At 40.4% G+C, this 72,089-nt stretch overlaps 3 protein-coding genes and 1 pseudogene across 54 annotated transcripts in view; 1 reads left to right on the forward strand and 3 right to left on the reverse strand.

The window, feature by feature from the left end:
- Nucleotides 1–3,353: 3,353 nt before the first annotated feature.
- On the reverse strand, nucleotides 3,354–21,696 carry LOC141801413 (homeobox-containing protein 1-like; annotated as a pseudogene).
- dpys (dihydropyrimidinase) lies at nucleotides 16,827–36,577 on the forward strand. Of its 3 annotated transcripts, none has more exons than XM_074683368.1 (10): nucleotides 16,827–16,950; nucleotides 21,690–21,946; nucleotides 24,325–24,483; nucleotides 25,665–25,844; nucleotides 29,286–29,475; nucleotides 29,626–29,782; nucleotides 30,002–30,143; nucleotides 31,610–31,752; nucleotides 33,551–33,758; nucleotides 36,085–36,577. In XM_074683368.1, exons 1-10 carry the CDS (start codon nucleotides 16,917–16,919, stop codon nucleotides 36,142–36,144), a joined length of 1,530 nt encoding a protein of 509 aa, XP_074539469.1. In that variant the 5' UTR covers nucleotides 16,827–16,916; the 3' UTR covers nucleotides 36,145–36,577. The 3 variants fall into 3 exon arrangements, with proteins under 3 accessions (XP_074539469.1, XP_074539471.1, XP_074539470.1); XM_074683370.1 differs by having other exon boundaries at nucleotides 16,827–16,942; nucleotides 21,687–21,946; XM_074683369.1 differs by having other exon boundaries at nucleotides 16,827–16,942.
- A 5,794-nt stretch (nucleotides 36,578–42,371) lies between these two features.
- On the reverse strand, nucleotides 42,372–46,603 carry dcstamp (dendrocyte expressed seven transmembrane protein). Its single transcript, XM_074683169.1, has 3 exons — nucleotides 45,557–46,603; nucleotides 42,535–42,864; nucleotides 42,372–42,449 (listed from the first exon to the last, which is right to left on the reverse strand). The coding sequence occupies exons 1-3, from the start codon at nucleotides 46,601–46,603 to the stop codon at nucleotides 42,372–42,374; spliced, it is 1,455 nt and encodes a 484-aa protein (XP_074539270.1).
- A 3,551-nt stretch (nucleotides 46,604–50,154) lies between these two features.
- Nucleotides 50,155–72,089, reverse strand: part of rims2a (regulating synaptic membrane exocytosis 2a) — a 196,227-nt gene continuing 174,292 nt past the window's right edge. For all 50 annotated transcript variants that reach the window (XM_074683235.1, XM_074683225.1, XM_074683252.1 and 47 more), the window contains 5 exons: nucleotides 53,542–53,683; nucleotides 53,323–53,435; nucleotides 53,138–53,239; nucleotides 52,873–53,012; nucleotides 50,155–52,773 (listed from right to left, as the gene is read on the reverse strand). In XM_074683235.1, coding sequence (XP_074539336.1) covers nucleotides 52,570–52,773; nucleotides 52,873–53,012; nucleotides 53,138–53,239; nucleotides 53,323–53,435; nucleotides 53,542–53,683 — 701 coding nt within the window. In that variant the 3' untranslated portion in view covers nucleotides 50,155–52,569. The remainder of the gene's footprint in view (nucleotides 52,774–52,872; nucleotides 53,013–53,137; nucleotides 53,240–53,322; nucleotides 53,436–53,541; nucleotides 53,684–72,089) is intronic.

The following is a 72,089-nucleotide window of genomic DNA, read 5'->3' on the forward strand; positions in this document are numbered from 1 at the left end:
ACACAATTCACTGTGGTAGCGAAGCTTGTTCCCCTGATGCTGGAGCGAGGATGAGGTTTGTGTTTGTTTTGTTTGGTCAACACTGTGGTATCCTGAATGTTTCCAAACACAGGGTCTGTCAAGATTTTTACTTGTCTTTCAACAAAGTTGGCAATATCTACAAACTGTGCTCTTTTATTGTACCTTTCTTGTAGGTCACATGCGTGGCATCTCCAACGATCTCGAAGTTTGTATGGCAGTTTTTTGATGATTTCCACCATGTTTGTAGGAGTGTCCAGATCATTTAAATACTGCACATCCTCCATTGCGTTGCAGCATCCACGCAGAAAGAGGCTGTACTCCTGTAGGGCTTTCACATCCTCTGACTTGATAGTGGGCCATACCAAAGCTTTCTCCATGTATGCTGCTGCCACCTTCTGCTCATTACCATAATGCTCCTTCAATAGAGCCTTTGCCCTCTGATAACCTCTGTCAGACTCAATGTGCTGGCAGCTCCTCACCAGCTCCTTTGCATGCCCTTTGGTATACTGTTCGAGGAAATAGAGTCTGTCACAACTGTTGTGGGTGTTTCGCTCAACTCCATTTTCAAAGGCTTTAATAAAGGAATGATATTTGAGTGGATTGCCATCGAAAATGGGAATTTCCCTTTTTGGGAGAGCTGAGAGGCATTGTTGTTGCATTAAGAGTGTTGTAATTTCGTTTTGTTTCCTCATTATGTCCAGCACACTGTCATTTTGTGATGAGTCAGTTTGTGTAACATTGGTCACTGGATCTTCAGGAGCCATTAGATAGCGTTGGATCATGTAAGATGAACCTGGGAGATGTGCTTCATCAGGTAAGTGAGTGACCTCTGGCCTCACAGCTGTATGTGTGGATTTAATTTCACAGGGTTTTGATTTAACTGGCATGGATGGGACAAATTCTGTGACATTGACATTAAGTGGTTGTTGTTTTGAACGTGTCTTTTCACAATATGAGTTCATCCCATCTGAAACCTTTGATCTTAGTTTACTGCTGATGCTGCCTTTTGATTTTATAACACTTAGTTTTGCCATTTCCTCAGCAATTTCATTTTCCAATAAAAGCTGTTCTCTTCTTTTGCGTATCTTTAACTCCTCTTCATCCAACGCATGCTTTTCCTTTAATGCCTTTTGTTTTACTGCCAGAATAGCAAGGTTTGCTTCCATTTTTAAGCAAGCAGAAGAACGTGAGCCTATAGATGAGGAGTGATGTGAGCGTGATCTCTTTGTTGCATTTGAGACACTGTCACAGGGCTGTAGTTCATCCTGAGGATCTTCAGTGGGAACAGGTGGAGGGTGAGCAGGAGACAAATCTTTGGCCCTTTCATCAGAAACTTGCTCCACATGCTCCATTTCCTTCGGTTGCTCTGCGATATTTGTCTGAAGTGGTGATTTATTTGAGTTGTCATGCGGATTTTCCTTTATCCATTTCTCCACTTGTACCTTGAATGCATCACTGTAATCCATAATGGAAGAAAACCACTCGTTTTGTTTTTTACTTTCATCATCAGGAAGCAGTGGCATTAATTCATTGTGCAGGTCAGTGCCCCTTTTACACAGTGCATTCAAGTTATTCAGTTGTGAGGCAATTTCATTTGCGTTTCCCTTTGATTTCATGTGCGCTTTCATTTGCGGAATAAGCGCTTTGAGTTTATTAACGGCACTTTTGCGCTCATGTTGCAACCGTTCGATTTTATTTTCCAGAGCTTTGGCCGTCGGTTTGATTTGTCTTTTTTCCTTTTCCATGTTTGTACTTTCAACACAAGAGTTTATTTGACTCATTTCCTTTAGATTGTATTTTGTATGAAGCAACACAATCACATTTCATTCAAGAGCAGCGTATTCAAATCCATTCGTAGACATTGCATTTTATTCATTGACAGAGCAAATTCCATCCAAACTTTTCAACAAGCACAAGGCCTTCAGACAACATCAGCCGCCGCTTATTTCCCGACATCACAATCCAATAAAGCACGGAGAAAGTTGCGCCACCCTCAATGCGCCAATGCAACCAGCAAATCCATTTCATACATCGTCCTCACTTGGCACAATGCATTCCAATCCAGGCGGATTATATTCATTTACAGGTTCAGGTCCTACCTGTTCCCACGTGTGAATGGATGGCGTGGTGTGACACTTAGCTGTGGCTCCTTTGTTCTCGGGCTAGTCAGTGTGCGTGGGGACTTGGTTCTTTCTGGTGCGGCTTGATGATTTTCCCAAAACGCCTTTTTTGTTGACAAAATGTTGCGGCTTCCAACATTTTTACCTTAGCCGCCAGAGAGTATGAGGTTGGATCCTTAGATTCATATTTCCATGACGCGCTTTAGGTTATGGACACACATAACGCTGAGATCCAAAATGCGTTTTCGGGTATTTATTGTATAAAAAACATCAGGCTATCACAGCGCTACAAGTTGGGTATATGGAAGGCAAGGAAAACCAGGGGATTTAACTGAAAAAAGGGGTGATGAGTGAGTGAATGAAAAAATGGCAAAGCGTTCAACAAAAAGTACGGCTGCCAACCCTGACTCTCTGTCTCTCATCTGGGCCACCCGGTGAAAGCGCACCTTTACGCACACACACACACCCGCCTACTCCCGTGAGAACCACCCCCAACTCACATACACTCAAACACCGTGATCCTCAGCCTCTATCTATATGTCTCTTACACCTAACAATCTGTCATACTTTTTTCAGGCTATTGTTTTATGTTTTGTTTTTTTACTGATTTGTGTGTACAACTTATTCCGTGATCATGTTTCTTTTTTGATTTCATGGTCATTAAAGGAAGAGACAATGCATGTGTAATTAAGTCATTTATTTTTTTATTTTTTTAGAACAAACAAGAAAAATAATTCAAACAAGAAAAAACACAGGATTCACCTGATGTTTTTGAACGTCACTCTTGTGATCCTTTGTCCATGATGGCCTTGGTTACACCTATAAATGAATTAGATAGTTTGCCTAAAGGGTATATATTTAAAGATAAAGTTGCAATGTCAGTGTTCAAAGTTTTCTGATACTTAATACCTTTCTGAAATCAACAGAGGCCACATTGCCATTTTTATGATGTCACATTTTGTTCGAGGTGCCACACTGAATCTGACATTCCCACACAACATGGGTGGTACCACCTTTTGCATTTTGTGCATTAAATCTGGAAAAAAAAATTAAAATCAGTTATCCAGCAGTATTAGATTTTGAACACTTGTATACTGTACACTGTTATTACACAGATAATTAGATCACATCTGTTTTCATTTATTGATGAATGATCTGTCATCAAACTTATTTTAATATATAATTTTTAAAAGTACACTCACACATTTTGTCATTCCTTCCTGTCCTTTTGGATTCTCCTCGCCAAAACATGAGCAGTGGTCTTTTTCACTAAAAACTGAAATATTGCAATTCTAAAAACTGCCTCATGGTTGATTTAAGACTTGGTAAGTAATGGATATGAAATCAACATACAGGTTTATACAAGTCAAAACATATTTACATGAGTTGACACAGCTGACTGTATTAGACATGAATCCTATGACAACTCCCCTAAAATTAAGCTGAAACATCTATGTTTCATAGATCAGATCATAGATTCAATCAAAACAAAAAAACAAAACACCAATACCAATTGTGCTGCTGTTGTTGTTGCTGTTGTTATTGTTGTTGATGATGTTGTTGTTGTTGTTGAAGTGGTGATTGTCTGGTCATCCCCTTTTTGTTGGTCATCTTTAGCTGCAAGTCCAAATCTATGATATTTAAGAGGTAGATCTGCTTAAGTCAGAATATTAGGAGGATTTGTAAACTGCCCAACAGAACAGAAAACTTTTGAAAATATAATGCCATACCTGTCCAGTGTCTCCTGTGCTCTGTTGTGAACCAATTTTTGACCTTTAAACGACCTTCTGAAAAATAAAATCACATAAATCAGAATTAAATCAAGCAAATCAAAGAATATGCACAACATGTACGCAGGAAAATTAAATATGATAAAGTAGTGTAAGTGTTTGACTTACAGTAAAGAAGCCTATATCTTATAAACATCAACATATCAATTTATGAGAATGAGAAGAACATAGAATAGAATAGAATAGAATAGAATAGAATAGAATAGAATAGAATAGAATAGAATAGAAAATACTTTATTTATCCCCGAGGGGAAATTCAGGAGTCACCGCAGCATTTAAGAAAACAAAAGTAAGAAAGAGTATAGAAAGTGCAAAAAGGTCCATAAGAAATTAGATGACGACTTCCCATCCACCACTCGTCCTCCAGCCCAGCCAGTCTCCACCTCCACAGGGTCCAGGACTGAGCCTCCCCAGCAGTCTGTTCATTCTCTGTCTCCTGGATCCTGTCTGCTCACAGCAGGCGAAGCTCCTCCGATGTGTCGCCGACGTCCGATGTCAGCTCCGTCAGCCACGTCCATGAACAGCACGATGCCGCTGGGTTATCACGGCTAGCTCGTCCATCCCCCAGAGCTAGATCCCACGTTCCCAACAACGATGGATGGAAGGACAGGTACACGTTGTCATCTCCCAGCTCACATCCGAGAACCGGCACGTCGTCCTCACCTCCTCCTCCTCAGCTCGAGGGAAATCATCAAGCCCTACACTAGTTAGCATTGACATGCTACAGGCTGCTAACAGCTGAGTTCGCATGTAAACAATGCAGCCATGGTTACATGTAAGATCTCCAGACAAACACAGGAGAAAAGTAGTAAAAATATCGCTGAAGCCACAAAAAGTTTGGTGTCCGTGACCAACAATGAACCATTCAAAGAAATGATCCACTCCAAATACAAAGATGACGAAAAAGAGACGAAAAAAATTACAAGAAACAGACAAAGACGAGAGAGCTGCTGCAACAGGCAGCTACTTGGGTAGCGCCAACATGTTCAATCTTTGAAATAAATATTACATTTAAAAACAAAGTAGTTGCAGCATTTGACCTGCAGAGGTCTTGTAATTATCCATTTTTTAAAAATCTGACAATGCATCTTTATTACGTACTTTTTTATAGGTCTTCATCTGTTGTCTTTGGATGTGTCTTTTCACTCCCATAGGAGCTGGGATCTGGGAGGGTGGAAATATTTTGTCCTTTTCGGAGCTGCAGGCACACTATGTTTTACCCATTGCTCTTCAGTATGTTCTTTTGTGTCTTTCAATGGTCTGCCCAACAGCACCCAGCATCAAGGCCATGCTGCAAGATGTGTTCCTTGTAGCATTCACACAGAGAGATATGCAGCTTCCGAATGAAAGAGCCAGGTCTGAGGAAGCATTCCCTGAGTAGAAACTGGTTCTTTGTGATTGAAAACCAATTTTCAACATGTCAGTTAGTAAGCCTTGTTTTGGTGTCTGCTGTATCAACTTTGCTTGGATCTGCATCACTTGCATATCTGCATAGATCCTGCAGCATAAGGCCTGGACAAAGTGGGAAGATCCCCATGTAATCCTGCAGCAAAACACTGATGATATCAGGACAGTAGTATGGGTTCTCCTCACACTTTCCATTGGCATCTGGCACATTGGACTGGTTACTTTCCAGGACCCCTTCAAAAAACTTAAGAAATGGTGAAATGGAAAGAACAGTCTTGGCTCTCTTTGGTAGCTCAGGTTGTGTCTTCAGTGGCTGAGTGCTGGAATCATCCAGATTGGTCTTGCTCTTGATGCAGCCTTTGATGACCTCCAAGCTCTCTTCTACTTCTTTAGGGGAGAACCTACCTCCAAAAATCCTACCCATGTGGCCAAAAAATTGTACTGCAGGATTCAGACTGCTGCTATTTATCAAATGTGCCACACAATGATTCACAGATTCCTTCAGGCCTTTATCTCTGGTCTTCCTGGAAGAGGAAACAGAGACCACTTTCAGGATATGTGCTGAGCACAGGTGTAGCACTGTGATGGTTTGCAGCTCTTTTTTTGTAAAAGAGCCTTGGATGATTTTACACAGCATCTCCAGGTATCCCAAAATATCTTGCTTGTTGAAGGCCAGCAAAACACCCTGCATTAGGGCCCAACTGTAGTCAGTTTCCACTTGCCTAACTTTAATGGCAGTGATCTTTTTTACTTTTGTCAAAAATTTCATTAGCCAAAAGGACAGATTGGCCATGATGTGGTCATTGGTGACCATTTCACTGACAGGAAGAGGTGGTCTGTTTTTGCCATCACCTGGCAAACAGAGGACATAATACAGAACCCTCTTGGGTTGGTTGGGGAGCCAGCACACAACACCACCTGTGGCATCAAGGAAGAGGGTCACTGGAGACTTTTGCCGTAGATGAGCAGCAAAAATGGCAAGTCCTTGCTCAGTATAGTGGACACTGAAGGGATCCACTTGCAAATGTTGGATTTACCCTGGACAGAAAATGTAACCAGCATCAGACTCTTTCATTATTTGCTGTGTTACCATTAGCTCCATTACCATGTCATCATGAAGCCTTGTGCTTCTGCTAATCTCTGCGGACACAACTTTGAGGATGTCTTTTGAGAGTGCTCGGTTGAGGTTACCAGCAAGTAGCTCCAGTGATGGCATTTTCCCCAGCATCTGAAAATAAGCGTTACTCACACCACCAGTGACTGCCTTTGCAATTTTTCCTCTCCTCTGATTGCTGGCTGGCCTTGCCCTCGTCTCATCACATAAATGTGCCACTTTGCCACTTCGAGACACGTGAAATGTTATCTTTTTTGCATTTTTGGTGGGTTTGTTTGGCATTTCATAGAAGTATTTGGCATTGCATGATGAAAACATGCACACTGCTTTTATTTTGATGTAAGGTGATGAAGTCTTTCGGCTCTTAGGTGCTCTAAAATGCTGGTACTTGAATGCAAGAGAACAGCAAGGGTTGTGCTTTTGAAAGCTACTGTACAAGACATGTGTCCATGACTTCCTGAGTTTTAATTGCCCTTGGCCTGGTTTGATCTTGCCCCATTTGCTTCTCTTTATGTGGATTTTAAATTTTTTTTAGATCCGGGTTGAGTTGGTCTGAACTGATCTTTTTCACTTGTACTTGGGATGTTTTTTACAGGTGATGTTTTGTTGGTGTAGCTCTTAACTTTACTGAGCTGATGTTTTCCATCCAGGCAAGAATTAGTATCAAGGACAGCACTTCCTTCACTCTCCACTTCGTCCAAATTTTCCTCACCTGTATCTGTCACTGTAAAAGTCTCAATTGCAGAATCTGTATTTGTTGCAGTATTTGCAGTTAACTCCTGCAGGTCTTCAAGGTCATCAGGATTCTGATTTCCTCCACCCTGGTCTGCCTCATAGTCATGAATGGAACTCTCATCACTCTTCACTTCATCCAAATTTTCTGTGCTTGTGTCTGTGGTGGATGTATGCACTGATTTAATGGAGCAAACATGGCCTCCAACATGCACAACAGCTTGTGACATTAGTTGTTGGGTTGCTGTCCTAACCCCTCGCCTGTCTTGCAGCCATGAAACATATAGCCATTTCTTTAACCTCTCCTGGTTGACGGAAAACAAACAAACTTAAAGTTCTGGCCATACTTGAGGGTTCCAAGATGTTTCCCCTTTTGTTATTTGTGAATCTAATAATTCCTTAATTACACGCTGTTCACCACCAGCCCTTATCCACAGATCCTCCTTTGATAGTCTACCACCTTTCCTTGTGCACCCCATAATGGCATTGCAGGTCCTTCAACTGTTAACATAAGTCAAATATTTTATTAGTACGGTAATACGTTTGTGCTGCAAGGACACTTGACATTGATCAGAAGGCACAATATGTAACTCACACAGCGTAATGCAGTCTGAAACAGTCTGGAATGGTTGTCCGTAACTTTACGGAATCAAGAAAGGTGAGCACCTGGTGTGGTCGCTGTGGTAAGAAAATTATGGAAAATAGTCATGAAATCATCCCAAGATGTTGTTAAAAGAATAAGCAATAATGTCAGTATACTAATCAAAATAAATAAATTCCTAAATAATGTTTCTTGAGGATGAGCCTCGGTAGGATTGCTGGTTGAGGCGGTAGATGATGGTTTGAGATTCTGATTAGTGAATGAAGACACTAAGAGAGAAAGATCTGTGTATAATAAAATGTATTACAAAATTCTTACTCGCTGCTGAACAGATAAATCAAACATCCACTGACGCAAACTGCTACTAAACTGTAACAATATTAATCCTGGAACAAGCTGGACAACAGCTGAAATTTGTATGTGTCCAGAAAAAAAAAACACAAATTGAAACATTAACTAAATTTTCCAAAAACTATGGAAGCCCTAAGTAGAATGGTTTGTTTATTTTTTTTACGACACTCTCTGAACTTTAGGGGAAAAGATCACCCCCAAATTATATGTTTCAAGTCCACCACAGAATTAAATCATGACCTTCAGAAAATGGGGGTAAAAAAATAAATGAACCATCTCCGCTTCAGGCTTACGTAATAAACAAAAGTTAAAACACTTACATTTCCTCAAGAATGCACACAATGTAAATAATACAAAAAGCAGTGGCAGCTTTACCTATCTGCTCCTAGTGAGTACAGCCTCCTTGTGTGTGCATGTGCAGGCTTGTCTACTGACTTCCAACTCTTGTCGCACCAGCAGGTGGTGCTGTTGGAGAGTAACCTGTAGGGCTTTGGCAATATGTTCAATGAATACGGTCCAGATTTTTACTAAACTACCTGCAATGGCTCAATAAACCCCCTCTGGAAAGGTTATCAGGACAAATACGGTGGATACAAATCGTGTCACTGCATTAATTTTTTTGTGTACGCATACACAATAAGCATTTACACACTACATAGAGTAACCGCTACAGCTACGCGAGCCGACAGTCATTAATTTGTTGATTAGACTGTGATGTTAACTAAAAAGTTTGTAAATCTGCAATATATGAAAAATGAGTAAAGAGATCTGCACACCAAAAACTAGCTCCCAAAACAATAGTTTATTAGAAGTGACGTTTTGAGCAGAAACGCTCTTCCTCAGACTTTACACGGTGATCAGTGAGAAGCCATTTAAATAGAAGCAGGTACACGTGACTCAACTCAGCTGAAACTCATTGATAATTAACAATACATATATACATGTATCCCCATATGGGGATATCTGCAGGTCAGCTCTTGCGATAATTGACGCTGACACTCACCTGTTACCTGAGCGACCACAGCCTGGGAGATCCGCCCGTTGGCGAGGAAGGACTTAATCTCCTCTTCGATCACAGCACCGTCCCTCCTGCAAGCAGAGAGGAGAGTCTGGAGTTAACACCAAAGGAAAGAAAACATTATCCTCACACCCATCAGCTGTGGCAGATAGTTTTCCACCAACAAGTCTGGTTAAGGCTTCTGCCTGATGAAGAAATATTTTCTTTGCAGCTGTCACCAAATATTGCCTGGAAAAGCTCATGGTCCAAGACCCAACAATGAAACCCTCTTAATTATGTGACTGAAGCAGAAAAATCAAACTAGATATCTGTTCTGATACCACGGCAAAAAATGAGCTCCTGGGCACCCTAAATCATTAAATTGACTTTTAATTATCAATCTGAACACAGCGCTGGCACAGAAACCTTGCTGAAGTATCTGAGTTATAATTAACAATCTGGATGAGATGAGTGTATCTGCAGAAAGCGTGCTGTCAACGGCCCAAATATAAAAATACAGCTGATATCGCTGTCTTTGCTCAGCTCCCTGTCTGTCTGCTAGGGACAACAACAAATTTTTTTTTTCTTTTTGAGAGCCTCACAAGCGTGAGTATATGTTGATCTGTGAATGAGGAGAGTTAGCAGTAAAGACGCTGTGACTCAGGGCGGAGAAGAGACATGCAGCAGGCTGGGAAATAAACGACTTTAACAGAAAGCAGACATACTTAGCACCTCCCTGTGTCTCTGTGTGGACTATCGACAAGTTAATACGTTTATAGTGTGTGTGTGTGTGTGTGTGTGTGTGTGTGTGTGTGGCTATGTACAGTCTTGTTGATACTTTAAGATATTAATCCTTGTATTATGTTCAGATTCAGTGTGTGGTGGAGGCTGCAGATAGACCTCATATAACACTGAAGCTCATTGACACGTACTTACTCTACTGTCTGCATCGTGTCGTAGTCAGGGTCGAGCGTTCTAATGAGTGAAAACTATTAATCCCCCAGCCTATAACACTCTAAACAAGCAGATTTTAAATTCTGAAACTTATACTGATGATCTGTCATGTCGTACAGTCCTTACTGTCAAATAAGGGTTTATCAGGGCGCAGATGGCCTAGTGGTCTAGGTCCTGCCCCTTGAGGTTCAACCTTGAGCAGGTGGCCTGGGTTTGAATCCAGCCTGTTCCCCGCATGTCATTCCCCACCATCATCACTCTGTCTGCAGGTTTTGCAGCATTAAAAAGAAACCATAAAACTGATAAGTCTTTTTATTATGTGAAATAAAAATCAGTGCACTAATTTTACCTCGACTCGGCCAAATACTTCCATTATCCTGACAGTTCAGGGACAAGCTGTTCCTGACCTAAACCAGCAGCTGAAATAAAGTGAGGAACAGTGAGCATCTCTCTTTTCTGTCTCTAGCAGCACTGTGGATTTTTCAAGCCAAGTTGTTGTTTTCTTTTTAAAGTCATCATCACTTTATTTTTCTGACTGAGGCAGGCCGCTGCTGATTGTCTCTTTATCTGATGTGGTAGTCACACCACAGATTGTGCAAATGGAGCGTGTTGTGCATTGGAATGGCTCAAATCCTGACACGTTCAATACTTTCCAGCTTCATTTGTATCATTCACAAGAGTTAAAAAAAATCTGGGCCTGATTGCATGATAAGCCATTGTTTCGAAAAACGGACTGTTTGTACTAACGGGGAAAAAAAGTTGATTGGTGGTATGCATGAGCCAGGTTCACGGCCAAAAGGAGCGTTAAGTTTAATGGAGGTAAACCCCACCATTACAGGCGCTAACAGCAGGATAACAGTGACTGTTCGGCTGTTTAAGATAAGATGAAAATACTTTATTCATCCCAGAAGGGATAAAGGCGGACATCGCGCGATACGTTACAGTTTGAGATGAAATATGTAAAGACAGTGGACAATCCTTGGGAAGGTGGCAATGTGTAACCATACAGCAACTTAAGATTTAGGAGACACATTCTTTCAGTGAACAGAGGGAGACAAGCCGGCGAGGCTCACTGCTGTCAGTTTTATAAGTTTGGTTTGCTTATGATTTAATGCGTCTGGGTCCTTCCAAGATGTGTGTGGTGAAATGTTGGCGTTCATAAACTGCTTTAAAAGTTATTAATCAATGTACTGGAGCATTGCTGCAGCGCTAATTTCACAAAACAGCTTTCATATTCCTGATTTTATTATTGAGGTTTTCTACTGTGCGCTCAGAAACACCACACGCATTTATTCTGTTCAAGGTCGCCAAACTTTCTCTTTCTCTTTGTTTACATTAATGACTCACGGTTAACAGCTGTTTGTGCATTCTTATAACAATATGTCTTTTTTTCCAGCTATAAAACATTTTCTTGATCTTTTCTCAGTCATACTGTTACCTCTCTCCAAGTTTATTGCAGTTTATGATTGGTAGACATGCGCAGTTTGAGTTTGTTTGATGCGTTTTTCAGGAGGCCCCCCTGAATTATGACGTAATCTGTACCTGCGTCTCTTTCATGGTGTAATTATTTAACTGGACAGTTATTTGCAGTCGTGCATGCAGCTAACACTGAAGCCAAACAAACGTTAATAGAACGTTAGGACTAATGGTCCTGTTTGTTTAATGGCTGAACGTACACACGGGCCCTGGTCTTTAGTAAATCATTTACACCACAATGGCCAGTCAGCACGAGGATCCTCCAGTGCAGTGTGATCAGACTTTTTGAAGACAAGTGCATCACATACACTGAATCTCTGCGTCCAAATATTTTCTGGATGTGGCAGGACTAGGGACAGGCATTTTAAGCAAAAATGGAATTCACTATTCACTGGTAACTATTTGAAGATTATCAGACGATCAAACCTCCCAATGGTTTGTTTTATGTTAAAAGTCATTGAGCATTTTTAGGTGGTTTCTGAGCACAACTTCCTGTTCAACTGGATCTGCTTTTTATAAAATTAACGTGCCACAGCTCTGGCAAAAATAGGATTATATGCTGTGACCTGCTGCTGACAGGACAAAGCCATCGTTGAATGAACTATTTGATTTTTTTACTGAGGCTTTTTTGCCACCCAAGAGAGCAGTTTATCATAAGCAATATATATATATATATATATATATATATATATATATATATATATATATATATATATATATAAAGTATTTTTTTATCTGTGACCAGACAAGTATCTGGTGGAGTGTAAAAAAGTTCTTCATAGTTACATATTGATAGCCTGTTTTTGGCTAGGCTACAACGTTATTAGTCAGTAATACAGATTTTCTAAATTGCATAAATGTGAGAAATAATTCACCATTCTGTTGGAGACTGAGAGGAACGAGGCTGAGCACTATCAGTGTCTGTCTCAGAGTCAGTTTCTGGCTCCGATGGCTCAAACAGGTAGGGCTGGATCCGTCCGATGAGGCTGCTAGCGCTAGCTTCCATTGTCAGTGTAGCTGTCACCGTCACAGTTACACGGAGGCGGCTCCCTCCCGCGTGTGGGCGTGGTTTCAGCGCTGCTAACTGACACGCCCCCAGCGTCTCACAGCAGAGAGAAGTGCTTGTTTTTCCATGATTTTGAGACCTAATTTTATATACTAAACAATTTTTTTAAACTTTCAAATTTGGCTCAGTGGTTAATGACGCATGTTTCTTTGCTGTGACAAACTAACAACACAAATTTGTTTCTGCTTTACACGGACTTTAAACCACCCAAGGGGGCAGTTTAGTGTGTTCTGCTAACCAGGGGGCACTTTTACATGCATTTTGGCTCCCAAGAGGACATTTTAGCATGTGTTTTGACTCCCAAACTGGCACTTTAATGCATTTCTCAACAATTGGACCATGAGTGGGACCCCCCACCTCGTACACACCACTGCCCCAGGGATGACCCAACAGTACAACCAGCAGAGGCTCATCTGGGAAATGTAGGATTAAGTGATCGTGTCTGTGTGCTGCACCACCTGTTTTTAGGAACAGGAATAATAAAAAAAAGTTCACTGTGAGGAGATTAAGTGAAGAGGTCAGATCAAATTGTGATTTGACCTCTTCACTCACTTCATTTTAGCTATTGGTTGAACTAGCATGGTAGCACTGTCCCCTGTCCCAGTTAGAGAGTAGTGATGCTCAGCCTTGTTTGATGCGCGAGTTGTCTTACTGAAGTCAATGATATTTTTCGCATCTGGTGCATAAAAATAAAGAGAAGTGTCAAACGACTCCGTAAAGCTCCTTTTCATGTGCGTCAACAGCTCAGAACCAGTTTAATGAAATCAGATGTTTCTGACTGGAGCTTCAGGCTTTGTCCAAACAGCGTAATGTGATGATAAACTCGATCTGTGGATTACTGTCTTACCTCACTAAGTCCTCCACTTGGTCATCAACGTCCATGTCCTCCTCAGTGGTCTCAAACCCGTAGCCTGGCGCTGTCACACCACCACTAACCACACCCACAGGAAACCAGAGGGTGGTGACAGCTTCCCGTTTGTCACTGCAACCAACCCGTTCTGAGCTACCGCTGCCATGGCCACAGGTGAGGCGACTGGAATGGGCAGAAGAGGAGAGCTGTTGTCAAAGTTGCTGTTAGGGGACAGCGACAGTCAGTTGTCGGGGAAAGTTGTCTGTGTTGCTGCGGACGTCATGGAGGAAGAGGCTGTGAGGGCGCTAGAAGAAGATAAGGAAGATGAGGGAGGCATGTAGGAGGGTTTGTGGGTCAGCTTGTGTCCATGTTTCCGGTTCAGGTGGTCCAGTGTGTCCAGGGTGTGGAGGATCTCCACCTGTGTGATCCCGGTCCTCCTCAGCCTCTGGGGGAGGTCAATCTGCTCGATGGTGAAACGAGGCTCCTCACCCTGCTGGAACATCCTGCAGGAGAGCAGAAGGAAAATGAGGAAAGTTACAAAAAACCTTCTATGTCTCCAGATTTCAGAGGGAAATGTAGTTCTTAATGACCACGGCTGTTTGACAGCAGCAGATAAAAGTTACCGCTGAAAGGATTCAACATGAAGTCTCAGCACATTTCATATCAGCTTTACAGCATTACATGCAGTCTGAAACAGTCTGGAATGGTTGTCCGTAACTTTACGGAATCAAGAAAGGTGAGCACCTGGTATGGTTGCTGTGGTAAGAAAATTATGGAAAATAGTCATGAAATCATCCCAAGATGTTGTGAAAGAATAAGCAATAATGTCAGTATACTAATCAAAATAAATAAATTCCTAAATAATGTTTCTTGAGGATGAGCCTTGGTAGGATTGCTGGTTGAGGCGGTAGATGATGGTTTGAGATTCTGATTAGTGAATGAAGACACTAAGAGAGAAAGATCTGTGTATAATAAAATGTATTACAAAATTTCTGGAAGAAATGGGATTAGATGAGGTGGAGCATGAAATACTCATGGTGTCTATGATCGCATTTGGCTCGATTTTCTCCCACAGAGAAACCCTTTTGGCAACTCTTGACGCAGCTTTTAATGTTTCTCAGTAATATTAACTTTAAAGATATCGAAGGATGGCGACGCGCTGGAAGACTTTAAGCAAGCCACACTTGATTCAGGGCTTGTCATAAGTGATAGTTTGTCCAAATAATCAATAATCAATATGACTAGTTCACTGCCCCTGACCATTTCAGAGCCTTACTGATCAGGAATAGTAAGTATTAAAAATATATATATTTTTATCCCCTCTGCTTTAGAGAGTAATACCCTGCCATTCAGTGAGAGGTCTCTCATTAACTACATGTTAATTTTTGATCTATTTGTTCCACTATATGATCAAAATTGAAGTTGCTGCTAGTTTTTTCTATTTTATCAATAACACCTGGATATGTAACGTTTTCCTTCAAAGGAATACTATACACTAGAGAATGATCACATTCCTTTAGTGGAAATAACACAGATTTGTTTAACTTCATTTTTAGACCTGAGACAACAAGAGAATTCCTCAATACAGTCAACAGCTTTTATCACCTCATGCCTGCTGAATAGAAAAACTGTGGTATCATCAGCCAGTTGAGCCAACTTAAATTCTCTGTTCAGAGCAGTTATACCCTGGAATGGACTTTTTTAAATATGCACAGCCATAATTTGGGTTACTAGGAGGAACAAGAAAGGACTTAGAGGACATCCTTGTCTTATCCCTCTACAGATGTCAAATCTGGGAGTAGTGCAGTGAGCTAGCTTAACAGAGCTATTGCATCCATTATAAAGAGTTTTAACCACTTTCTGAAAGTAATTTCCAAAACCAAAACATTCTATCGTTTTAAACATAAATTGATGACTTATTGTGTCAAATGCTTTGTAAATATCAACAAATAAAACAAAACTCTCCTCTAAAATATATTCATTGTTGTCAATCATATCTAATATTCAACGTATATTTTTGCATACATTTCTTCCAGGCATGAAGCCAGATTGTTCTTCGTCAATGATATCATTCAGTCCAGATTTAAATCTTTTAGCGAATATCATGGCAAATATTTAAGCATCGTTGTTTAAGGAGCTGATAGGTCTCCAATTATCAATAATCAGTTTATCTTTTTTTGGTTTAGGAATCAATTTAATGAGACCTTGAAGAGAGCTTGTTGAGAGCTATCTTTAGTACTTCAGGTGTATGTTTTTTAGTTTGGGTTTCTATGCCTCCAGATGTCAAAGAGGGCCAATCTGTCACAATTATTTCCTGATTCATTCATTACTCTGTTTTCAGGAGGCCATCTGTCCAAACTTTAATCCATCACAGTATTAAAGTCTTCTCCCCATGATAGTCTGGCAATGGGAAATGTTTGTGACAGCTGAATAATTTTGTTTTCTTTTGTTGAAAATATACTTGCGTTGTTTTGTTTACTTTTGGAGGCATATATATTCACAATTATAAACTGAAAATGATCAACTTCAATTATAAGGATTATCCATCTGCCATTTGTGTCTGAAAAGTGTTTTATAATGTTTCCTTTAAAGTTTCCTTGTAATACAGCGACCCCTGTTGATCTGATGCTACCAAAGGAAAACAATACATTTCTCCCCCACCGACTCCTCCACATTGACACATCTGTTTCTATGGCATGAGTTTCTTAACTAAAGTAAAAATCTGCTCTTTTATTCAGGCAAAAAATAACCCTTTTCTCTTTAAATGATTTCTAATACCTCTGGCATTAACAGAAAAAATAAACACAGATTGACACGTAACAAGTAAAACTAAAAACTAAGGACACTCAAAACCCTCTGTTAGGATTTGAACTGTTGCGTTGCATCTGCGACGGACCAGTGCATTTTTTCTTTCTTTTCTTTTCCCCAGTTTTATTGAAGGGCTCATTAAGAAATAGTCGAAAGTCCCATATAATTATATTCCTTTCAAACACTGAACAAACAGTTTTTCAAAGTCAACACTACTGGGACAGATGTTTCTCACCTACGCATTGTCACTCACTGTCACTCTTTTTCCATCGATGTGGGCGAATGGACGACTGAAGCCCGCCGACTTCCCCTCCTTCCCTCCTTTTTCCACCACAGGCCAGAGTGTGTTGCGGGCATCCTTGGCTTCTTGTGTCAGATCTGTTGTTGTCTTTATCTTCTTCTCTTTCAGCACTGTAGATGTTTTAGCGTCTTTCCAGATCTTGTCTCTATGTGTCCGCATCAGGAACTGGACCATGACCCGGCGGCTGGAGCTCGTCTCCCCTGAGCTCCCTTCACGTGATCAGGGACCCAGCCTGTGAACGACGTCCACGGAGAGGTTCAGTGGGTCAGCGATATTTTCTTTCTCTACTAGCGTTTCGACTCTGGCTTGAAGAGTCTCCACTGCTTTGATGACATCGTCCACCTGCTTCCCCAGGTATTCAAGTGAGTCGGTAACGCTTTTCAAGGTGCTTGTATGATCTTTCACCGCTGTTTCAACAGAGTGGCGCCGTCGAAGAGACCACTTGCATTTTCTCAATTCTCTCGATTACTGTCAGCAGCAATGCGTTGGTCACAGGCTCGTCCCGCTCATTACGATCTGTCTTTAACATCTAACTTGGTCGTACGAGTTCTGGAGAGGACTGTGTAGTTTGTTCATCTTCGATTAAATCATCCATAGCCTTTATCTGAGAGTCCAGTGTCTCCCGTACGTGTAGCCTATGTGATCAGTTCATCAGTTCAACAAGCAAAGATATCAGACCACGCGTATGAAATGAATATCCTATCTTAAATCAAGAGCATTTATAATTGATTTGAGAGCAGTATTATATTGATTTCACTCTCAGATTTTGTGATATTGTCTCTCAAAACTCTGCTCTTGCGCTCAAATTTGCTCTGCGCGTGCTCAAACTGTCTCCTCGTGCTCGGTTATAATGCTGCGCGTGCTCAAACTGTGTCCTTGTGCTCGGATATAATGCTGCTCGCGCAGATTTCTTGCGCTCACAGTCCGGTTCTTCCCCTCGCGCTGAGGGAATTTTTGCTCACAGATCTCTGTGTGCGCTCGAATTTTTTTGTGGATCAACCAATAGGAGGCTGACTAGTATTGACCAATCAGATTATTCCTGTTTGTTTATGGATGTGTTTGCTGTTGTTCACGGAGCGTCACATACGGGCGGGCACTCTTTCAACCTGGTTTATCAGCCCCTGACCTCCAGGGCTGTAATAAATGTGATTTCTTTAAGTTTTTTGTCCACTGTTAAAATCAAATATCATTCATTAAATACACCAGCACCCGTGTTCTTAACTGAAATAGCTATACTGTATACTCATAGCTGCACGACACAGTGCTCTTTGCGGTGTGCTGGTGGAGAAAACAGTGTCACCATCATGAAGCTAGCGAGACAACAGCTCATAAAAAATGGACCGACAGAGTCAAGAAAATCAGGCAAGTTGTTTTAAATTCATTTTAATGAAAACTATATTGGGCTGTGCACTGAATATTTGATCATATACCTAACATTATGCCTGAACAATACTACACCTGTATGACAGTTAATAAGCTACCTTACCCTGATTAGCCAATGCATTAAGTAAGGTATAAATGCCCTTGTGCCCTTTGTTATCAGCTATAAATGAACATTAATTACTGATATTAGGAAGCCTCTTCCTGCAGCCAGGATATTACTGATAGACAAATAAACCGTGTAAAATAGATGTGTCATATTCCAGTCTACAGCATGATTACTGGAGATTGAGATAAACATGATGAGCAATCATGTTAGAGCCAGGCATCGTTTGAAAATGGTGTGTAAGCATTAATCAATGGTTAACGTAATGATGACTAATTGATAAGTTTAATGTTTGGATAAGCCCCTTTCCAAGTCCTCCTAAAGGATCACATCTTGCATACAGTATGATCATACTTCGCATTTATTAATGTTATAAATCATTTTCAAAACAAATTAAACAAATACAGGGTAAGCCTACATAAATGTAGTTTTTGTATAGTTTCCATGTATCTATAACCCAAGGTATATGATCAAATTTTCAGTGCACAGCCCAATATAGTTTTCATTAAAATGAATTTAAAACAGAAGCCTGATTTTCTTGACTCTGTCGGTCCATTTTTTTATGAGAGCTGTTGTCTCGCTACCTTCATGATGATGACACTGTTTTCTCCACCAGCACACCGCGAAGAGCACTGTGTCATGCAGCTATGAGTATACAGTATAGCTATTTCAGTTAAAAACACCGTGCTGGTGTATTTATTGAATGATATTTGATTTTAACAGTGGACAAAAAAACTTAATGAAATCACATTTATTACAGCCCTGGAGGTCAGGCGCTGATAAACCAGGTTGAAAGAGTGCCCGCCCGTATGTGACGCTCCGTGAACAACAGCAAACACATCCATAAACAAACAGGGATAATCTGATTGGTCAATACTAGTCAGCCGCCTATTGGTTGATCCACAAAAACTTTCGAGCGCACACAGAGATCTGTGAGCAAAACTCCCTCAGCGCGAGAGGAAGAACCGGAGTGTGAGCTCAGGAAATCTGCGCGAGCAGCATTATATCCGAGCGCAAGGACACAGTTTGAGCGCGCGCAGCATTATAACTGAGCACGAGGAGACAGTTTGAGCAGGCGCAGAGCAAATTTGAGCGCAAGAGCAGAGTTTTGAGGGACAATATCACATATAATACTGCTCTCAAATCATTTTAAAATGCTCTTGATTTAAGATAGGATATTCATTCCATACACGCGGCCCATTAAGTAGCTGTCGGTGCACAGGTGCAGCCGCCTCCACTCAACTTCACTCCTCGGTGGTAAAGAATTTAAAGTAAAGTGTAACCCCTGTAAGCAGATGTATGAAGTGGAGTTAGGCCGTGTGCTCTGAGTTCTTTCGAGTTCTCGCGAGGTTTTCGGCGCCGTCTCGCGGTATTTCGGGGAGCTCACTTGTACGCATAAATGAACAATCATTCTCAGCTTCAGACAATGCTCTTGGCTTGTTTGGTGTTTGGTTTACAGCACATTGCAAAAAACTGAAATCTTTTCAAGTGTTTTTGTCTTATTTTCAGTAGAAAATGTCTTTTTAAACTCAATATGGGTCACATTCACCTGACCAGTCCAGACAAATGTCTTGTTCCACGTTGTTTTAAGACAGAATGAGGTCTGAATTTCTTGTAAAAAAGTAAAATAATCTACCAGTGGAACAAGAGAAAAATTTATTGTATTAAGACGTTATTCTAGTTCCAAGCAAATTTTCTAGCAAATTTTTCTTATTGATAGATTTTTTTATACTTCTTCCAAGCGACAAGACATTTTTCTGAACTAGTCAGGTGAATGTGGCTCATATTGAGTATAACAAGACGATTTTTACATAAAATAAGACAAAAACACAGTGCAGTAAGAACAAAATTTGCATAAACTTGTGTTGAACTGGAACACACTGCACATGCAAAGTACAGTGAGATAAGGTCAGCTTTAATATTTACACAGAAAGCTAAAGTCCTGCAGCATACTCTGCCTTACTTATCGTTATGATAGTTTGGCTTAATTTTAACCCCTTCATCAATATTTTCTTATGTGTAATGAATTAACTTTTAACCATTTTGGCCGTCTCTAACAATCAAAAGTGATTAGTGTTAGTATTGTTGTTTATAGGTCAGCCAGCAAGACAGAGGAGGATTCTTTTTTTTTAACCAGGCTTTAAAAATGGTTTATTCATCTCCAAGCCAATTATAAAGGTTAAACTGTGAAAGTTTATTTATTTTTCAGTTAGACTCTCGGTTCATTTATTGTTGTTCAGAGCTCAATAACAGGACAAAACTCACTTTTCCTAAAATGTGCTGTTTAAAATAATGACTTTTTTCTTTCTCACAGACAAAAATTTATAATAGCCAATGACTGACAGGATTTAATATACTGTGCTTTTCTAAATACTCAAAAATATTTGATGTAATGTGCAAGAGAGGTAACAGAGGGAGTTGAAGTCATGTAGGAAAAGAGTCCCACGCTCTTGCAAAGACTGCTATAAGTTAGTGAGAGTACAGAGAAACAGGACATGCAGTATTTGAAAATGTTTAAAGTGTATTTGTGAAGATAAAAACAAAACAACAATCAATCATCTAAACCTAGTTACATGAATAATATATTTAGGATGTGTAAATATACTATTTAAATTCATGGATAAACTCATTTGAAGTTTCCATTCAAACGCTTTGCATAGCTTTCAACCTCACTTCACCGTCTTCACAAGCACAATCACTCAGATGTTACAGTTTTTAATGTATCTTTAAAACAAAATGTAAATAAGCCTCAATATTTGACATCTTATATAATAAGGTGTGGATTTCACTTATTATAGTATTTCTTTCTGGTTTCATGAGATTAAGTTGGAATAAAGTTACGTTTAAACCTCCCTGCAGCCGCTAAAAGTTTAAGTTTGAATAATTAAAAATAAAAAAATGTTTGGAAATTTTGCAAACATTTTTCATAGAGTAAGAGAGCCTCAGAAATCTGTTTAAGTAGTAACTGTCCTGTAGAGATGTCCTGAGACAAGCAGAATTTGGACTTTAATTTTCTCACTGCAGAAACCTCACAGAAAGGTTATTCCTCATCCAACAGCACCAAATTCATTGCACACGTATGTGGGTAGTCAGTAGCTTGGCATGGACTGCTCATTGTGTTAAAGGCCTCTGTGCACTGCACATGTTCAGTGCTTAAATGAATTACAGGGGTTAATGTAGAACAACAAGCTCTCGTGCTGCCACCTAGCGGCATAACCTGAGAATCACATGTGGACATTTTAAACGTTGACAGATGTGGACTGCGTCTGTACTCAGATTGGACACTTTTTAGGAAATAAGTTGAAGAATTCTTCAGATATCTGTTGTATAATTGGGAAAAGTCAAATTAAAACACCGGCTTCATCGGAAAAACTGGAGACAAGTCTTTAAAAGGATCCTGATTCTGCTGCTGAGGAGCAGGGATCACCACAGAGCGCAGATCAATGCTTTGTAAACTGATAGTAAAGTGTTGAACAGGGCGGAGCATCTGACAGCACAGGAGTACAAAACACAAACCCTGGAGATCGTATCTCCTGAACTTTGGTACTGACTTCTCTGCAGGAGCTCACACTCTCTGCTTCTCTTTTCTCGGTTTGGTTGCTTCTCCCGAAGCAGCAGAGATGGCGAAGCCCAGCGGGATTTTAATCAAAGGAGGAAAAGTAGTGAACGAGGATTGCTCCGAGTTCAGCGACGTCTTCATCGAGAACGGGATCATCGTGGCTGTGGGACACAATCTGCAGATCCCTGGAGGTGTGAGAGTCATTGATGCCACCGGAAAACTGGTCATACCCGGAGGCATCGACACGCACACGCACATGGAGCTGGCATTCATGGGCACCAAGGCTGTGGACGACTTCCACATCGGCACTAAGGTGGAGATCTTTGGTGTTAGTTTCTCAGCAGATGTGGGACAAAGGCTGTTCTCATTCAGGTCCGTCAAGCTAAGTTAGGACAATAAGAGATGACGGAAGTTGGACCAGACCCGTTGTCTTCACATTAAGGCACAGAGTAGCTGCTTCTACATTACCTCTAGTTTTAATTTTGATTTTTTAAAACTTTGTATTTTAACACATCGAAGTGTCTCATAATTAATTAATAAGACAATGTACATTTATGCATATAGCCTACATTATCATTGGTTAAAGGAAGTAATAATAAGTAAAGCTCAATTTATTTTTCCGAACGCACCAAAGTGTACAATAATAATAATAATGATAATAATAATAATAATAATAATAATAATAATAATAATAATAATAATAATAATTATTATTATTATTATTATTATTATTATTATTATTATTATTAAAATTATTATTTTGATATTATTATCATTACATTATTGTTTTCATTATTATTATTATTCAATTTGAGGCACAAAAGTAGCCTCTATGTTGGTCTGAAAGTAAAAGTAGCTCATCATGCAGACATGCATACCCTTTTCAACTCGTTTTTTTTCTTTTTTTCTTTTTAAGTCTCAATTTTATCAATGACACAACCCATAACTTTTATATTTCAGAGGTGTTAAAAGTATGGGAAACAGAGAGAATAGTTTTACACCTCTGAGTCTTGCTTTAAAAATAAATAAATAAAAATAATCTTTTTTTTTTTTTTTGTTTTGTTTTATTATGAAGGTTGTCAACTTGGGTGCATCCTTAAAGTTTAGGAATTTACTTTTTCCCCAAACCTTAGTTAAAATTTTAAGAACAGTATGTTCTTGTAATATTAAAAAAAAAGGTTCAAAAATTGATTTTCTTCCAACAGATTATTTAATGTCAGTAAAAATTCCTGAAGTGCTGCTTGAGTCAGCTGTAATCACAAGTTTTATAGTCCAAGTGTCAGAGGGCTATTAAGCAACAACAGAGTCACTGATAACACTCACAAACATTGAACTAAAAGCAACTGAAACAACAGTCCAAGCCAAAAGCTATCTACAACTTATTTTTGTGAGATACAAATGAGTTGTAGTACATCACAGACCACCTTTGTGAAGCAGTTGTTAATCGTTACGCAATAACTTTTATCAAACTCATGGTGACATGACTGCTCTAAATGCCACAATAAATACAGAGAGAAAAAAAACAATTCTTTCTGAAAACAAAAAAAAAGTTTGTCTAAACAGTTACAAACAAAAAAGAAGGGTTTGTTTTTCATTGGGATGTTTGTCTAAAACCCTGAAGATATTTGAAGAACTCGTAAGCCTCCCCAAGGCGAGGCAAGTCTATTCATAAAGCTCATCCTGGCAACAAGGCAATTTAAAGTGCTTTACATTATCATGGTAACAATCATTGAAAAGGTCAGGAAAAAAACATTAAAAAAAAGATTTAAAAATCAATTAAGAGAACATTTTGGTTATAGCAAATAAGACACATAAGATCAAATGAAATAAATATCTAAAAGAAGGCTCAAATGTATTAAACAGATTTTAAAATCAGGCAGACAAATGAAGTAATATAACTTAAAACCAATCAAAGGTGCCACAAACCTTAGTGAGGAGCAAACAGTGGATTTTTATTTCTGATTCTGCTGGAAAAAAAAAAATCCTGAGAGGGACAGTAATGTTTTTGTGTTCATCTCAATTTAGCTAACCATGCTAATATCAGAAACAGATATGAGCCATGTCACTTTGCCTGCTGCACACCTCAGGGCAGTTTATACAGTTTCTCTGTAATCTACACAAACCCCCTGACAATTGATGAGGACACACCAGATGTCAATGCTGAAATCAGATCACACAGACCTGATGTGAACAGGTTTCTATAGATTTCCTCTACGACAGCTTCTTCATCCATGAGTTTCTGACTATAGGTCTCCATGTAGTCCATAGTCCATAAAGTCAGTGACATTGATTTGTAAAACAAATCACAAACACTATCATTGACACTGGCAATGAGTAACCAGTCCGACACTGTGCTGATAAAGGTACTGCAGGCTGCTGCTCTAAGTTCAGCTGTCAGAGCATCAGCTGATATAAAAACTTCTCTACTCCCTAAAGTTTAACCAATGATTTCAGCTCTACTCTGAAATATTTCATCAGACTTTTAACATCACATCACCCTTCAATCATTATACCACCTGCAAATCTTGATTATCCAAAGCCATATATGTGCTGTGTGACTGACAGAAGTTCATAAAAGTTAGAAAAAGTTACTTGTGACAAAAACTAAATGGTGAATTATTTCCAGAGAAATAGCACACGCAGGAATGAACCAGATCTTGATTCTGTGTTTTAATGCTTGTGTTTCAACAGGCTGCTCTGGCAGGAGGGACCACGATGATCTTGGACTTTGTCATCCCTCAAAGAGGCAAATCTCTCCTCGAGGCTTATGACCGCTGGCGTCAAACAGCTGACCCCAAAGTGTGCTGTGACTACTCTCTGCATGTTGCCGTCACATGGTGGAGTGAGAAGGTTAACAAGCATGATAAATTCACCAAAATATTTACTCATTGAACAAAACATACATGTGATTTACTGTTCTAAAAATTTTTTGGTAGAAATGAGAGGAAAAAGAAACTTAAAGCTATGGTCTAACCCCCCCCCCGTTCCAAGATCCCGCCCCCCAGCTTGTATCGCCCTTCTTCGCCTCCTAACAACACGCCCCCTCCGACAGAGCAAGAAGCTGGCCGGCAGAAAATGTAACAAATATGACAGTCATCACTCTGTAACACACAGTGGTAGCTTTTTCAATTGGACCGGCGCGATCAAAACCATGAATTAGCCGGCAAAGCAGGTCAGGCGTTGCCACTGCCAGCTGATCAGAGCAGAGCCGACTGTGGGCGAGGCTTTACCTTTCTCACCGTGTCTTCACCAGCTTAGTTTATAATGCTAAAGATGTGTGGCTAACTTATGCTAAAATCTATTGACAGAGCCGACCCGTTCTGACCAGCAGCGTTCAGTCATTAGCCAGTAAAGGCACAGACTAACCAGAGTTATTCAGCTGACATCTCCCACTGTGGTAAACAAAGTCATTACCTGTTCAACAGAAACTCAGCTGTCTCTGTGTCAGTCTTCAGTCCCAAATCCCTCTGCAGCTTTTTCCACCGGTTGTACATTTCTCCAATATTCAGTCTCTGTTGGTACCTGTATCGCTCATAATTCTTCCTTGCTTCAGCCTTTTTCCTTGAAACTTTTTCGTTTTCTTCCCTTCCCTGTGGAGGTTAACAGTAACAGCTTCCTGGTTTCAGTCTTCTTTGGCTCCATGACACTTCGGTAGCTGAGCAGCTAGCTGACGTGAGAGGGGTAGTGGGGAAAGACGAGGTGGGACCATGGGCATGACGGTGCAAAGCGAGGGAGACGGATTGGATGGACTCACGGACCATGCGCGGTTCCGATTGGTCAACTAGCATGCAGCTTTGCAGCGGATATACTGAATGGATTTATTCGTTCTTTTTGGTCTTTATATTGTGTAGATTGGAACGTAGGACCATAACAGCCCTTTAAACTGTGTTATTAAGATGTACAAAGCTTCCAAATCATACATTATAGCTTTATGTTTTAATTTGTAGTTCAGTCTTGAAGCCACTTCCAGTGATGACCAAACTTTAATCCAGGATCATTCCTGCATGTTTCTAAACCGACTCTTCTTGCAGGTCAAACAAGAGATGCAGACGCTGACGGAGGAGAAGGGAGTCAACTCCTTTAAGATGTTTATGGCGTACAAAGACGTGTTCATGCTCCGCGATGATGAGCTGTATGCTGCGTTTTCAAAGTGTAAAGACACAGGAGCCATAGCCCAGGTGCACGCTGAGAATGGAGACCTGATTGCAGAGGTGAGCGTGTGCAAGTGTGGAAACCTGCTTGTTGCAAGGAATTTTGTGTAGTCTGTGTGGTTTGAAATGTTCGTGAGGTATTTTAAATGCCATGTTTGTTGAAAATAATGCAATAGTAAATGAACAAACCAGTTCAACTCGGTCAAAAAGGACAAAGATGTATGCTGCAGTGCTTCTTATCAGGATGACCTTTCTTATTGCAGGTCAGGTAAATAAGATGATGTTTAAACACACAGGCTTAGACATAAACTATAGGTTAACATTAAACATGATGGCAGTCAATCGTGCAAGATCCTGCTCAGTGTCATTCAATAAAAAGTCTACACGAGATCTTGAGGTCATATTTGGTAGAAACAGAGGAAAAAAGTCTTTATAAATTTCAATCTTTACTCATTTATTTATTCATTTTCACTTTTTTTAATTAAAGATTGATTGGAAGGACATACCTGCTGCATTCCTGCAAATTCCAGCCGGTACAAGGTTCATTTGGGCTGTCTGTGGTTGCAGAGTTGTAGAGAGTTAATATTTAAAAAGCAAAATGATGGAACACCAACAGCAGCATTTGCCCTGTCTGATGTCTGCTGCTGAAAACTTTTAACCCCTGAAGCTGAGGACAGATTATGCTTCACCACTTTAAGGAAAAAAAAAAAAGTCAAATTTGTAGTGTATGTTTAACCTCTTTGGTTAAACATACACTACAAACTCCAAAGGAAGAGATTATAAAGACTCCCCATCCACTTGAACTCCAGGAAACATGGAGCATTTTGTGAAAGGAAACTCCAGCACAGGTATATCAAATATCTGATCTTGCAGAGTATCAACATCACAGGATTCTGTGGCTCATTTGTGCAAAAAGCAAAATTAAAAGTAGCCTGCTTCTTTAAGAAGTTTTAAGGCTAACAGGCTATGCATGCTTCTGTTTGTCCTCAGCTGTAACTTCATAAGATGATCTACACACTTCATTTTAACACGGGCAGCTGGGTAATATCATCCACTGTTGTTTTAGCCAACTGATCTTAATCACAAACACATAAAAGTACAACTTTATTATCCTCTTATCCTCTGTTGTACAAACATTAACTTTAATACAGATGATTTAATATGAGGCATCCATCGCTCAGTGACAGTGTGTGCTGTTGAGTAGATATTATCCACAGCACAGTCATTTAAAATTCATTTACCTTGTATCATATCTAATTTTAATGTTTGTATATATACATCATATACATATATGATGTATAATCCATATTTTTTTAGTTTAAGACAAGGATGTCCATACTTTTCTTTAGAGGGACTCTTTTGATGTTTTGGATTTTATTCCTTTTAGTGCTTTCTGTAAAAGTCAGTCTCTAAGTGTGCTCAAACCTCCTTGTTCCATCATCACAGACAGATAAACTCAAACCTTACCTGTCCCTCGGGTGTCTCTTGAAACCAAATGGTCAGTTTTCTGCAGTGTTACGTGCTGCATGAACATCAGCCTAATCTGCTGCTGATCAAGGAAAATGTACTCCACTAGGGGGCGATGTGGGAAAATGTGTCAGGATGTTTTTATGGCAGTATCAGAATCTGATCAGGACTGTTTTTCATATTCAGACTATTTGAACTGCAAACGGCCAATATTTTTATGCACCATTTTTTTGTCTTTTCTGCACCCTTTCATACCTTTAATCTAATCTTGTGTCCTCTAATCTGTTTTTTTTAACTCCCATATTTTTACATTCATTTAAAGTGTTTCTGCAGAATGTACAGAGCTTTAGCTTTATACAAGTAGCCTATGCACAGCCCAAATGTAGTTTAGTGAGGCGTTTCTAGATAGACTTTAGTTTTATTAATGCTCTTGACAGAAAAATAAAATTTACACATAATATACACACAAATGATTAATTCCATAATTAATACATTGTAAGATCAAAAATGGGCAGTGTATGAAGATAGACCTTAGTCCTCCATTAGGCCTGACTTTGGACATACCTGGTTTAAGATTTAAGTTCAACAGCTGACCACTGGGGGGCAGCAAACACTAATATGTACAGCAAGTCTTGCCACTGTTATAGTGCTGCACCCAGAGACCTCAGCTGTAAAACAATGTAAAACAATCTCAGATGGCCTATATATTCTCTATGTTTGGAAAACATAAAAAGTTGATTTTATTTTAAGTTCTACATCTTCATCTTCAATAAAAAAAAGAGTTTGACATGATACTCTGTGAGAGATCAGATACAGACCTCACTGTTGTTTCATCCAAAGCAATAGAGACACTGAGGAGAAGCTGTGGCTCAGTTTTAAGGCAGATTGTCCGTCCAATTAGTGGGTCAGAAGGTCTATCCAAGGTCCTGCTGTCCACATGTTGAAGTGTTCTCGGACAAGACCATTAACTGTAAACTCTCCTAAAGTCGGTTTTCTCCCTGGCAAAATGATTTAAGTGACCAAAATGTAAAACTAGATAATAATGTTCTGAAAAATGAGAGAAAAATTACAAGGTGTACCTTATTAGAGGGCTTCTGTGACATGGTTTATGGAAGAGTCAGGCCTTGTTTGAAATAACAGTCTTACAAAAGCTGTGTATGTTGCAGTCTATGGAAACCCAAAAGGTTCATTATTGAATAAATAAAAACATCATTTTGAAATAAACACCATTTGATAAATAACAGAAAAATACCTAATGTGGCCATTTAATTGTGAAATAAGGCAATGTTATAACAATTTTTATAACAATAATTCTTAAATATCAAATTATTATGACTAAATATTTCATAACAAGTATTTTTTTCACAATTTCATACTTTTTTCATACTTTTTGGAATTATTACTTTTTATTCATTTTCCAAGCTTTTATTTAAAAACAAAAATAAACAAACAAACCAAAAAAAATACATTTTTATTAAGTCAATTTTTAGTTCTTAATGTCCTTTTCCACAATGGCCTTTTAATTTCATTATGTCGTTTTTCATCAGAATGACTTGGTCTGTCAATCAAAGCTAGAGGGTGGGAATCAAAATTGACTTTGTAAAAAACATTTTTTTCATTTCATAAAAGCTTGGAAAATGAATAAAAAGTAATAATCTGAAATAAGTATGACATTGTTAAAATAGTCATTGTGAAATATTTAATTATAATAATTTGATATTAAAGAATAATAAAACATACTTCATAATAACATTGCCTTAATTCACAATTTAATGGTCATATATATTTTTCTATTATTCTATCAAAATGGTATTTATTTCAAAATGTTGTTTTTATTTATTTAAATATGAATCTTTGGGGGTTCCACAGACTGCAAAATACACAGCTGTTTATTAAAGAATAATAAAAAAAACATTCATAATAACATTAGCAGTCAGCTCTTTTTTTCAGATACTGTTGTTGCTGACAGTGATGATGATGATGATGATGATGATGTCCCTTCCTTATTGTTTTCTCTGTGCTTTAAATACGCAGGGAGCAAAGAAGATGCTGTCTCTGGGTATCACAGGGCCTGAGGGCCACCAGCTGTGTCGTCCAGAGGAAGTAGAAGCAGAGGCCACCCTGCGAGCCATAACCATTGCCAACGCTGTAAACTGCCCACTGTATGTGGTCCATGTCATGAGCAAATCTTCTGCAAAGGTGGTGGCTGATGCACGCAGAGACGGTAGGTTGAGGCTTGCTGCCACCTGGTGTTGAAAAACTGCAAAGAGAAGTAAAATGGCTCTAAAATTTACAGTCATATTTAGTAAACGTCAACATTACAATACTATCAGAAACCGTGAAGAGAGAGAAAACAGTTTCTGAATTATTTCAGGGAATGTGGTGTTCGGGGAGCCCATTGCAGCCGGTTTGGGCACAGATGGATCTCACTACTGGCACAAAGAGTGGGCCCACGCTGCTGCCTATGTCATGGGTCCTCCACTCAGGCCTGACCCCAGCACCCCGGGGTACCTCATGGATCTACTGGCTAAGTAGGTGGAACAGAATCTTATCTTATTCAATAACTTTAAAACTCATGTGGAAATGTTTGTCCTTCATGCTTCTTATGAACAGAAGAGACTGACGCTGATGAGTATAATGCAGACTGTGATTTGTGTAGCTCAGTGATGACTAATTGTTCTTTTCATTGGATCCTTTTTTCCATCCTTAGTTCAGTCATTCACATGTGTTTGTATTATCTCCTGTGCCAGTGATGACCTCAGTGTAACCGGGACAGACAATTGCACCTTCTCTGTGTGCCAGAAAGCTCTGGGCAAAGACGACTTCACCAAGATCCCTAACGGAGTGAATGGAGTAGAGGACAGGATGTCTGTTATCTGGGAGAAAGGAGTGGTAAGTCCTCACGGTGTCAATGACCTTCATGTGATCGTCTGTAATACTAAAGTCACAGGAGTGTGAGCTGTTATTAGCAGCTAGTGTAAAACCTTTATTTCATTTCTCATGTTGTCTTATCCGTCATCGGCTTGGTTCTGCTGTCAGACTTACCATGTGGAGAAGTAAACATCATTAGACAGAATCAATCAGACCTGAAAAGGCCTGAGGTGCTGGTTTGACCTTAAGGTGGACTGCCTCAGTTCACTTCTGCCCTGCGGCCCTTTTCTTCATATCATCCCCCACTTTCACCTCCCACTGTCCTCCATCCACAGTCCTGTCTGTCAGCTCAAAGCACGAAAAGCTGAAACTGAAGAACAAACAAACTCACTGAGAGACGAGAGGGAAAAAAAAAGAAAAAAAGAAAACAGAGAATGAAATGAAGAAAGATAGAAATAAGAAGAAAAAGATACAGAGAAAAGAAAGGAAAAGAAAAATATGTAAAGAAACAATGAATTAAACACAGAAAAGGTAAAAAAAAAAAAAAGGAGAAAGAAAAACATACAAAAAAACAAAAAAAATAAAGAAAGAATGAAGGATAAAAAAGAAAAAACAAATGGGCCACTGTTCGCTGAGCTATTGAAATCTGTCCTGCAAAATCAGACAGAAAGAAAGAAAATAAATATGTAAGAAAGAAGGGAGGAAGAAAGAATGAAATGAAGAAAGATACAATGGAAGAAAGAAAAAGTGAGGAAAAAAGAATAATTGGGCAAGGAAGAAAGAAATGAAGAAAGGAAGGAAGGAAGGAAGAAGGGAAGAAAGGAAGAATAGAGTATAAAAAGAGACGATGTCTGAGTGAGAACAAAAGAAATTGAGAATGGAAGGAAGGAAGGAAGGAAGGAGAAGAAAGGAAGGATCAAAGAAAGAAAGAAAGAAAAAAGAAAGAAGAAAGAAAGACTAAGTTGGAAAGGAAGAAATAAAAAGAAAGAAAGAAAGAAAGAAAGAAAGAAAGAAAGAAAGAAAGAAAGAAAGAAAGAAAGAAAGAAAGAAATATGCCCCAGTTTGTTGAGGTGTGCATGTTGTTGTGTCTTTCAGTTTGAGCTGCTGTATCACATGTTGTTAAAGAGCTAAGAGGTCATCAAATGATATTTTTTTTATTGTGAAGTTCACAGGTTGCAATCATTAAGTTTTTGAAGTTTTTATCATTCTTGTCTCTACATAGAGGTGATTTTATATTGTGTAACTCTACTATTCAAACAGAGAGGAAGCTATTGATATTGATGAAGGAAGCAGGCCTTTCATTTTTACACCGTAGGCTTTGGATAGATTCACCACATGCCTCCATCTCCTGTATTTCATGCCATGTTGTTGGAAATTGTTTGCTTGCTGCACAGTAAAGGCCTGACCTTCAGCCTGCTCCTTCTCTTTTGTCATCAACTGTGGGCCCTTCATTGAAACCAGCTGCTTTCTGCTTTTTCTTACATCAGCACAGCGGAAAAATGGACGAGAATCGATTTGTAGCCGTCACCAGCAGCAACGCAGCAAAAATCTTCAACTGCTACCCACAGAAAGGCCGAATTGCCAAGAATTCGGATGCTGATGTGGTTATATGGGACCCCAAAATGACGAGGTAAGGACCAGACTCCAGCCGCTCAGCAGCGTGGGAGAAAGCTTTGGAGAGAAGGGGAAATGAAAGCTCTCGGACTCGGTGTGAAGTTGACAACCGTGATGTTTCCAGAATAGAGGTGCAGGTGTTGCTGAAACACGATGCAAAGTTGAAAGTGTGTCTTCAGGGTGTTCAGAGTTCAGCTGAACCAGATAAGGTCAGAACGTAAAATATAGCAGACAGGATTTAAATACATCTGAAAGGAGACGTGATGCATCTTTTATTTAATCTTTTGCCACCTCAACACAAACACACTCACACTCACACACACACACATTTACCAACCAAATAAGCTGATTACGTCTGTGCTCTATCCAGAAGTCAGGGAATGTCATCACTTATCTCCAGCTGCAAATTAAAGCGTAACACAATTTACATATGAATCACATTTGTCAGTCAGATAAAAGAGTGTTGGAGGGGCGACATTTCTTCCATCTTTGGTTATTTTTTAGGAGGGATCTTAACACTTACATAAGCTCCATGCTCTCAGCAGCAGTGGGATGATGCTGGTGGGTCGTGGTTAGGATCTTAAAAATGACGAATATTACACGTGGGAGATAAACCAATTTCATGGTAGAGAAGACGCAGTATCAAGGCTATTTTGAGTGAGCATCTCTGAATACTGTTTGAAAACTGATCATGTGATTGTTCCTATACGTTTGCTCATTATTCTAATAGAGTCCCAGCTATGGAGGGTAGGACAGTCTGCTGTCCTGTGGAGCACATGCACCAATACATGTCGTACACTAAGGCTTATATAACCCAGAGCTGCAATGCTCTGTTTGCTGGAGAATCTGGGCTGAGCCCCTCAGGGCTTTCACTAACTGCTGATGTGGATCGTAGAAGCACACGACGTTGCACCCCAGTGTAGCTTTCTGTGCATAAACTCACTGGTAAAACTGGGAAAGCTTATGCGAGCCTAGATGCCCTCCAAGGTCTCAGTACAGTACTGTATTTTGGTCCCCTCAGAGTTCACCTGTTTGTTTCGCTGATTGTGTCGTCTGCCTCCACCATGTGTGCATGCCGGCTGATCTTATAACTCCACTCGAGCATGAGAGCGCTTCATGTTTGATTGCTGCAGCAGTTAATTCATCTGCGAAACTGCGTAATTAATCGCCCTCTGTACAAGTGTCGCTTCATAACATCCGGCACCAGGGGCCACAAACAGTTGCATAACCGGAGAGGCCAGGGAAGCTAAGCCTTGTGTGTCATAATTAGGCTACTTGAATAATAAAAACGCATCTTTGTTTGCATGGTGTCTGGATTTACAGTCAACAGGAAGTGCCTTTTGTAAGCAGAGGATACAGGATCTCCTCAAAGAGAGACCAGCTTTAATGGGTTTTGTGAAGGTCAGTGAGAATAACAAATGCTGAGGTGATACTGACGTCCGTCCTGCATCTCTTCTTCTCCTCATTAGAGCCTCTTCAATCTCAAAACTCCAGCCTCTGAAAGGAGAGAGCATCACATGAGTCACTTTATAAATATTATATCATATTAAATTGCTTGTTCCTGCAAAGTGAGCTGTTAGTGAGCTACAGTAACCCAGAGCTGTGTTTGAGCACATCTTGGCCTGATTCAATCAGTTTCACATTTGAACGCATTAAGGTCTCACAGAAGGTCTGTGTTTTCATTTCAGCTGAGTTTCAGAAAGCAAGCAGTGGTTATATCACTTATCACAAGGGCTGCATGTGATAACCTAACTGAGTTTCATAGTACTTAACAGAAGCTGATGAAAACTGGACTTTTCTTTTTTGATTTGTAGGACAATATCAGCCAAGACTCACCACCAGGCCGTGGACTACAACATCTTTGAGGGCATGGAGTGCCATGGTGTCCCTGTCATCACCATCAGCAGAGGAAAAGTGGTCTATGAGAACGGAGAGTTAAATGTGTCACCAGGTCACGGCAGATTCATCCACAGGAAGCCCTTCGCTGAGTTTGTTTATAAAAGAATCAAGCAAAGGGAGCAGGTCAGCCAAACTCCACGGGTTTTAGTGTGGGAAATATCAACCATCAAACCTTCACTCAGCACTTCCTGTAACATCATAATCAATTACAATCCTCCAAACCTAAGCTACTCTCCATTTTTTTTCAACAACCAATTTTGCTTTCTGAAAGGAAAAGAAAATGAATTATTACTTAGTCTGAATAGAATCTGTAATATTTATTACCTCTGCCAAGGAGATTATGCCTTTGGGAGAGTTTGTCTGTTTCTTTGTGAACAGCATAACTCAAAAAGTAACGAACAGATTCTGATGAAATTGTCAGAAAATGTTCAAAATGGGATAAAGAAGAAGTGATTAGATTTTGGAGGTGATCTGGATCACCGTCTGGACCCAGGATTTTTTTTAAGGATTCTTTATCATTGTGAGATAGGACTGTTTTCACCATATGTGTATATATGATTGCTTTGCAAAACAATACAAGACAAGGTCACCATAATTTCTGACAGATGTAAAAGTACGATCCAGATCCTGGCAAAATTCTGGATACTGAGATCTGGAATATGAAATATGTACTGGGTCATCATAATTTTCAACACTGTCAGGAAACAAATTATCGTACAAACCTGCAACTAACACCAAATTGTAGCAGACAGTCTGCTGAAAGGGAGTATAACATTAAAGTAGGACTAAAGAGTTGGTGACAATCACAATATGCTTGGAGGAGGTCTGCGCTCTCTGAGTGCTTTTCTAGTTGAAGAAATGTGTTAATGTTGCCATTTGTTTCTTATTTTCTTCTTCTGGCATCTACTCTTTGGAAAAGGTTACTCTTACAGGAACTTTTAGTTCTCCAAAATGTTCTTCAAATAACTAAATGGTTCCTCCACTGCCTTATCATCTGTGCTTCCACTATGGCCAAAAGTACCATGAAGATTATACAAAGCAGGCCAGAAAATAAATAGCAGCAGTAAGTCAGAAAGACAAAACCATGAGACAAAAATCACATGTCATAAGGTGATTGACAAGCTCTGCAGGGAGGAGATTCATCCTGCGCTTTTATGAAACATGCTCAATTGTTTAGTAAATGGATTTATTAAATCAACACTTGAAAGAAAGAGCTGGTTACAAATTAGATTCAAACTGTTTAAAGCATAAAGACAGATTTAAAAACTATGGCATGGATTGACCTGCATTTCAGTTGAAAGAGGGGGTATTGTTCTTTTATAAGGGTAAATACAGCATCCCTGATACTCCTGTAGTAGATTTACATGATTAACAGCTGAAAGACAATTTCTGTTTTACTCACACCGGGGTTTTCAGCAGCTATAATACACTTTGTTTTAGTTGCTGTCTCTTTATGACTTCTTGTTCCACAAGCCCCTCTTCCTTCTGATTTGCTAGCCCTTTAGAGCCCTATCAGGGCAGAGCCAAGGACAAACCTTGATGTTTGAGCCCCATCCCCCCTGCAACATGTCATGAGCCAGTAGATAGATATAGAATAATAATAATAATAATAATAATGATAGATAGATAGATAGATAGATAGATAGATAGATAGATAGATAGATAGATAGATAGATAGATAGATAGATAGATAGATAGATAGATAGATAGATAGATAGGCACATTAACCACATTTTTGTTACATAACCAGGGATGTGAAATGAAAGTAACTCTGCAGGTACTCTGCCATGACATGTTTACTATCACTGACAGAAAAGTTTAACTGGGAACTAATTTTAGACCCTGGTTCATGCAGTTCTTCAGTTCCTCTTAGTTCCTGCTGTTGAAAAGTGCGTATACATTCTCCTTTGCTACACTGAGTCTGTATTGCAGCTTTCAGTTGATTTTTCAGATTTCCAGGTGTGTTATTTAACAATTTCAATTTAATTCACCCTGTTATAGAAAAACTACCTGACGAAGTCCACAACTCAGGTGTATATAATTGAAGATTTAACACCAGGGAAGCCTCAAATGTCTTGTGTTCAGAAAGATGCTAACAAAAGTAAAACTGGTGCAAAAACTTATGATAAAATTAAAAAAGAAACATTTAGTATTTTAAGATGTGCTTCAGATATGTTAGAATGGCTATCCTGCAATCAGAAGTTTGGCTAATCCATGCTAAAGTCTTCCTATAGCCAGACATTTACTAAGGAGACAAAATGTTAAACCTTTCATGGAACTCTGAACTATCCACACTCTGTTATCTGTAATGTATGAGTTTTTGTTAATTTATTGGGAATCATGAATGGAACACAGGAGACACTAAAATGTGAATTTTAATTAACCAGATCCAGATGAAGCTCTTTGCACAAAGGTCATTTCACCTTTTGCTCTGTTTTTGTCTTTGCAGGTGGGGAAGCCGACTGCTGTGATGAGGAAACCCTATGAAGGCAAAGTTGTTTCTATATGAAGAGCTAACAATGTCCACAGCCGCACGAACCAGAAGTTTTAAAGAAAACATCTTGATGTTTTCTCAGTGAAAAAGGTGTTTTGCTGAAACATACTTCAGCCACTCATACAGACATTATCACTGGAGCATCTGTTTGCAGAAAAGGTTGAAGGGATGGTCTTCAGGTGAACTCTGATCCACGTTTAGGTCAAGTGATAGCCACACAGAAATCAACAAAAGGTTTTTGTCTTATAAGTAGTTAAAAAAAAAATGCTTTGCTAGACTGATTATGAGCCAAATGAGGTGTCATCTTTGTCTTTTAATATCCTGATTCAAGACATTTTTCAAGAGTTGTGAGGTGAATGTGACTCCAAGTTTTACTTAAATGAAGACAAACACTGAGATTACAGTTTTTGTAGTGCACATCAATAGAGTCCAGTGAAATGCAAAAAAACTGCAGTTGAAGAAAAAATAAGAAAATAGCTTAATGATTTCATATAAAATGCATGTTATAAAAGACAAAGTGACCTTTTTCTCTTTTATATTTTCTCATATAGATTTTAATGAAAATGATTAAGATTTTAATAAAACAATGATCTAAACACAGTAGTTTGGTTTCTTTTGTTTTCTCAGCTTTAGTCTCCGTTTTATATTTGTTGGAAACAGACTGGCTCCTCTGAACTGAAGCCTCCTCTCCTCTGATGAAATATTCATTCTACTGCGCTGACATGTGTGAGAACGCTGATTTACTACGTTGACCCAGATTGACTCAGTGTTTGCATATTCAGCAGGATTTCACATTATCATTTAAACTCCATCTATGCCCATATATGGGCTGCTCATTCTTTGCCATGGTAGAAAGGTCTGTGGCTGTCACTACGCATCATGTGGCGGCTTCCTATTGGGCTGGCATGCTGGCGTGGTAATGTGCCACAGGGCCAGTTGAGACATAATGTGAGCTTATCAGGTTGCTGCACGGGTCAGCGACGGCGTGTGAGTCACAGAAGGCCGACTCATCCTTGAGCTGCAGTACTTCCTTCCTTATGCCGCCAACAATGGAAAAGAGAGTGTGGGGCTGGCATTGGTGCAGTCAATACTCTGAGCATGAAGACATTTCCTGCGCTGGACTCTTTGTACAGCTCTGCGTTGGCTGTAACCAGAGTCTAGAAACGTAAATAAGAAAGTGTGCTAAATGTTTCTGATGTTGTTCCAAGTTTGAGAAGGACTTAAGAGTTAAAAAAAGAACAACAACAAAAAAAAAAGTTAAAACATCCCAGTTTTTTTTCTTGTATGATTTTTTTTTCAACAGTGTCTTTGGATCATAGACTGTTCAGTCAAAATACCCCTGTTACAGGCGCTGCCATTGGCAGCTGTTGTGCAGCCAGAGTCTGTGCAGTAGAGACTGTGAGGGAATCTGAGTGCACAAAAATAGCCATTTTATTTCTTTTGTGAGCCCAATCTATTCTTGGCTCCTCCTCCCTATTTTACAATCTCCGGAAAAAAAAACACAAGAATGGCAGCTGTCAATAATTGTTAAAGGTGACGTAAAACCTCTTTTTTAACCTCCTATAATTAATGAAAACAAAACTTTTCAGAAAAAAGAGGACATGAATGCAAGGCAGCCAAATGATGTCTCTTAACGCCACAAAAATCAGATGTGAGAAACATTTCTATGAAGTATATTCATTTTTTATAGTTTGACCACAGCCCATCTGGAATGACTGGGGAGATGGATTTTTTTTTTTTTTACCTGTACTGCAGCCAGCCACCAGAGGGAGCAGTTTTGGTGGCAACCTTACCTCAAGCCTCAAACAAACTAAAAAATGGGCCCTTTTTTGCTTTCCCACATTTTCAACATAAATGTAAAATAATGCTGGATGTTCTTTAACATGCAGATTTTCAAACCTCTAATACCGATATGTTGTAGAAATACCTGAAAATGTTATTTGAACAAAACGCTTTGTTCTAAAAGTGGCACAAGAGCTCCAAAAAACTTTAACTAACTGGTTCAAGATACATTGGAGAGGTGGGCCTTAAACACTAAGGTCTTCCCATAACTCCTCCCCTTGATAGGCTCCCAGAGAGCTGGCCAATCAGAGGGAAGGGGTTTTGTGGAGGGGGGAGCCTTAAAGAGACAGCAGCCTAAAAATAAATGAATAAATAAATAAAAAAAAGTTACAGAGGCTTAACTATGAGTTTCTAAAACATCAGTGTGTGGGAACATTGGGATTTTTTATGGCAACCAGAGGGGCAATATAAAGACTTTGAAAAAAAAAAAAAATATTCCCTCTTCATTCCCTCTTTAACATTCAGGTCAGGTGGCTGGAGGAAAGCCATGCCAGGACTAACACAAAACTTAAGATGCAGGAATAAGCAGGTGAAGAGAGCTAGCTAAGGTGTTTGACCCTGACCATGAGGTTTGATGAATGATAAAATGAATTCTGCTGACCCAGAGGCAGCCAGGGTGAATGAAAGTGCTGCCACTGTGATATCTGCCCGTTAGAGGGAATGTGAAGGGGGGCTTAGGGATGAGAGTTAAACACAGACTGCTGGACCTGATCCCATGTTTATGTAAAGAACAGAACACACACATGCTGCATTACATCAATCACTGAAGGCCCAGTTACTGTGTCTGTGTGTCTGTGAGGGGAGTGTTTTTTTCATGGACAAGCCTGCTCAACAGGAACGGAAACATTTCTTTTACAGTGGGACACAGAGTGGAAAAACAGCCCCACAAAGGTTTGAAACAGACTATCACTGTCCCACACCTGTGATGTGTTCATGTACAGCTTCAGTATGTGAGTGGAAAGAGGACAGAGCAGTTAACAGCACATGGGGACATCTGTCTGGGATTATATAAGCAAATATCACTGTTCTGTGTTCTGCAGGGAGACATTACACTCCAGCGTAAGAGAAAGAAGCTTTCCTATATTTAAGTTATTATTTTCAGGCTGACGCTCTAACAGGATTATCCACCTCCGTCAGAAACATAGAACTGGAAGATGAAACCCAAAGAACAGAGTTAAATGAAAGTACTTCAGTGTGTGTTTGGTGTGTGGATTTGATGTGTTTCATGATAAATTGGTAACTTCAGTAAAGTGGAATTAGCGTAGCCTCCTGAATCTTTCAGACTCTGCTCTCCTCATACTATCAGTCACCTGCCTGGTTATATAATGAATATGATGTAATATGTATTAATATCTCTGAACAGTCAAAGCAAAGCTCTAATTGCTGATAGCTCCATTAAATTAATCAGAATAGAAGTCAGACCTCAGATTTATGGCCAACAATTAGCTGAATTTAATCACTGGGAAAAACTCCTGTCTATGAAGCTTCTCAATAATGACTCAACGTTTTTGATTGAGCTATTGTGTAATACCACAGGCTGTGATGATTTAGTACAATGCAGTTACAAAAAGGTGAAGGGGAACAATGTTTCTGCAACACATTTTATTGATAGGAAATTAGACTACAAGAACTGAAATCCATGCAAGTGTTTGTCTTATATTTTAATAAGAAAAAGGTTTTATTAGACAAAATGTGAGCCATGTTCACTGACATGTCCACAAAGGTGTCTTATTTGAAGAGTCTGAAAGACTACAATCACACCTGAATCGCTTAACCCTCACATACTGCTCATATTTTATACCTTTATAGTATGGTTCATATCAATTTTGATCCAGATTAAGAAATCATTTATTGTAAAAGTAATTACCCAAGTTTAAACTGAGGAACTATTTAGAATGTTGAACTTGCTAAATGCTGCAAAGTCCTGTACTCATGGTGGGTTAGGATGAGATCGGACTCCTTATCTTGTCTTGATGTTGGGTTTCTGTTAACAAAACTTTATTAACATTAATAGGTCTAGACCTGTTCGTGTTTCGGGAAAGTGTCTTGAGATAACGTTTATGATTTGGGGCTATACAAATAAAGACTGATTTATTGATTGATTGGTTGATTGGTTGATTGATTGAATTAGCTTATGGCACATTAATAAATATATAATTAATCCTTAAAATGTTTCAGAGAGCAAAAGGAGTGTGTTTTTCAGCTGTACAACATTTGTTTTAGAGCGAAACTACAACACTATTACTCTACTTTACCAAATCCACTATCACACAGTTTTTTGTCCTGTTTTACACTGGACATAAAGACGTAAAAGCAATCATGACATAGATGTTCCTGTGACAGTGTCTAACTCTGTTACCCTGTCCCATTGAAAACATGACCCGTGTAGTTTCACAGTTTTAGGGTTCCATGAACAAAAACAAAAATGAATAAATAAATAAATAAATAAAACAACAAAACAGAAAAAAAAAACAAAAAAACAAAACATAATTCCTTTTTTTTTTTTTTTTTTTTTTTTTTTTGCTGTTTTGTTGCTGTTTTGTTTTTGTTTTTGTTTTTTTTCATGGAACCCTAAAACTGTGAAACTACACGGGTTATGTTTGTGTGTATCTTCAATGGGACGGGGTAACAGAGTTAGACACTACACTAGTAGATCCAAAATCTACCTAAACAAACACAATTCACTGTGTGTATATTTACAAATTTGACCCAAAACAGCCACACTATACATAAATTTGTAGCACCGGTTCAAATGTACACAATTCTGAAATAATGTCATATATATCAAGCACCATTGGTGCAGATCAGCTGATTGCTGGGCTGACTCCTGTGTCCTCCTCCCATTTGAAAATTGTATTCAGAGCGGACTATTTAAACTGCTCTAGCCCAGCCTCTTTCCTGCTTCCTCTGCTGGCATTTTGCAACCCACCTCTACCCCACCTCCTCCTGTCTTATGTCGATTGCTCTTCTCTGTCTGGGTTTTTATTTTTGCTGCTGCGCTCCCTGCTTATGCTGTTCATGATGGCTCGTGATGGGCAGGAAGGTGTGCTCGTCCAGCCTTATGCTTTCCATGCAAGAGAGTGGAAGAGCAGGGAGTCCCAGAACAGAACCATACGGTCAAATGAAAATGTGCAGGTTAACATAGATTATTTTGGCAAAGTGGTCCTGGCTGAAGTGTATTTTGGATTAATTTAGGAAAATTCATCAAGTTTTAGTGTATTACTACTGCTGTCAAATGCCAAAATGGGTCAATTTGACCAGAACACTATGTAAGGGTCAAAAATCATTAAAAGAGATTAAAAAATACTTTGAAATCATTTTTCAATTTGTTATGTCATAAGATATTATCATTATTTTAAGAAACTTAAAAATTAAAACTCTCCTACCCAATAAGCACGTTTCTGAAGCAATTCATGCATCATTTTTGTCTTTTAATATCTTGAAATAAGACATTTCTCTGGACTTGAGGGTGAATGGTGAATGTTGCTCATACTAAATCTAATGAAACATCTACTAAAAAAAGACAAACACTTGCAGAGATTTCAGTTTTTTTTGCAGTGTAAACAAGTTAAATACAAATATAAATATCTACAAAAATATCAAATGCGCACATCATCTCAGTAAGCTATTTCAGCACACAAACAAACAGGGTAAGACTGACTTGATATTATCGTCAGATGGCAGAAGTTCAAAGAGTCACACATGAAAATCATGGAGACAACAAATCTCCTGATCAAATCTGAAGAGCGTACAGAGTCTTGCTGCAGGCTTGTGCTGTCTTGTTCAACATGAACACATGAAAAAGTCCACTGGTCTGTGTAAATGTGGTGTGTCGAAGAGCTGTCAATTCAATTCCTTTCTCTTCCATCAGCACAACTCTGAGTTTTGATACCAAAGACCTGCAGTATGCTCACAGAGAACGATAAAGTACTATAAAATAACTTAAATAAACTTAAATAAATATATCTATATTGAATCAACAGCAGTGTCTGTTGATTCTTAAGTTTAAGTTAAAATCTCATCTGAGGACTTCAATAATATCATCATAACTGAGTCAAAATGACTTTGATTGATGGTTTTAGCAAGCTACGTTGTCCTTTAAACAACAAAAGACTACTTCAACAAAACAAAATAAATAAATAAATTTTAAAAAATTGAAGATCACCATTATTTGACTCTAAAAACACTCCTCAATGAAAATTGAGCATCGATTAGGAGCCTTGTCATACAGGGCAGTTTAAATAAAGAATTTTGAGTGTCACTTTATCATAATAACTTAACAGTTTTCAACATTTTCAAGTGTTATAGATCTAAAGGAAAAGATTGAATATAAAGTGAAACACATGTCTCTACAAGAGACATCATTCTAACATGACTTCGTGTGCTTTCTCACAACAAAATCACACTGCAGGAAGCTTCACTTTGACATTCGGTGAATCCTCTCTGGGTCCAAAGAGCAAAGGGCACCAAAACTGGGCCTGAGAAGATAAAACATTAAGTTATCTATGTATTATCTCTACACTTTGTTATGAGAGTAATTAACTCATGATCTACAGTGCATACCTTTTGTATGACTGATGACAGACTGAAAGTCATTTTCCTCGTCTTCTTTAACCGCCTCCTCAGGATTTTGGCGTGCAGGTATTCCACCCTCTCCTCGGCAGCGTTGGAGAAGAATCGCTCACAGATCATCAGTCTGATCTGGTTCATTTTGGCAGCCATCAGAGCCATGATGAGCAGCGTGAGCAGGATGGCAGCCAGAGGAACCAAAGAGTTATGAAGCAGCAGCTTGGGTTTGGGAAGACACTTCTTCTCAAACAGGGTCACGGAGTAGGAGAAGTCTTCCTGATGGGTTTCCTCAACAAATGGAATTCCAATTAACGTTGCAATCCCCTGAAAGAAGAAGAAGGATTACTGAGAAGCTGTTAGCTTAAAACAGAAATTGTAGATGGAGACTGTTACAGTGCCGTGAAAAGGTATTTGCCCCCTTCCAGATTTCCGTGCTTTTTGCATATTTATCACACACAAAGGTTTCAGATCATCAAACCAATTTTAATATCACACAGAGACAACCCAAGGAAATATAAAATTCAGTTTCCAAATGATGATTTTATTTACCATGGGGGGAAAAAAATACAAGCCTATCTGACCATATGTGAAAAAGTAATTGCCCCCCTTGTTTAATCACAAAGTAACTGTGACTAAACACAGTTTTGGGACAGCTGAGTTCAGTTTCACAGGCCACACCCAAACCTGTTTGCCACCACCTGTGTTGAATCAAGAAATCACTTCAATAGAATCTGTTAGACAAAGTGAAGTAGAGTAAAAAATCTCAAGAACAAATGCATCATGCCACGATCCAAATAAATTGTGGAAAAAATTGAGAAAAAAAAGTGATTGAAATCTATCAGTCTGGAAAAGGTTACAAAACAATTTCTAAGGCTGTGGGGCTCCAGTGAACCACTGTCAGAGCCATTATCCACAAACGGAGAAAACTGGGAACAGTGGAAAACCTTCCCAGGAGAGGTTGACCAACTAAAATTATTCCAAGAGTGCGACGACGACTCATCCAGTAGGTCACAAGAGAACCTAGAAAAACATCTAAAGAACTGCAGGCCTCGCTGGCCTCAGGTAAGATCAGTGTTCACAGCTCCACCATAAGAAAGACACTGGCCAAAAATGGCATCCATGGGAGAGTTCCCAGGCGAAAACCACTACTGTCACAAGAGAACACAAAAGCTCGTCTCACATTTGCTAAAAAGCATCTTGATGATCCTCAAGACTTTTGGAGGAACATTCTGTGGACTGATGAGTCAAAAATTGAACTTTTTGTAAGGTGTACAGCCCATTACATTTGGTGCAGAAATGGCACAGCATTTGATAAAAAAAAGAACATGATGCCAATAGCAAAGCATGGTGGTGGCAGCGTGATGGTCTGGGGCTGCTTTGCTGCCTCGGGACCAGGACAACTTGCTGTGATTGAGGGAAAAATGAATTCTGCTGTTTACCAGAAGATCCTGAAGGAGGACATCCACCCTTGGACTATGCAGCAGGACATGGATCAGAAAAACAAGTCCTCCACTGAATGGCTCAAAAAAACAACAACAACAACAACAAAAAAACAAAATTAAGGTTTTGGAGTGGCCAAGTCAAAGTCTGGATTTAAATCCAATTGAGATGCTGTAGTGTGACCTTAAATGGGCAGTTTAACGCCAGAAAACCCTCCAATACCGCAGAGTTGAAAAAATTCTGCAAAGAAGAGTGGGCCAAACTTCCTCCACATCGGTGTGAAAGACTCATCACCAGTTATCTCAAACGCTGGATTTCAGTTATTGCTGCCAAAGGTGGCACAACTCGCTATTAGGTTAAGGGGGCACTTACTTTTTCACATAGGGCCAGATAGGTTTGGATTTTTTTTTTCCCTAATAAATTGAATCATTGTTTAGAAACTGCATTTTGTATTTCCTTGGGTTGTCTCTGTGTGGTATTAAAATTGGTTTGATGATCTGAAACCGTATTGCTGGCAGTAAGTCGGACTCGTTTCCAGTGAGGGTTGGACTCCGCCAGGGCTGCCCTTTGTCACCAATTCTGTTCATAACTTTTATGGACAGATTTTCTAGGCGCAGCCAGGGTGTCGAGGGGGTCCGGTTTGGTGACCTCAGGATTGGATCGCTGCTTTTTGCAGATAAAGTGGTCCTGTTGGCTTCATCAAGCCGTGACCTCCAGCTCTCTCTGGATCGGTTTGCAGCCGTGAAGCGGCTGGGATGAGAATCAGCAACTCCAAATCCGAGTCCATGGTCCTCAGCCGGAAAAGGGTGGAGTGCCCTCTCCGGGTCGGGGAGGAGATCCTGCCCCAAGTGGAGGAGTTTAAGTATCTCAGGGTCTTGTTCGCGAGTGAGGGAAGAATGGAGCGAGAGATCGACAGGCGGATCGGTGCAGCGTCTGCAGTAATGCGGACTCTGCACAGGTCTGTCGTGGTGAAGAGGGAGCTGAGCCGGAAGGCAAAGCTCTGTTTACCGGTCGATCTTGGTTCCCACCCTCACCTATGTTCATGAGCTTTGCGTAGTGACTGAAAGAACAAGATCGCGGGTACAAGCGGCCGAAATGAGCTCCCTCCGTAGGGTGGCCGGGCTCTCCCTTAGAGATAGGGTGAGAAGCTCGGCTGTCCGAGAGGAGCTCGGAGTAGAGCCGCTGCTCTTCCACGTTGAGAGGAGCCAGATGAGGTGGCTTGGGCATCTGGTACGGATGCCTCCCGGACACCTTCCTGGTGAGGTGTTCAGGGCACGTCCCACCGGGAGGAGACCCCGGGGCAGACCCAGGACACGCTGGGGAGACTACGTCTCTCGGCTGGCCTGGGAAAGTCTCGGGATCCCCCCGTGAAGAGCTGGACGAAGTGGCTAGGGAGAGGGAAGTCTGGGCTTCCCTGCTTAGGCTGCTGCCCCCTTGACCCGACTCTGGATAAGCAGTAGAAGATGGATGGATGGATGGATCTGAAACCTTTGTGTGTGATAAATATGCAAAAAACACAGAAATCTGGAAGGGGGCAAATACATTTTCACAGTACTGTATACTGTGATAATCTTACCTTGATACTCATCAGCAAGGGCACATGGAACGGCTCCAGCTCAGACAACTTTGTGGTGACAATATCAACAAAACAGAACAACAAAGCATCCACACTTATAAACACCACCCAGAAAGAGAAATGGGAGACGAATGGAAGGCCAAACTTCAGCATCGCTCTCCCCTCTGTGGAGGAGAGGCAGGCAGACGGGACAGGTGTGTACAGCTTCTCCTCTTCTGGTGTGAGAGGGAGGACATGTGGCTTCCCTTCAGCCTTCTGCTTCTCATCGAAACAAACAAATCTGCTGCTGATGAAGCTGTTTTTGTACTTCATGTCATCGTGGAACCTTTTAATGTGCAGCAATATGAACATTATGAGCACAAAGAGGCTGATGAGAGGGAACATCATATCGCTCACAGAGGATACTGTATTTATCAGAAACTGTACACGCCTCACTGTGACATTTAGCTGCTGCTCCGCATCAGCCAGTTTCTCTCTGAGCTGCTCTGATTCCAGTCTGGGGGACACCTTGAGCTGAGAGTCCAGGTTCAAAACCCCTAAATCTGTCACCCCCTTCAGCATATTTCCAATCCACTTCAACATCTTGACGTAATTGCTGAATGGAGCCATCATGGCTGCTTTCTTCACCTTCAGGTTGCAGATCAAACTCCGGACCAGGCCTGTGAGGTTCTCCAAGGTGTTACGAACATTTCTGAGAATGACCAGACTGGTCCCAGCAGTCAGGAGCAGGTTACGACTCTTCTTCAAGAAAATAGAGATGACAAGTAGAGTCCCCAAGCACCTCAATCTTTTTGACAGGAAGAGGACGATTGTCAGGAGTGCTGTAAAGCAGACAGTTATTCCTGCAGTCACCACTGCCTCACAGTTCACGGTAAACAGGAGGTAAAGCAGAGGCAGGGAGCTCAGCAGGAGGCTGGTGAAGCTGCAGGTGATGAGGAGGATGAAAGTCCTTTTAAAACCATCCCTGTTACCGGTTAAGAAAACATCCACAGTCAGATCAGCGATGCTCTGCAGACTCTCTGGTATCGCAGGCTTTGTTAAAAACATCTTGGCTGAAAAAGAAGGTATCAGGGAAAACTCTACAGCAGCAGCATCAGGGGGAAAAATAAGAGGTAAGATGAATAAAATGGTTTAAAAAAATCAACAGTTACAGAAGGAAACACAGCACAGACCTGCTGTGAAGAAGTTATCATCTATTCATGTACACGCGGTCCACTCATCCCTTAAATACAGCTAAAACAGGAACCATTGTGTCGTATCTAACTGCGGTCATTTGTCACGTCCCTGTCATCCCTATTTTCAACCAAAAGCAGAAGCACACAGATCACACACTCATATGTGGCTGGGCTCTGACTGTGTGTGAAGCTGGATTGTGGCCTGGATGTAAAAATCAGCTGATAGACTGAGGAGTGCACGGCTACATGCCACTTATGCATGAACAAGCTGATGGTGCCTGGTGTAAAAATCCTAAGATAAATAGATCTTAGAGTTGTAGCTTTATAGCTGCACTGGAGGGTACGTTTGATTCACGACACAGCTCATGGGCAACGTTCAGAGTCAAAACAATGGATGACTTTTATGAGCGTGCTTGGATGACTGGTAATTAACTGAGCTATGCTTCAACTCATAAACTTACATAATCATGAGTTATCATTATTTAAGTTTGACTTAAGCATGAACTCATCAACTATTTTGTTACATTAGCATGCTAACACACAGATCCAAGATAATAAAGCTCTATACACAACACATTTTAAGCATCACAGTGTTAGCCCTGTCATCTTGGGCGTCTTTGCATATTGTTGCACCACTGTGTCAAAAAAAAGAAACTCCTCTGGGATTCTTCACTTGTTTTCATTTGATTTAGTTTTTTTCTTCATATTTAAATGAAAAATGAAAAATTCAAAATCTAATAAGACGTCACACACTCATACTGATGGAAACTCAAACCCTGCCTTGTTTCTTAAAGCAACATTCTAGTCTTGACTAAAGACTCCATTTCCCATGAGCACTGGTATTCACTGTTCAGAAGACATGACCCTGGGGAAGAGTGTGCATTTATTTTGGAGAGCAGATCTTCTTTTTGACACCACTTTTCTTTGCTCAAGACAACTTTTCCCAGGATGAAAAGTGATGAGGTAATGCATTTTTTTGTAGTCAAGTAGTGCTATTGTTTGAAACATGACAACAAGCAAACGTTGTAAACTCAGTTTGTAGTGTAGTTTAGCAGCCAGCTGTTTAGTGCTCCTCACAGCCCAGTGTTCTGACACATCTACCAACTCCAACCTCACCAATCAGAGCTAACATAACCTCACTCTTCATTTTATTGATAGACTCTCAAGTTTGAACAGACCACTGCAGAATAAATGCTGACTGTGGGTTGGAGTCAACATTAGCACAAACAGTTTAGCTCCTGTGTTATAGAGTGATACAGCACGGGCTAAAGGCTAGTTAGCCTTTAGCTCGTGCTGTATCACTCTCCTGTTAAGCTTTCTTCTGCTCTTCTGTCCAGCATCACAACAAAATAATCCAAGAAATAGTTTTCAGCAGAGAAAAAACACATTTCTCTTCTCACTGCTAAACTTTGTTAGCCAGCGTGCTGTATATAAATCTGATCCTGGATGACCAGGACAGGGAAGCTGGGAAAAGGAATTTAGGAACAACCTATTTTGGTGCTGATAATCTCATTTTAAATCATGAGTTAGAATTAGTGATAAATCTATAAGTGAAACTTTTACAAGATCACTTAGGAAGTCCTTAATAAAGTGGACTGAAAGGACAATAAATAAATAGCCTATCAATGTCTTACAGACACTTGTGAAATCAATCCTGCTAACATGCTAATTAACCTAGCATATTACTCTCAGTTTTATTGGGCCTGCATGTGGATGGAGGAAGTCAGAATGTAGGTTAGATTTTTTAGTCAAAATATTTTTTACTAAGGTACATACAAAGTCTAAAAAAGTGCAGTGCTGATTGGTCACTGATATTAAAAAACGGTCCCATATTATGCAAAAATCACTTTATTAAGTCTTTGAGTGAAATTTGTGAGTTTTTGGTTTTCCTCCTAGCCCACAAAATTTGATATTTGATGACAAAACCTGTACTTAGTTGTGCTTGTAAATGTAAAATCCTGACCTAAAACGAGCTGTTTGGAATTTCCGGGATTTGCTGACATCAGCGATTCCCTTTTTTGACCAATCAGGAGCAAGTCTGACCTGATTGGTCCACCGGCGCAGATACCCCCGAACCCCCTCCCCGCCCACTTCCTTCCCTGCTGCTGGAGAAGAATCTCTCCAGCAGCGGGGAGGTGACTGCCAATGTTGAAGAGCCATCACTGCTTTGTTTTTGGCTGTAAGCAGCCACATAGTTCCATGCACAAGCTTCCCATCTCTGAAGAAGACAAGACCAAGTGCCTAGAGTTAATTTATCAAGGAAATGTGCCAGCTACACTCAGTAAAACTGTGCATGTGTGTGCTAGACACTTCACGACCGACTGCTTTTCCAACTTTGGACAGTACAACAGAGGGCTAGCGAATAGACTGGTCCTGAATCCAGGCACATTACCAACCATCCGCCAACAAACCTCGGACCCTGGAAATGTGAGTATTTTAAATGCTGTGTGCTGTGTGCAGATGTAAGAGCTTTTCCTCAGTGTCCCCCTGTCTCTGTGTTAGCTTCAGGATGCTAACTTTAGCTGCAGTTAGCCTGTTGTTTTAGCCTGTAGTGTTACGGTAAACGAGCTTCTTTGTTTTCTAAACATTGTGCACTCGGAGCCTGTGGCACCGCTCTCAGTGACGTGGAAGAGCAGGGCGGTATCAGCGGTGGCTCATTTATATATGAAGGCCACGCCCACTTAATCAGAGCGTTCTGAACAGAGGGGCTATGAGAGCCTGGAAACAATGCTGCTGTGCTTGATTTATTGGCTTTTGGGACCAAAACATGTTACTACTATTTCATGAGGACATCAAAGACTGCAGAAAAAGGAGCAGAATATGGGACCTTAAACAACAACAGGCTGTGTAACCATTTTGCTTTTTAGGTAGTAGGTTAGATTTTTAAAGAAACTTTTTCATTTCTTATCATCCACAGATTATATACCCAACTTCCTCTTGTTATTTCAGCAAATGAATGACTCTCCTCAACCTTCATAAAAGTGTAAAATTGACTTATTATGTGGAGTGAGTGTACCATCTTGTCTAGTCTAGACTTTCATTCTTTTAATTTGTCTCATAACCGTCCTGACTTTGAGGAGGTGACATCCACTGATGCCGTAGACTCTGAAATAAATGGACTCGGTAAATGTTAAATGAACTTATAACTCTGTAGTTTTTTTTTCTGACCACTCAAACTGGTTTTACACTGTAAGACACATACATCAATCCACACATCATTCACACAGTGAGGCACACAGGTGAAGGCACCATCCATGTTGGCGAATCTCATTCACACATGTTCGCACTGCTAACAACAGCAGGCGCTAAGTGGAGTTAAGTGTCCTGCTCAAGGACACTTCAGCATATGACTGTATGAATCAAACTCACACACTCACCATTGTATGTTTCTGCATCAAGGTCAGTATCACACAACACCTGGCATCAGTGTAATATCAATTTTTTTATTTTTAATTTGAAAAATAACTTACATAAATCTCTGTACTCAACCATACTTAACCAAGACATAGCCTTGGCATTAACACATTGCACCAAAAAGAGAAAATGAAAAGGCATTCAAAAGGATAAATAACATATGTCTTTGTCATCATGTGAGGCATTTTTCCTCTTCCAGAAGAGTCTATCAGTCTACTCGTGGTAGCTTGTTTATTCAAATTCTGACATCTAAAGGTATGTACAATGAAAAGTCAAATAAAATATATAATGTGGCTTGTGACAGCCACAATGTTCTCTTTGACATGAAAACAAATTTATGTCACATGGAAAAGGAATAATGCCTCAGTTCAATTTCATTCAGACATACTGCAACTATTAGATTTATTCACTTCTCAGACGTGAGAAGTATTTATAATTACTAAAAAATAGAAATAAAAAATAAACAGGTCTTGGCTTTTAAATAAAACTAACAAAAATATAGTAAATCAATTTCATTTTAATAAAACAAGAAAAAAAACATTTTCTGTGGCAATATCCCTTTGTTAGTTGAACTTGTGATGAGCTCATCTTCACAAACAGTGCCTGTAAAATTGAACCACAGCAACACACATCGCGCATGTTTGCTGCCTCTTGATTATGTAGAGACCTCTTGCTGTACCAGTACAGATCATTTTTGCATGTTCGCCAACAATACTGAAATAAAATACACTTGCAATCACAACTGTTTTGTCAACCTCCATTAAATATAAAATATTTTCCTTGTCATTTTTTTTCTCAAAAAACCTGAAAGAAAATATGACCTTGGGGGTGGAATGTTTTTGTTGAACCTTCAATAATTGGCCGCGGAGGACCAAGAACTATTTTGCTCCAGAGTTCAATTTCAGGTGAGGGAAAAAAGTAATGAAGTTTACATGCACTGTACAAGAAACTGCAAAAATTCCAAATATCATCTTTATCAAAACATGCTGAGTTACTGTAAGGTGTGCCCAAGCCATGTTGCAGAAAATCCTTTTCAACATGCTTGTGAAACAAATCAAATCCAAAATAAAGAACCTACTGAAACGATACAGAACTTCAAAGTAACCAACAGTCCTAAAATCTGGACAATATTAGGGGACTGAACAATGATAGCAATGAAAAGTACAATGAGAAGTACCCTGGGACAAGGAAGAAAAAGAGAAACATGTACAATTTGCACATAATGTTTATCTTTATAAGGCCGGAGCCTTTTACAATGAAATAAATCATTTACATTTATTTTCATTATTACTTTTTGTCACATAAACATTTTCTGTTAAATAACTTGAAAAGTTTCCTTAAAGTTTCCCTTATCTGAATGTCTGCAAAATGCAGACACCTGGATGGTCTAAAGAATGATAAACAATGTGTTCTTTTAATCACAATGATGCATTCACTCCCCCTGAAAACCATGCACTAGTGAAATTCTTCTTTAAAAATAATATAAATTGTTGAAAATGGCTGATCTGTTTTATTTTTCTTTATCTTTTCGCAAGTTGCAGCCTCAAGAAAATAATTTCCTTTTTTTTATTCAGCTAAATTTGTGTCCATGCAAATGAACTTAAAAGCAAAAAATATCGTTTCTCATTTCATTTTCATACAACATATCAACAGAGAAAGAACGATGGTAGATTGTACATTTTCTTCATAGGGTTTGGTTTGTTACTGAATTGTTTGGAGGTTTGATGGCAGCCACTTCAGTATCACCTCTGATTAGCTTTGAAGTCTCTCTGGTAATTTGCCTCTGCTGCTTGACTCAGCACACAGACCGAGGGGATTCAGGGCTTTTCTCGAGGGGTTTGTGGGAGTGTGGATACAAGCTGGGACACATCTCACCCAAAGTTATGTCTCCAAAACTCCACCTACACAGCTAGGTCTGTTGGCGTGGCATGACCAAGCATCTGTTTAGAAACACTGTCAGCCCCTTCAGACACAAGAACTTTACATGAACAAAAAAACAGAACGAAATGAAAACGAAAAACGAAAAGAAAAAAGAAAAGTAAAGAAAAATTCAGAGCAAAACTGTTTTATTTTTCATTCGAAAAAGGGCTTCTGTAGAACTCGTTTTCGCAGTTCCCAGTACGGACCCCCATGGCTTCAAATTGGATGAAAACCTGGAACTGATGGGTTCCTCGTGCTAAGGAGTTCATTCCAGCTTCCTCCAAACATCAACAACAACACCCAGCAATCCAGGCTGCCAGGCGCTTGCAACACGCTTCGCCATGTGCACAATGTGCGCGACGTTTTTGCTTGAAACACAGGATCACATTTGCACCCCTAGAAACAGGCTCAGAAGACACAACATCAAGCATGCAGTGTAACCGGGGGTCGTGACCTGTAATTGCAACACTGGCTGCTACAACAACGCTATCAGTTCACACGCTGCTATGACCGAGAGAAACTGTCCAGTGAGGATTGGGAAGCTCTTCTTGTCAGCGGGGCCAGAGTCGGGTCAACCAATGAGGAGGGAGGGAAGAGCTTGAACCAGCCAATCACCATGTTGGACAGGTCCAGTTCATCCAGCAGTATCTGAACAGCCCCCATGAATGATTTGTGGTCCATACGTCCGTAGTCGCCCCAAACAATGACCTGCAGAGTGGAGGACAGGTGAGGAGGTTTGTCAAATCACTGTGAGACTAAAAGTTTCTTTCATGAGTCCTGTTTTAGTTTTTGTGAGAGCTAACTCACCTGTAAAACCTTCCCCCCTGGACTCTCTTCAAACGGCAGTTGCTGCTGGTAAAGAGGATCCAAGGTTTTTCTTGCTACTTTTGTTTTCTTTTTGGCTATGCAGGCTCCATTTTCCAACAGGTAGACCTTTACATACGGTGCTGAGGACAGAGACGACAGAGTCAGGAAGAGGCTAAAACATGCAAAACTTTTTATCATTTACTCCGAAATTATGAGGTTTTTGCACAAAAGAGTCTTTGATCATGCCGGTGAGAACTTGAATTACCTGGCAGTGCCTTGGAACCTGGTTTTCCCACAAGGCCACGGGCTCGGATGACCTCCACCTCCAGTGCTCCCTTCTTCTCCACCATACCAATCTGGATATCACCTAGAAACAAACAACACTCTTAGTTTATACTCTGGGATTGATTGTGCACGTTTATTAAAATAACAGCAATTTTTTTTTTTTACCCATTGGTGGAGTCGCCAACGTCTGTCGTCCAACCAGCTGTGCAGGGCCAAGACCATCCAGGAAGTCACTAAACTGTGCATCAGAGGAAAGCCTCACACCAGGAAAGATGAGACTGTAGCAAAGAGAAACAAAGGTTGTTGTTTTTTATATAAAGAGGATAAATGATCAAACCATCTTTGTGTTTCATGTAGTTGAAGTCTGTGAGTGAGTGCCCTTACTTTCCCTCGGAGCTGTAGCTGTTCATGCTGCCGTCTGTGGACTCCCGGCTGGCCTGCCGAGTCATCCTGCTCCTCATCTCAACAGCCAGACCCGTTTCTGTACTCCTCTGGATCGTGCTGCGTAACTTCTTGCCTCCCGCTTCTGAGCACAGAACGACACGTGCGAAAGAAAGGAGGGAGGGGGAGAAAGGGCGATAGAGTTTGTCAGTGCCTGATTCAGAGTTATTTAGGACTTGGACGGTGAAATTCATCCTCATGCCTTTTAATTCGCCCTCTAATGTCTTTGCTTTTTATTGGTGAATCCAAATCGATTTCAAACTACAGCTGTTGAACAGAACAACACGCTCCTCCATCCTTTGGTCTGTGCTAGAGACCGCCTCGGGGGGTCTTAAGGGGACTGTACTGAGTTCATGCTCCACCTCTAAACATCCGGCTCCCCCTTTTTAACTGATCCAAGACGACAGCTGACTCCCTCCATTATCCGTGCTGCTGCTCATCTCCACCCAGCCTCCCTGACAGGCTGCGTGTGGGGCCACGTGGCTGCGCCCCAGGCTCATACACATACCTATACAAAAGTATGAATGCTTCACTGCCAGTCACATGCCTGGAAACCAGCACCCACTCAACGAACCTCCATACACACATGACACCAGTGCTATATTTCATTTCATCTCATCACAAAATAGATGAAAAGATTAAGACTCAGGGCACAGAAAAGTCATCAGCTGAACATCACGGTCTAGTTCTGACGTTTAGCCGTGTAAACAAGAAGAATCACCCAAGTCTGCTGAGGTTGTTTGAGATATTCATTTATCTCCTGTCTCCATCAACTGTTATTAAAATATCCGCCTCATTTATGGCCTTGTGTTATTTCCCAGAGGACACATAATCGCTGCAGCACCAGACGAAGGTAGTAGCACAGAGTCACAGACAGCTCACTGTTAGCAGCCCTCAGGAGCAAACAGATAACAAACAGGTGACTATCCAACAACCTTATGCAACTTTCTCATAAAATATCACCCAGTTTTTACAGCTGAGTCACATTTTGATCAGAGCATTCCTGCTTCAGCATCATCACATGCTCTCTGTGCCGTCTCCTGTCCTCACTCTGTCCTTTGTCTTTCCAGCAGAGGGGTGGCAGAGGAGAAGGACAAATAACCCTGTGCCTTATCTTTCTCCGGTGAAAACAGACATGACGCCTTTTAGCCTTGAAATCTCCGCTTTTCAGCGAGCGTCCGCCTCCTCTTCCTGCTCCGCAACACACGACAATAGGAGAAGAAGCCACAGATGCTGTCTATGACGTCTGCAGCAAACCACGGCTCACAGACCCTCCTGCCAATCATGAGATGTTATCAATGCGCAGGAAAACTCCATTCATGTGTCAGAAATCTGCTTTATGCACAAGTTGTGAGGGGAAAAAATCAAAATCACAGACTTACAATGACCTTTACGGGTAAAATTTAACCATCAAAGGCTGAAGGATCATGAAAAATAGCAACATGAACTGCTCAAATCAGAGTGCAAATATGTCTGACTGCAAAATGTGACGTATTGATCCATGCACTCCATGCTATGACACTTTCTATACATGAGATTTCTTTAGAAAAAAGCTGGATCTTACAGCTTTATTTATACAAAACAAACACTGAACTTAGTGTTAGGGGTAAAGGTGTCAACAAATACTCTGGTTGGACTATTTGGCTGCTGGCACTTTTGTAAAGCACCTGGCTGGACTCTGACTAGACAGAGCAGTGACCTAAAGGTTACACAAACTGGCACTCCACCAGGTAGGACACTTTTCTCAATCTGATCCTTGCAAAGAGGAAAAGTGTGAAGAAAAGTGTCAGAGGAACTGTGGTTTGAAAAGTCAGACAGGTAAAAAAAATAAGGGCTAACTTCTGCATAAGAATTAAATGCTTCATTTATCCCTCTGCACGTACACCAGTGAAATTCAAAGTGACAGCTGTAGAGCTATGTTTTAGCCACCATAGAAAACAACAAAAGCAGAATTAAGTTAAGTAAATTAAAAAAAAAAAAAAAAACACTAAATGATGCTACATGGTTGCACAGCTCCTTTCTGCCCCAGCTTCCTCTATCTCCCCCCCTGGATGCAGCCTTACCTCCATCCTCCTCATCGAAGGAGTTCATGCAGGGGAAATAAACAGCCAGTGCTTCAAATGATGCAGACAGGCTCATCTTGCTCTGGGAGCGCTGGATTCGCATCCCAGAAGCCGCAGCAGAGGTGTCATGCCCCTGCCTCCCCATGGTGATCAGCGGCCGTCCTTCTCAATGCCGTGAATTAAAAGCACTGGACGACAGCTGTCCTTTTTTCACTCACTGGTCTTAATGAAAAAGGCTAGAAACTTAAATGTCCTCTATCTGATCAGCTCTGCGGGTCTGTGATATCTTCTAGTTTTCTCTAAATGCCTCCATTGACTGCATCTTAGAGAGCTTCATGAAAAAATGTTGCCTCAGTGGCTGAGTCTTGTGCTGTCTGGGTCTGACGTTTGTACTGCGCCTCTTTTTTCAGGGGGGAGGGGAAAGAGCTGCATCGCTGTCCACCAATCAGAAAGGAAGGCTGCTCAGGCGCACCTCGGCTGGCTCTGCGGGTGAGCAGCTCTACCCAGAGATACTAAGCCCCCCTCCTCTTCCCATTTTTCACCAATGGGTCTCACCTCTTCACTCGAATTTGCTCCTTTTTTTTTTTTTTGGTCATATTCCTCACTGTTCTGTTTTTTTCCTCCATCCCTGCCCCAACATCCCTCCCTCTTCCATCTCATCTACAGAGGCCAGTGAAAACAAGCTGTCATTAGGTCTGCAAGCAGCCCTTCTCCATTATGAGCAGCATTCAGCCACATGGGGGACACTCAAAGTTCACGTGCCAAACTGCTACTTCATTTTTTTCTCTTATCCACTGCTACCAAAACACAGCTGTGCTGCACATCTGTTTTTATCACTGTTTAGAGTGAGAAAACTGTACACACGTGCTCAAATTGAAGACTTGTCTTTCTTTATCACAGCCTTGATGACACATCTATGACACGACACCACAACAAGCAGACCATGCAATACGGATAAATAAAAGACACTACAGCTTCAAATCAAACTTTAACTCCCGTCTCACCTGCTTTTGATGCAGCTTAGTTAAAAATGAATCAGGAGGTGAAACAATGCTGCCTCTGCAGGAGGACTCATTCATGCTCCTACTTTTGTTCTGAATGTAAATCCTGCAGAGCAAGCATAGGACAGTTTCATTGTGCACTTTCATTTATATATATATATATATATATAGCCGGCTCCCTGTAGAGTTATTACTGAGGCAAAAGTTCCACTCTAAGAGACACTGCAACCTACTTCTACCAAGAAGCCTCTCAATGCATGTCATTCATTTGTGGCTTTCATCTAGGTCAGCTCTGCAAAAAGCAACACTTCACATTTACAGCTGAGGGGAAAGTGGACACACACGGCCATAACAAAACCCATTTTACTCTCTGTATATGGCTCAGTCACTTTAAAATGATATGTTTAAAGGTAAGCATTTAGATGCTTTCAGTATGAGTCACATACCTGCAAATCTGTTGTTTCACTTCATACAAATTAGCAAATATTAGCATGCTAACACACTCAGCTAGCACTGTGGATGTGGTAAAGTTCACTTCTGCTATACATCAACCTGCTCTCCTGTTAGTGTTGGCGTGTCGCTTTGTTGAGTTTGATTTCACTCCAAGAAACTTCTGTTGAAGCGCAGCCTCACGTGAGCCAGTCTGCTCTGCATGCCTTTATTTGTCTTTTTGGTTTATGTTTACGAAGAAAAGCAGGTTCACTAAATCGATGAAAACATCTGTAGCATCAGTTGTACCTGAGAAGAAAACATTAATTGAGCTTATGTAAGAGATATATCAGGAATACTACTCCATGACGACGTGGTTTGAACCTTTCAGCCTTAGCAGTTTCTTCTTTAATCATTGTATAAGGAAGTTCAATTTAAACATGTTCAAGACTCAAAACTGCATGCAGATTTTGATATTTATGCTCTATGGCTTAAAAAATTCAGCATCATCAAATAGGAAAGTATAACAGTTCCAGTTTGAGTCAACCACTATTTGATTGGTATGAACACTGTGTCTGGAGACTGCTGGCTTCATGGGTATCCTGAAGACAACCACACCATATGGCAGTGTGTGTTGAAGCAGGTTAATAGAGAGGTCACTCAAAGAAAAAAAGTGTGGTAAGTGAAAAAAGCAACAGGGATGGACACAGCCTAAGGGGATTGTGGGAAAAAGTCCATTTAGAACCTGGTCTTCATCAGGGAATAAACTGAGGCTGGTGTCACAATCTTGATATTCTACTCCACACATTTAGCAGTTTGTAAAAAGGCTAAGGCTAAAGTTGGGCTTTAATTTCAGAATCAGATCCTGCCTTTCGTTGGCAGGCAAAAAGAAACTTGTTGCTGCTACTTTTGTGCCTGTACTTGATCAAGGTGATGTCTTATATGTGCTGAAAGCTTGAACACTCTGGATCCTGTGGTTCATGGAGTGTTGAGGTCTTCCCTGTCGTTACCATAGACTGTATATATAGCGGACAGCATGGATTCTCCATTTACCATTGTAGAGTGTTAAAGCCAAAATATCCCCGTCACAGGCGCCATTGGCAGCCAGAGTCTGCACATTAGAGGTTATAAGGAAATCTGAGTGGAGCCAGGTGACAAAAATTATTATTTTTTCTCTTGTGAGTCCCTCCTGACATATTTTACAATCCCTGAAAAAACCCCCACAAGAACAGCAGCTGTCAATCATCATTAAATTTGACGTAAAGCCTCGTTTTTAACCTCTTATAACTGATAAAAACGAAACTTTGTGGAAAAAAGAGGACCTGAATGCAAAGCAGCCAAACGATATCTTCAAATCACCACAACAACTGGACGTGAGAAACATTTCTACGAGGTGTATTAATTTTTTAAAGTTTGACTACAGCCCATCTGGAATGACTAGGAAGATGGATTTTTTGACCTATACTGCAGCCAGCCACCAGGGGGAGCAGTTTTTGTGGCAACCTCACTTCAAGCCGAGCAAGATGACGTCTATGGTCATCACACAGACCTAAAAGCTGGTATCTTTCCTTTATTTTTATTTCTTTTAGTACATCTTAGGTCAGCCTCCCACCTATCTCATTACCTACACTGTTCATAAAAATACAGGAACTCATTATCATTGTTTACAGCCTTTAAGGATCATTGCTCCCTCCAGCCAGTAAGACCTACAGGAAGACTTGAAACTCTGTGAACTGTGCTCTCTGGACAGTTTTCAACTGATCCTGAATGATTTAGAGGTGATCCATCATGATCGAACATCTTCAGGAGAGGGAAAACAACTGTGTCAACCTCCAAATATCAAGCCTCACCAGAACCAGAGACAGTATCAGGAGCATCCTATCTAGATTGAGCATGAATAAAGCTGGGTGCCTGTTTGGTGGTAAAAAACAGAAAGACATTTAATTTGGAAAAACTGGAATCAGGATGAAGAGTGGAGTGGAGAATCTGAGGTGTTAGAAGTCCAGTGTGAGGTTTCTGCAGTCTGTGAGGATTTGTAGGGTGTCATATTAAGGTTGCTAATGAGGTTTATTATTTGATGCTGTCACCATTATTATTTTCCTTATTTAATTAGGTCAGCACACCCCTTGAGGATACACTACAGCCATGTCAGCTGGGAAAATCATATTACGACCAGGCACATGTATAAACAATGCAAAATCAAAACTTTCTACTTTATCATCAAGTTTTAGTTTATAGAATTGAATATTCAATGTTTTAAAAACCCTGACCCACACAGAATGTTTTTATCTGCTGTTAGGCTTTGTAAAGATGCTGATCCTCTCTTCCAGCGGGACTTGGCACCTGCCCACGGCGCCAAAACTTCCACTAAATGGTTTAGTGATCAAAGTATTACTGCCAAGTACCCTGATCTGAACCTCAAAGAGAATCTGATGGTGTTAGGTCAAGGTGAAGATGAAAATGACTCCAAAGTACGGACAAACTGGAGGCAGCTTTCAGAGCAACATGGGCTCCAAGAAGATCTCAGCAGCGCCACGAGTTGATCTTCTCAAAGCAACGCCATGTTTTGGTCTTGGGAGCCAACCTTGTATCAAGTTCGTATGAAAACTTAAGCTGGATATCATCTAAATCAAAGCGCAAAAAAAAGCTCAACTCCTTTTATTCTGCACTCATACAGATAAATTAAAAGTTTTGTTTTCTCACAGTTAGAGAGTGAGTAGCAGGATTTGTATTTTGTTCAGAGTTGTTTTTGTCTTTACTGGTAATTGAAAACAACTTTTTCAAGGTTTTGATGAAGTTTTTTTTTGCTCTTGAGGTCACTGTGTTTAGCAAGGCAGGCATTTGATTTGAAATATGCAAAGATGAAAAGAAAAAAAAATCACACAAGTAATTATAACTTATCTTGCATCTCTCTAATGTCAAAATCTTGGTATGTACGTCATCGCACACATGGCAACAAGAAGTGGCGTTCTTTTTCACACCGCTTCGGCACGTGTTGCAACTTTAGCACTTTAAACAGTGTTACTTCATACGGATCTGATTTCCATACACACAACGACAAAGAAAACTCATTTTAGAATTCTCTATTTTCATACACCCACTACAGCTAACACCTGTAAAGTAATTAAAAACTAAGCTTATGGCAGCAACTATGAAACATGTTTATCCACGTTTAACACGTGAACAAGTTTTCAAAGACTACTTAAATAGAGTTTCTACCTCACATGAAACGCCACGAGGAAACCTTCTTTCTGCTAACAATATCCAACATTATTCCCAAAATAAAAGCCTTCTTGTTGGAGCTTTGAAAAAGTTCAGCTTGTGCCTAAAGAAAACTGAAGATGTGGGTCGATTCATGGGGATAATAATCAATCTTTAGACATCTAAAATGTGTCACTTCAGCCACAAAGAGCAGATTGTTTGATACATCTCAGGAATGGGTTCATTTACACTTTGAACAGATGGGGAATTTGAGGGGATTTCCATTTTTGGTCAAAAGGTCTACTGACTGATTCTACAGCAACATGTTTCAGCTCTTAAGACTATGGAGCAACACAACTGGTCTCATTCCAAACTCTGACAAACCTAAAGGAAAGCAACATGACAACACGGCTGGAAGTTGAGCAGCACCTCAGGAAGCAGGAATCTGAAGAATCTTCTGAGTTACACCACAACAACAATCGAGCATCACATCCCAGAAGCTGTGCGGTGTGTCTGGCAGGCAGCGGCAGAGATCAGAGCTTTAACCAGTCGGAAGTCTTTGTGATTGATGAGGCCAGGCCAAACCAGGCGTCAGAAAGACACTCTGCCTCTACACACTGTAAACACCACTTAACGGATGGCTCGAAGCCCCACACTCACATGCACAGTGTAGACACACACACACACACACACACACACACACACACACACACACACACACACACACACAGATCAGGACATGTGCAAGGCAAACATGCACCTTCTCTGTTTACATTCCCAGAAGCCACCTTGGTGCACGTCAGTCTAGAAAAGCAGCCTTGCCAAAAGTGTCTGTCTTTACAATATGGTCATTCTTTTTTATTTCATCTAACCTTTACAACGGGAATATTCAAGTTGAGATACAAAAATCTATTCTATGGGGGGTCCTGGATAAGACAGCAGGATAAAAGCTTCACATAGGGGTGCCAGCACAGCTTGGCAGTCTGGATTCCCTATCTGATAAGGATAGCCATCGTTCAACCACACAAATTCAAATAAAACTGCAGCACTTTTCCTTGCATGTCACTCCCCACTCTCACCCTGTCTACTGCTCTATCCACTGTCCTGTCCTCTCTTATAATTGACATTAAAAGCTTGAAAAAAACAAACCAGCAGACAAAAAGTTGCACGCAGAAAACAAGAAAACACAACGGAGAAAAAGAAGTTAGCATTTCATCAATAAATAAATTTGCATTCAGCAGGACAGATAATCTGGACACATTATCTTTAACTCTACTTTTAAATAAATCAGAAAATAAATAAATCCAGTTTTTGGTGGCCTTGTAGCTCAGACTAGGAAGAGACAATAAAAACAACTGCTATGATTACAATTGAAGTTTGAGTCAAAGTTGATTTTGCCTCTACCCCACTGCTGAGCACATAAAAGCTGTATTTGCAAAATTCTGGCTTCTAAACTTCTGACAAAAAGCCACATCATAATCAATAACTTTTTGGTTTCCATCAAAAAAAGTAAAATTGAGCCCAGTTTCCACCAAGCAGTCTGGTTTGAATCAGTACAGTTTGGTGTAGGTTGGACTGGTTAAGCCTGATCCTGTTTGTGTTTCAACAGCCAACCGTGCCCTTCTTGGTAGGCGGCGTGTAAGCTGGATGCCGATAGTTGCACCAGCTACGTAATAGCATAAAGGCATAGCACCGGTGTACCCCGCTAATAAATCCAACGAAACAAAAAAATGCAGCACAGTAAACAAAGAGCAACGATGGAAGACATCCAGCAAATTGTCTTCTTTGTGATTGATATGTGTCTCTTTCTTACAAAGTGCAATCAAGCTTTGCCACCAGGAGAAATAAAGCAGTTGCTCTCACATGGGAAGTGATAATTCTTTCAATCAATCAAAGGACTGTAGTGTTTCTAGCTCCACCTTCTGGGGTCGGATCGGTATGTCTGGCGCCCCCAACAGAAGGGTACAAAAGGTGGTGAACTAAGAACACCAAGAACATAGGACATGATCCTATTTGACCCTTTAAAGCCAAATTACCATATTTGTTTAAATTGAATGTGTTTTGGGGGAGGGGGGATTGCGGGGGTCTTATGTTTTCATTTTATGCAGTTGTGCAATTTTCTGCTTTTATTCCATTTCTTGTTATTTCATTCTATTTTATTTTTTTCCCATGTAAAGCACTTTGTATTACAAAGTCCTTTATGAAAAGTGCTATACAAATAAAGTTTGATTGATATTTGTTACATGAGTTTCAAAGACTTCTAACTCATCATTATGGTAGATTACTTTGAAAACAGTTGAAAAATGTATTTTTTCCCCATTGAGGATTATTATTTTACTACAGGCAGCTGAAACTGTATTTTGGTCCTTTTCAAAATGGCTGCTCTTACAAAACCATCCACACACACCTTTTTCCCCCAGGATTGTTACTGATTTACAAGGAGTTGTGGTAAGAATAACATCTCAATTGTTACTAATTTTCTAACTTAAGTATTTTCTGCATCGATAGAATGCATATTTACGGAAAAGCTTGCCAAAAAATAAAAAAGTTACCAAAAATACCTAATGTGTCAAATGTAATACAAAAAATATTGTAATGAACAAAATGATTCAGCAATATTTTTCTGGATTTTGTCAGAAAGGTTAATCAAGATCTTAGTTCCAAAATTGGAATTTTCTGGCTATCTTTAATGGGTTTGGCTTAACAGGGCTAACATGGCTGTAAAATGTCTTGGGATTCGGACAATCGGTGACAATAAATTATTGAAGTGTGTTCTGAAAATCATGCATGCTCTGTGACTGCACCTGAAAGTAATGGTATAAAAATGATCCCCAACAGTAAGATGTATTATCAATAACATTCACAGCAGATTGTGCAGCACAGCAGCACATTGTGCACCCAAAACTGCACGTAGAGTTCACACCTTTAATGAAAGGTCCACACCTTGAGAGGAAGGTGTGAGATAAGAGGAGCACGTTGAAATGCAGAGGAGCTGTAGCACTTGGACCAGTCTGTGCTCTGGCTGTCTGCCCCCACTCTGTGGTGCAAACACTGTACGTGTAACAGATGGAGAGCCAACAGGACGTGGTGTGTCTGTGTGTGTATGTGTGTGTGTGGGCTCCTCACACAGCTTTACATGTGTGACTGGACTCTCCTGATCCACACTGCTGACATTACATGAAATATCTCAGAGTCAAAACAAACTTGTGTGATAAAAGAAGTCTAACACAGCAGCTTGATGAGTGAACAAAAAGCTGTGTTTGTTTTGAAACATGAGTGACTAAACTGACCACAGCTTTTTTTTTCTAACAGGATGTCTCATCCTGCTTCCTCTTCTCCTGACAGCTACAGAGAGGAGCTGTCACCTTTTAAAGACAAAACCATCAGAGGAGGAAGTCATATTTTTAGAAGCGGTTATAAAATTAAAAAAGCTGGGGGAAGTTCATGATAGTGCTAAAAATGTGAGAAAAGACAACATACAGTGAATGTTTTCAATCCCAAACTCAAAGTGAAGAAAAAGACGTGAGTGTGAATGAGCCCCACACTGAGCAGATAGTGAAGGTACATGAACAGCTCTTATGCAGAGCTCATTAAGATTCTTTATTCTTAATTCTTATTGCGGTCCCCATTAGCTTCCACTGCCGTGCTTAGATGCCTGATACTCTATTCTCGAGCTATTTTTGAAGGGTGGGAGGCATCTTTGCTTTTTGTGATAGGACATGAAAACAGGAAATGTTTGGGAGAAGAGATTGAGGGACAGCATGCAGCAAAAGGTTTACAGCAAGGGAGTCAAGCCGACAGGGACCTAAGGGTCATTTTGCTTCAGATCTTCATCTGGTTAACTAAAGTCATACAGAGCTGCTTTGTTGAACTGACACACTTTAGTAAAATTAGGTCTTTCCTTTCTCCCGCTGACCTCGAAAACTCATTTTTGCTGATATTTCTTCGAGACTCCTTTACCAAATCTGCACTTTCAACAGACATCAGCAAGTGTAACATCTCCCAGTACAAAACGCCACTGTGGGGCTTTTCATGGAGCGAGAAGACAGCATGTTATTCCAGTCTGTGCTGGCCTTCACCGCTGAGTTTTAGATTTGATTTGAAGATTTTATTGCCCCTTTTAAAAATCCTTAAATGGTCAGGCTCCAGCTCATATTTGTGAAGTGCCTGACTGCTGCCTCAGATCTTTGAACAGGGCCTTTCCTCTGGTCTCTAAATCTTGACTAAATACAAAAAGAAAAAGAGCAGAGCCTTTGAAGTGGAAGCCTCACATCTACAGGACCCTATCTGGACATTTCAGGCATGCAAACTCCCCAAAAATTCTTAAAATGTATTGTGCAGTTTGGCTACTTTCTTATTATTTTTTGGCCCACTATCTCCTAAAGCAACTCTGCAGCAATGCTGACTTATGAATAATAAGAAAACAAAGCACAGAGCAGAGAAGGAGAACACTGTGAATATGAGACATTCATTATACCTATACTAACTGTGATACTGTCTCCTACCAGGCGATCCAACCAGGAAGTAAATGTTAACTGTGGGTTCTGTCAGTGGGATTATTGGCTGAGTTGATACTAGTTCACAAACAAAATTCTGATCCAACTTATTTCAGTGTTTTGACGTCTAACTCTTTTTCAAATGTCAGTAATGACCCAGTGAAGGATACTGCAGCTTATTCTTGGTACCATCAGAATTTAGAATTAGTGTATTTTCATTATTGCAGATGAGAGAAAAGGATTGTTTTCCCCAACTGATGCACAGTCTGCTGTTGGGATCAGGGCTTAAATATCTGAACTGACACTGAATGCAGCAGTGGGGATTGCTCTAAGACTGCAAGGGAAGCTCAGCTTCCCCTAAAATGTCCCCAAAAAAGTGGTGATATGTACTGCTGTGTGAACATTTCATTGACAAAATATGCGCTAGAATTCCTTCATCTTTTGTTCAGAGTCAGCTACCTATCACAGGTAACTGGCTCCACCTCCTTCTCATTCATCCCCACAGCGTCTCAGCGCTTTAACACAGTCGGACGCTGAGCGTCTTTTGGCTTCAGCAGAGAGGTGTAGAGTGGGTTGTTCCACTGTGGAAACTGGATGGTTATTGGATAAACGCTGGGCTTTGTCCCGCCCATCAGACGCTGAGCATCTCTGGGGGTCTGTGAGGCAGTGGGCTGGCCTGGACGGTGGGCTTCTGCATGATGACTGGATGATCTGTCTGAGGCCAAATCCCTTTTTGATTGACAGTGAAATGAGCCAGTCAGCGAGAAGTATAACCCTCCAGTGGAGCATCTTCTGTAGAGAGGAGCTTCTCCTCCTTAAAGCGGCTCCAGTCTTGCACCCGCAACACACCGCGGACACACTGGGCCGTTTATGCAGTCTAGCTCTGCTGACCATTGAGAGAAAACTGGTAAAATCCCTGGAAAAAACACCTGGCTGGTACAACAGGGTCATTTTCTTGAAAAGAAACGGAGGGAAGAATTTACATTTAAATAAATAAACAAATTAATGATGAAGCCCGGAAAAAAATGAGCTTCCCCTCCTCAACTGACCAGCAGCCGCCACTGAATGCAGCAATAAATAAACATTTGTAACTCTACCAACGTCCTCAAAATATTATTTAATCAAGATGTCTCTTTCAAAGGCCAAAAGAAAGGTTGATGTCAGGCACAGAGTGTATCAGTAGAAGTGTGAGAATGATTATTCCTGTGGGCTATAGTGGGAATCACACCTGTCTCAAATGCAAAGGGAAAGTTGCTGTTCTTAAGGAGTATAACCTCACGTGGTATCATTCAACTAAACATGAGGAGCAGTTTGCTAAGTACCAGGGGGATGAGCAGATACCACAAGCTGCACGTCTAAAGAAAGAGCTGTCAATGCTACAAAATGTTTTCCAGAGAGCAAGAAGGAAGTAAATCAAAGAACAGGTCCAGACTCAGTGATGTTCATCTTCAACCACACACCTCCTTCAGAGCTACGATGGCCCAGCTGTCTGAGGAGAAGAGTTAAGAAGAAAGGTTTTTTGAGCAGTTGAACTTTTCTTTTCCTTTTTTTTTTATTATGAAACACCTGAAGTGGGCCTCTTTATGTCAACCTGGTCATTTGAGTTTGAGTCCCCTGCTGTGCCAGAGCTGAGACCAGCAACAGAAAAAGCTGTGTGCTGAAACTCAGACTGTGAAGCCTTCTGCACCGAAACAACCCAAGTTTTAATCTTTTACCCGTGATGTGTGTTATGAATAGACAGTAAGAAGTGGGACAGTATTACCTAAGCAGTGGTCTGCCATAATCCAAAGACACAGCCCTTGTTGAAGAACAGAGCGGCTTTATACAGCTGCTAACCACCAATGACCCAAGGTAGCTGTTGCCTAACTGCACTTACCCTGCAAGAGAAGACCTTAACCTCACTGTCTGTACAACGTGGCCGTAATTACAGCTGGTACACCCCATCGTTATCTGAAGTAAGCATAGGTCTCATAGGTGAGAGGAAATCTCGGCCAGAAGCCTCCAGGAATCTGAACTTAACCATAGCTGAGGCTGCTGCAATCAACGCAATCAGAGAACCACTCAGAAAAAGTTGTGAGTGGGTTTGTTGGAGAATGGAGAGGTTCAGTCAGGTTTACACTTATCACAGGTTTGAACCATTTATTGCCGACAGTTATAGCTGGTGTCATGGGCTTTGCTGTTCAGAGTGCTCCCTGGGTTAGCCAAGCAGCCTGCTTTGGCCTTCAGTGGAGTGCACAGCAAAATCCCTCTAAATGGGTAAATACAAGGGCTGTCACTTTAACGCGTTAATTAGATTAACTCCACCTCAAATTAATGGGTTATATAAATCAAAGGTCCCATATTATGCGAAAATCACTTTATTTAGTCTTTTAGTGAAATTTGTAGGTCTTTGGCTTTCCTCCCAGCCCACAAAATGTGATATTTAATGACTAAACCTGTACTTAGTGGTGTTTGTGAAAGTAAAATCCTGACCTAAAATGAGCTGTTTGGATTTTGGGAATTTGCTGACGTCAGTGATTCCCTTTTGGACCAATCAGGAGCAAGTCTGACCTGATTGGTCCACCGGAGCAGATTCCCCTGAACCCCCCTCCCCGCTCACTCCCCTCCCCAGAATGCCAAAGTTGAAGAGCCATCACTGCTCTGTTTTTGGCTGTAAACAGCCACATAGTTCCATGCGCAAGCTTCCCATCTTGGAAGAATACAAGAGTAAGTGGCTAGAGTTCATTTATCAAGGAAATGTGCCAGCTACACTCAGTGAAACTGTGCATGTGTGTGCTAGTCACTTCACAGCCGACTGCTTTTCCAACCATCCGCTAACACATCTTGGACCCTGGAAATGTGAGTATTTTAAATGCAGATGTAAGAGCTTTGCCTCAGTGTCCCCCATGTCTCTGTGTTAGCTTCAGGATGCTAACTTTAGCTGCAGTTAGCCTGTTGTTTTAGCCTGTAATGTTATGGTAAACAAGCTGTGCTGTTTTCTAAACATTGTGCATTTGGAGCTCGTGGCGCTGCTCTCAGTGACGTGGAAGAGCGTGGCGTTATCAGCGGTGGCTCATTTACATATGAAGGTCACGCCCACTAAATCAGAGCGTTCTGAACAGAGGGGCTGGAAACAATGCTGCTGTGCTTGATTTATTGTCTTTTTGGACCAAAACATGTTACTACCATTTCATGAAGACATCAATGATGCATATTAAATTGCAGAAAAGGAGCAGAATATGGGACCTTTAATGCATGGTTAACTCATTAGCTGCCAGCCATTATCAGAGCAACTTGAACAATCTTTCAAGACCCAAATAATATTATTTTCGATTACTAAGTAAACACCAAAACTACCTAAGAAGAGTGGACCCTCTTCTTTTATGTCTCTCTTCCTGTTTTTGATCCAAAAGAAACAGACAAAATATACTTTTTTTGATCGCGTTCATCTCGAGCGTTCCATCCTTTAATCCTCTCCATGATCTCTGCTGTCTTTTTTCACGATCGCTCTGCTCTTTCTCTCTGAACTACTAGGACAGATCCTCAGTTGGAGTGTGAGTTGCCTGAACTTCTCTGACTCGCAGCGTCTCGCTTTGCCTCTGTCATCTCACATCTCCACATATCCATGCTGAGCTCTCGTCCAAAGAGCACACCGCTCTCACCCACAGTAGTTCACAAGCAGGATTTTGATTGACAAGCTCCCCCAGACCCCGCCTCCTCCCGTAGAAAAACATCATTTACTTCTATAGACTGAGTAAAAGGTTACAATCAAATTGACGTCTATAGATGTTAATGGCAGCGAACACTGACATTTTCACATTGGAAAAATGTGGATTTACGAATCTTATCTTCTTCGTGTTTTCATTTAATTTGTCAGGCACTACAATTTTGTAATGTCCTAGAATTCAAATTCTTTATTTGGGGACCTTAAGCAGATATGAGATTAAAATGTCATTAATTAGATTAACTAACTATGAATCTTTTCATTAATTGGAATATTTTTCAATCATACAGACTTAACCCACAGAGGCAGCAGCTGAGTGTGAGCAGCACAGGTGTAGCAGGGATAATTGAGAGTGAGATGTAGTTCAATAAACCACCTTATTGTTACACAGAGCTGTGATTGGTTGAGCAGGATTGGAAACAATGATTAGAAACCTCAGCCTGTCAGCTGATAAGAGCTGGACGAAAGACTGCTATATCTTGCATGAACGTATGAAAGTTTTATTTTTCACAGATCAGGATTACAAACAGAGCTCATAAGGAGTTTTCTAACAAATCCTCTCCTCTTTGATATGAAAAAAATCTGAAGTCTTTCAAATGAAGTATCCAGCTGTCTCTCACAACATCCTGTTGTACTGTACTGTACTGTTCATATTTGATGAGTTAAAATGAAACAGCATATTCATGCTTATGCATAACTCTCACAACCAAGAAAGGGAACCAAAACAAGAGCTCTGGTTAATCTAAAGTTCATTTAGAGTTCACTGTCTGCAAGTAGAGACAGCATGAAGTCATTTCTTCTCAGGATGTGTTCATGTGAAGGCCAATCTCTTTGTCTCACAGCAGCTGGAAGGCTTTCTACAGATGCTACAAAGCAGCACGTCGCAGCCTTGGCAACCTTGAGAGGTTGCACTAAGTAGCGCTAATGTCTGCTAAGAAAAGAATTAACAGAGGAAGGATAGAGGATTACTAAGGAGACAATTTAATGAACATAACCGTTTATTACACAAGCATGTTCTGTTTATCAGAGTGCATGTGGGTTACTGCTCTAACTGCTGACTATTGTGCCATTTCTGGAAAGTTGCAGGCAATCTATTCATAGACAACTTTAAAAGCCTCGCTGCTTCAGCAGTGTAGCCACACTTGTTTAGGGTCCTGCAGACATCGCTTATCTGGAAGTTTAGACTGATTAACAGCCAAGAGTCCGCTGGAGAATAAATTTAATAGTGATGAGAAGAGAAGCTGACAGACAGGGAGAGGCAGGAAGCAATAGAGCTGGTGGGGAAATGGTGAGACGAGAGAAGAGGAGAAAAACAGAGACCAGATCTAATGATAGTGAGACACAAATGTTATTATAGAGTGAATGAGAGAAAAATGAGGACAGGGAGGAGGGGAAAACAGGAGTGAACCCGGGTCCCTCGGCCTCAGTCGTACCTGTGCTGCTGTGTTCCTTTAACGCATCATCCTGAGAGCGGCATGTCGGCCCGAGCCCCCGAGGAGATTAATTAGGAGCTTCAGATAGTGGAGGAGCTGCTGAGATAGGCACCCAACGTAACTCAGAAGATAAATGACTCTGACTGAAAGCTCAAAGTTCAGCTATTTTACCACACAGAAAACAGTCCATCTGAGGACTGTGGAGGTCCAAAACTACATCAGTATCCCGAGCAACCGAGAGGGGAGTAAGATAAGGAATCAGGCAATGGATGCATTTTCTCTGCTCCACATACATTTGTCTTTTTTTTTTCGGTATAAAGACTATTTATTTAGACCCTTGTTCATCCACAGGTAACTGCATTATTTCAACTTATAACACACAGAACAAGCTTGTACAAAGTGGTCAATAATTTGATTACCACCCCCAAAGAGGATATGTTTTTGGGAGAGTTAGTCTGTGAACAACATAACTCAAAAAGTAACGAACGGATCTTGATGAAATTTCAGGAAATTTCTGAAATGGGATAAATAGGAAGTGATTAAATTTTGAAGGTGATCCGGATCACCGTCTTCATCCAGGACTTTTTTAAAGGATTCTTTATCATTGTGAGATAGGGCTGTTTTCACCATATGTGTATATAACTCCACCATAAATGGTCAGATTGCTTTGCAAAACAATACAAGACAAGGTCACCATAATTTCTGACGAATGTAAAAGTACGATCCAGATCCTGCCAATATTCTGAATACTAAGATCCGGGCAGTGGTAGCTGCTGGTCAGTCAAGGAGAGGTAGCTCATTTTTTTTCCGGCCAACATCATATTTAATTAAACCTAAATTCTACCCTTCATTCCTTTTCATGACAATGATCTGTGACCCTGTCGTACCAACCAGGTGTTTTTTTCGAGGGATTTTACCAGTGTTGCCTCAATGGCCAGCAGAGCTTGACTGCTTAAACGGCCTTGGCCCATTGTGTTACGGGTATAAGACTTGAGCCGCTTTAAACAGGAGAAGCTCCTCTCTACAGAAGGTACTCCGGTGGAGGGTTATACTTCAGGATCACTGACTGGCTCATTTCACTACCAATCAAAAAGGGATTTGGCCTCAGACAGATCATCCAATCATCATGCAGAAGCCCAGCGTCCAGGCCAGCCCACTGCCTCATAGACCCCCAGAGACGCTGAGCGTCTGATGGGCGGGACAAAGCCCAGCGTTTATCCAATGACCGTCCAGTTTCCACAGTGGAGCAACCCACTCCAAGCTTCCCCGCTGAAGTCAGAAGACGCTCAGCGTCCAACTGTGTTAAAGGGCTGAGACGCTGCAGGGACAAATGAGAAGGAGGTTGAGCCAGCTACCTGTAATAGGTAGCTGATTCTGAAAAAAAGATGAAGGAATGCTAGCTCATATTTAGTCAATGAAATGTACACACAGCGGAACATATCACCACTTTTTTGGGGGACATTTTAGGGGAAGCTGAGCTTTCATTGTTGTCTTAGAGCAATCGCCACTGGATCCAGAATATGAAATATGTACTGGGTCATCAACATTTTCAACACTGTTAGGTAACAAATTATCATACAAACCTGCAACTAACACCAAATTGTAGCAGACAGTCTGCTGAAAGGGAGTATAACATTAAAGTCGGACTAACTTCCTCCACCAATATGCTTAGTGGAGGTCTGCGCTCTCTGAGTGCTTTCATAGTTTCAAATATAAAATGTCCTTACAGTTCACTGTTTTTGCTGAAAGCTCTTTAATAGGGAGCTGTTGGGTCGTTAATCAAACCGAGTGACATCCAGTCAGGTCCTTACCTAAAAGAACAACTTAAAACAATAAAACCAAGAGTTTCAAATTATTTCAAGAGCAATCCAACAGCGTGGGTTGTTTCAAGTTCTTCTCTTACATTTTAAACCTTACGTTCGTCACACCTGCTCCAAATACTGAATTTCTTCAGGGTCAGGCAGATAAAAGTAGGACAGAAGAAGAAAAAGACTTGTGCTGGTGTAACCGAGACTGAACCCAGAGAAGAAAAGAAACTACATTTTACTGACAATGTGTTAGAGCAGAATCCCCCCCACTGGGTCCATCTTTTTCTTATTTCTTTATCACTGCAGGCTGCCTCGCCTGCTTCTGCCTATTAAGGTCCAATTTCCTGTATTTCCTGC

This window comes from Halichoeres trimaculatus, unplaced genomic scaffold, assembly GCF_033239565.1.
Source record: "Halichoeres trimaculatus isolate MK-OKI-2021-1 unplaced genomic scaffold, fHalTri1.1 fHalTri1_scaffold_12, whole genome shotgun sequence".
NCBI lineage: Eukaryota > Metazoa > Chordata > Actinopteri > Labriformes > Labridae > Halichoeres > Halichoeres trimaculatus.

Bases quoted from the DNA above. Each gene is read 5' to 3' on its own strand.
- dcstamp (XM_074683169.1), bottom strand. From the start codon at position 46,603: ATGTTTTTAACAAAGCCTGCGATACCAGAGAGTCTGCAGAGCATCGCT. The intron at 42,865-45,556 runs GTAAGATTATCA...TTCTTCTTTCAG, and splicing joins CCTTGCTGATGAGTATCAAG to GGGATTGCAACGTTAATTGG. The intron at 42,450-42,534 runs GTATGCACTGTA...TTATCTTCTCAG, and splicing joins TGTCATCAGTCATACAAAAG to GCCCAGTTTTGGTGCCCTTT.
- dpys (XM_074683368.1), top strand. From the start codon at position 16,917: ATGACATCGTCCACCTGCTTCCCCAGGTATTCAA. The intron at 24,484-25,664 runs GTTAACAAGCAT...CTCTTCTTGCAG, and splicing joins TCACATGGTGGAGTGAGAAG to GTCAAACAAGAGATGCAGAC. The intron at 25,845-29,285 runs GTGAGCGTGTGC...TTAAATACGCAG, and splicing joins ATGGAGACCTGATTGCAGAG to GGAGCAAAGAAGATGCTGTC.